Here is a 72,089-nt window from a genome sequence, read left to right on the forward strand (position 1 = left end):
ATTTTTCATACAATGAGGGGTATATATAACCAAAGGGGTGATGCTTTCCCTTTGTGACTCTTTGACTACCCTCATAATTGTTCAACTTCCTATAAATTTTCAGCTTACATGACTCTTCATACTCATGTGTGTCCTTTCGAATTCCACTTTACAATACATTTGATTTACAATATACATGGCCCACAATAATGATGTGGCATTTGAAAATTCATGAAATGACTTGACATGATACTGTTGATGTGGAATGACTTGATGATGTGGCAATGTTATTATTGAGTGTTAAATGCTAAATGTGTTCTTGGATATGCTTTCTGTTCTCTTCCTTATTTCTTAGTGATGTGGGGTCTCCAATGATCTTGGGTATTGAAATATGGTTACAAACTTGTGTCCCTTTCATTACTCTTGGTAGGTCCACTTGCCCGTTCATCTACAAGTGAGTCTTAAGGCATGCTTCCCTCCTTCTTTTCCTTCCTCATCATCTCGCCATGACTTGATAGTGCACTTGTTCATGCAATTAACTCATGACAAGACAACGTCCATCCAAAAACTCCCTATTCTAATATGATGCATTATTATCCATGAAATGAGCTCGGGACAAGTGACAGGATGGGAGAGAGGGCCCAATAACTGCGCATTGCGCAGTTCCATGTGACAAGGAGAGAGATTGATCACTGAGACTGCATTAAGCACATCTCGGGCTTGACTGAGGAAATTTTCACCACAATCCCCACTGGGGAAAAAGATACGTAGTGGCCACTAAGGGTCAGGATTGCGCAGTTCAAGCAAGAAGTGGTTGACGTAGGATGAGGCCCTGAGAGGTTAGTTCTGCACAGTTTTGAGAGACAAGGGGGACTGGGCATTAGAGAGGCCTGGAGGACAAACCTGTGTAGTTCTCGAGGGCAGTGCGATTTCGCTGAAGGAAGGGCATTAGAGGACACATCTATGCAGTTCTGGAGGCCAAGGCAAGTTGGGATCTCTGCACATTGTAGGGTTCTAATAGGCAAGGGAAAATCTTGAAGATTGAAAGTGTGAAGTGTGCAATTCAAGGCAGACTGGGAGGCACAACTGCGCAATTCTGGGGGTCAAGGAAGGTTGTTGGGCTTTGGGATTGCATAGTACAACAGTCATAGAAGACAATGATTCTGCACTGCGCAGTTCCAAGTAGCAAGGTCACATCAATGAAGGTTAAGACTGCGTAGTGCGCAGCTTAGTCGGGGCCCGATGAAGCTGAGTTTCACAGTCGGGAATATTTTCCGAAAATGGCTAAGTGTGGGAGGAAGATAGACTAATGATAAACTTGAAGTGTGGTCACACACTTAGCATACTTCGACGACACAACAACATAGACCACCAGAGCAACAAACAAAGAAACCTTTGTGTGACTGTCTCATGACAAGAGGCGACAAGTGCAACACTTGAGAGAGACTTTAGGATGACCGTGACGACACTTATGCAAAAGTGCTCAAGGCTTTGTGTATGAATGCAACATGTGTTTACTTCACTACGAAAACTCATATATACAAATACCAACCTTCGAACCACCAGAAAAGGTTCTCAAACATCACATAACTATACAACATGGAAAAACATGATAATTAATCCAACAAGCGAAAAGGCTCAAAGAACTTGGGTAAAGCTCGTGAAATGAGCTTAGGTGTTTGAAAAAATCTAGGGAAAGACCAAGGAAGGCTCCGAAATTTGAGTGAAAGCCAAAATTTTGGAGGGTATTGCAATAGCTACAACAGTTTCTATGGAGGGGAAGGATAAGCGAAAAGGGGGAAAAGATAAAAATATGGCAGCCACAACACACCATTGCAAATATCCTAGTAGCCACTACAACATTGATGGCCATACAAAGGAGAAGTGATGGAAGTTGCATCTAGAGCTAAACCCGTAGAAAAAGAAGAAAGATAATAAGAAGAAGAATCTTGTGGCCAAATATTTGAGAAACCAAGTTGAAAGTGACTTAGACATAGATGAGAAGATCATTTGTATGTCAGTACAGAAGGAGGTGAATCTAAGTAGCCTTCAGCAACAGGAAGAGAAATAAATGACCAAACTCTTCCATATAAAGATACAGGTCAAGAAAACAAAGGTTAATTCTCTGTTTGACTTAGGATCGTAGGAAAATCTCATTACAACAGAGTTGGTCAAGAAGTTGGGGTTGGAAGTTCATGATCATCCAAACCCATATCCACTGGGATGGGTAAATAAGGATGTAGAGCTAAATGTAACAAAACAATGTAAAATTTAATTTGCTAGCAGTGTTGATTTTATTGATGAAGTAGATCTAGATGTGGTTCCACTTGATATATGTGGAGTCATGTTTGGAAGTCCATACATGTACATGCATGATGAAATGTTCACGAGGAGAGCCAACTAGTACCGACTCGTTAAGGATGGAAAATCATTCATCATCAACGCACATAAAGGAAAGTTGAAAATTTCATTGGTAATTCCCAACTAAGCAAAGAAATTGATTAGCTCCAGCAAGAAGTTTGTTTTATTATTTTTAAGAGAAATTTAGTCTGTAGAGGAGCCAATAAGAGGCAAGGCATCCCTGAAGGGTTGTAGGAAGAAACAAAAAAATAATTGAAGGAGTTGTTAAAGGCATATAGGGATGTGTTATGAGATCCTAATTGGTTACCACCTAAGAGAGAAGTGGAGCAGGAAATCCAGATATTGTCAGATTCCCCATTACCAAATATTGGGTTGTACAGATAGTTTGTTATAGAAGCAAGTAAGGTGAAGAAACAGTTGCAACAATTCCTGGAACGGGGTGTCATTTGACCAAGTACATCACCATGCAGGTCACCCATCATCATTTTGCTAAAAAAATATGGGACTTGGAGGATGTGTAGATTAAAGGGTGTTGAAAAAAATCACGCTCAAGAATAGATACCCCCTACCTAGGATAGATGATCTATTTAATCAGCTGTAGCAAGAAAAATACTTCACCAAGTTGAACTTGAAGTCTGGATATCACCAAGTTTCAGTTAAAGAAGAATATACCTAGAAGGTTGCATTCAAAACCAAGAAAGGTTTGTATGAGTGGTTGATTTTTCCATTTGGCCTATGTAATGAACCAGATACATTTATGAATTAATGAATGATGTATAATGTACTGCTAGCAAATCTCAAGAAGTGTGAGTTTAAACAAATGTCTTTACTTTATTTGGGGTATGTGATCGATGGAGGAGAACTAAATATAGATCCTTCCAAGATGGAGGCCATCATGAAATGGTTGGTACCTACTAGTTTTTTTCAGGTCAGGAGTTTCATTGGGGAAGAAAAGTACCTGAGGAAATTCATAGCCTCATTTTCAAGGGTAGTAGCACCGCTCCATGTCATAACAAGTGGCAAGAGTTTCCAGTGGGGAAAAGGATTTCGAGGGGCAAAGAAGAAGACCAATCAAGAACCAGTTCTGGCATTACAAAACTTGCAGCAACCCTTTGAAGTGGAGACATATGTGAGTGGGTATGCTATGGGAGCTGTCTTGATGCAGGGAGGAAGGCTTGTATGCTACCTTTATGAAGTATATCATGGGGAAGTTCTTAACTACCCTACCTACGACAAGGAGCTCTATGCCATGGTGCAAGCTGTGAAGAAGTGGAAGCACTATTTGATGGGAAAGGAGATTGTAATCCACATATGTCACCAGTAGTTAGAGTACTTGGAGGACCAGAGAAAGCTACTGTTAGAAACCTTTGAGCACTATTGAGAAGGAGGATAAATCAGTAGTGTGACTTGTACACAATTTTTATTGATTTAAACTTCAATAGCTGAATCACACATATGTTAGTATCAACTCCTTAAACATGTGCATCGCATAAGCATAACTAAAAACCATAAGCATCAATATCAATAATAAATAATACACACAGTCACATCATCACACATAAGACACAAGATTTCTAGTGGAAACCCTTCTGGGAGGAAAACCACCCTTGTTGTTGTTGATCCACTCTGAATTTGTATTATGTCAAGTAATGGTATTTGACACGGCTAGTTGATTCCCATCAACATGGATATTTGACCTCATATACAAAATTCCAACATCGATTGGCTAGGAGACTCGATTTTATTGATCATCATGGAAGACTATGTTCTCACAGAGATCTATGGACTACTATCTGCTAAAAGACACCACAATCAATCGATCATCAACCAACTATGAGTGGACTATCCAACTACCATTGGATTGAAAAATTGTTCCTTTTTTTGAAGCTTTGATATCCCTCCTTCTCACTCATGAAGTCACTACTCCTCTACACTATGCAAACCTCCTTTCATCTATTTTCAAACTCAATCCAAGACTCACTGCTCAATAATAATTCAACTCTGCAAACATGCTCTCAGCAATAATCTATCATCATCAAATCAAATATAAATACCACAAGAAGTATGCTCTCCAACCTAGCAAAATAGTGGCCATAATAAAACTAATACAACCATATATCAAACCCTCACATCAGATTATAACTGCTACATACTACAATTAGCAACATACAAAACAATGGCTATGCACCAAATGTAATAAAATCTCCTACAAAAACAAGTGTGAGAGTCACCAACAAAAGATATCCCAGCAACATGTAAATACTCTCCAAACGATGTCTAATACAATAGCTTTAAATTTGATCTGAATAGTGATGCACTACTTCATATATATACTCCATAAAATGCCACTATTCTCACTCACTGAAGCATCTACTATCTCAAATAGTTATGAAGCATACGCATGTTGGGTTGTTTTATATTCTTTCCACAACTAGCCGATGTAGTTAACCGGGGGGTTAGAGGGGGAGCAAATCCCCCCTTCGTTGTGTCGATTGTGCAGGGGGGGAGTGATGGGGGAAGCCCCCCTTGTCCAGGGGGTTTGAGGGCAGCGGGTAGCCCCCCCCTACGAGGTCCAGGGCAGTGCATCAGGGAATTTTTTTTGGACCCTATATTAGGTTGGGCGAACCTACCTATGGTTTTGTGCATGGTTTTTTCACATGGTTTTGGATGCGATGGTTTTCAGTCCATGGTTTTGGATGCAATGGTTTTTGGCCCATGGTATTGGATGCTTCAGCATATATAAATATGCATTGTAACATTGAAAGGAACATAATGAAAATCAAGTTGGTAGTCCCTGTTTTGGGATCTAGGGGAAAACCTCTGTGTATATGTGTTTTATGTGTTATGCTTTTGCATTGTTTATTTTTTGTGTTTTAGAATTCGTATGCAGGTAATTTATGTACGAGGTTAAAACCTACATTTGGTATCAGAGCTATTTTGGCTTCAATGGGATGCCTTTGTTGCTGAGGGGTTTCACTCGGGCCTGTGGTAGACCCTGTTTAGTGGGATATCTATGGGATCGATTCTGGTGGTGAAAGAAGATGGGGAGCAGTGGAAAGATAGAGATCGAGAAATTTAATAGTCAGAGTTTTGAGTTGTGGAAACTCAAGATGGAGGATCTGTTGGTGGATAAATATCAGTGGATCGCCGTAGATCTGGGTACTAAACCAATGGGAGTGTCCTATGAAGAATGGAAGAAGTTGGATTGGAAGGCAAAGAGCACAATACTATTGTGTGTCTCAGATTCAGTATTGCTGAATGTATCAGGGGAAGCTACAACTAAGGCTTTGTGGGATAAGTTAGGGATTTTGTACCAATCTAATTCTCTAGTGAATAAACCGTTCCTATGGAAAAAGTTGTACAACCTGAGGATGAAAGATGGAGACTCGGTGACAGAGAATCTGAACGCATTTAATACTCTGGTAAATCAGTTATTATCTGTTGATATTAAAATTTCAGATGAAGATAAGTGCATCAGTTTGTTGTGTTCTCTACGAGATTGGTGGGATAGTCTATTTATTCCAATAGGTAGCAATGCAACTGCCTTGTAGTTTGATGAAATAGTCTCATCCTTGCTGATGGAGGAGATGAGACGGAAAAATATGGAGAGCTAGAATGGTGATGCCTTGTCTATACGAGAACGGTCCTAGAACATAAACAAAAATAAGTCATCGAGTGGGAGATCTAAATCTAGAGGGAGATCTAAATCTCCAGGAAAACCTGTAAAGGTGGTGTGCTAGAAATGCGGAAAGGAAGGGCACTACAAAAGGGACTGTAAATCTAAAGCTTCTGACAAAGGAAATGGATTTGATGATGCTCCTTCTTCAAAGGCGAAAACCACCTCAGATGAAGGTGGGGATGTGTACTTGTCTTCTTCAAGTACACATGTAGATCATGAGGCATGGTTGATTGACTCAGTTGCATCCTTTCACTTCACTCCCCATAGAGACTGGTTCTGCGAGTATGAGAAATATGATGGTGGTGATGTATTCTTAGGGAATGATAGGAAGGCTAGAATCATTGGACGTGAAAAAGTAAAGTTGAAGTTGCAAGGTGGAAGGGTTAGAACACTTCTGGGTGTTCTGCATATTCTTGCATTGGCCAGAAATCCTATTTTTGTAAGCAAGTTGGATGATGCAGGTGTAAAAACAGTGTTCGAGAAAGATACCTGCAAGATGGTTCGGGGAGCACTGGTATTGATGTGGGGAGTTTGGATTGGAACTTTGTACAAGTTGCAAGGTAGCACTGTTGTTGATGGGTGCAACAGCTCTGTGGTTTCTGAAAGTGGAGCAGAAAATCTAGTGGTCTCTAGAGAAAATACCATGCTATGGCATCAAAGGCTTGGACATATTGGAGAGAAGGGCTTTCAAATACTTCATGGTAAACTTATGGTAGAAGGTATGACTAATAGCTCTCTAGATTTTGATTTCTGTGAAAATTGTGTATATGAGAAGCATAATCGGGTGAGTTTCCCTTCTAGTTGTAAGATGGCAAAACAGATATTAGAGCTTATGCACAGTGATGTGTTTGGACTTGTGAAGGTTCCATCACTGGGTAAGTCTGTGTACTATGTATCATTTATAGATGACTTTTCAAAGTATACATGGATATATTTCCTCAAGAAGAAATCTTAAGTCTTTGACAGGTATAAAGAATTTAAGGCTCTGGTGGAAAATCAGACAAAGAAGAAGATAAAGGTGTTGAGGACAGATAAAAGTGGAGAGTTTTACAGCAAGGAATTTGAAGAATTCTGTAAGAAGTGTGGTATAGCATGACAGAAGACTACTCCAAACACACTTGAGCAAAATGGAGTTGCAAAAAGAATGAACAAGACGTCGATGGAAAGGGAAAGAAGCATGCTCAGTGGTGCTAGGTTAGGACATGAATTTTGGGCAGAGGCGGTGGAAACAACATGTTACTTGGTCAATAGATCACCTTCATCAGTGTGTTAGAGTCAGTCTTTGCAGCCTTCCACCAACGATCAAATATGCTCTTACAAAGTGGTCTTGGGGTGTCAAAGTCAAATTTTGTCATTTCAATAACTCTTCAAGTAAAATTTGGCCACTAGGTATTAGGTCTAGGATTGTTTTCACTCCTTTCAAAGAGTTTTCATCATTATTTCAAGTTCTAATGGGTCATTTTACATCTTGTTTGTGCTTCAGTGGTGCTTAGGTAAGGCTCATTTCCCTCTCCTAGGGTTTTGAAGGTAATTTTTCTTAGATGGTCAAATCATCAAAACAAATTGTATCTTGATGCTCATACACTTTCTCCTATCCTTAATATACCTTCGTAAACACTTCCCATCACTGATATCCCTCAAATTCATCATTTTCCCACAAACCCTAGCCTATTGCTACAATTTGACACTTTTCTAGGTTAGGCCTATGTTTTGCCCTTTTGGAACCCTTCCCCTCACTCAATCCTTGAAATTCAACTTTCCCCTACTTCCTAACATCCCTCCCTACTTCCCAAAATTTTCTCAAGGATTTAGAAGCCCCTCATCCCCTTCATTTCCCTTCATTTCTACAAATCCCCTGTTCCACATATTGGGATATTCAAATGATGTTTATGAGAAATAGAAGATAAATGAGACAAACGTGAGAGAGGTTTTTGTCCATCATTGACCCAAGACAAAAAACCTCCTTCAGTTTTTACACAAGTCTCATTGTTTGGGAGAAATTTTCAAAACATCATTTGCCTTAGGAGAATTAATGCACTTCTAGAGAGACCTTGGGAAAATCAATATTTGTCCTATCTAGGATGAAAAAATGACTTGCTTAATGAGTCAAATGATAACTAGACATAGAGAGATTTCTAATGAGCTATCATGAGCTCAATTTGGAGCTGAGGAAGACCTCCTAAAGTTGACTGAAACAACGCTCTGCATTTTGGCAACCTCATTCTTCACATTTTGACTAGTCTTGGGAGATTGAGCTTTTGATAGGAAAAATGAGCTTCAAATTGAAAAATTCAAGATGTTCTGGAAATTATACTCAATAAAATTTCCAACACGCTATCCCACACCCAAGTTGGACACCGGGAAGGCCTCCAAAAGTGGCCTGCAAAAAGGCACTGTGCTTCTGGGTGAAGGCGCTACGCATAGGGCAGTGAGCTTCAAAATCGCCTCAGACACCAAAATTTCACAAAATTTTTTGCAATTTCCTCTTCTACAAGTAATTTTCCCTACTCCACTTGATGTTTAGCTTGCACAATGATTGTTTTAGACATTTCCTTCACACTTAGTATGAAACCCTAGTTTTCCCTTATAAAACCCAAACTGGTTTGTTTTCCCCATGACCTATCACTAGAACTAAAATCATTTTTATATACTCTATCTCCCCTCATTTATATTCCCTCGTATATCCCTCATTTGATAAATCCTCTCCCTCACTCTCATGATTCATGCTTTACCCATAAGTGTATAAATCCACCCAAAACTCATCCCTACAAACCCTACAAACCCTAAAGCATCCCATTCATTCTCATCTTCATTGTTTGATATTGTGAAACTAAAAAGCTGGTTAACATGGATAGAGGAGATTATGATTATGATGAAGAGACTACAACAAGTGACAATTCAACAGAGAGAAACAGGTAGCATAGAAAACCTCATAAGGGAGGCAAGATCACAAGAGAAGATCTAACTAACCTAAGAGAACTACAAGCCTCTCCATTGACAGTTTCATGTTTTAGACACCTTGAATGTTATGAATTTTGTGAACTAGTGGAGAGAGTCCAATTTCACCATGAACTGGCTAGACTTTTTGTAGCCCACCTGCACAACAATGAAGTGACTCTTGTTGAGGTGACTTTCACAGTGTTACCATCAATCATTTTAGAGGCCACCAAGATTCCTAATGTTGGTGAGAAATGGTATAAGGCTCAGAACCTTGATGAGCATTATTATGAGCCTTATATTAAACCTCAACACAGAAGTCAGGTGAAGAGGCTTTTCCCTTTCAAATTTCTGGAGAACAAGTATGTCCCCTTGGTGAAGGTCATCATCAAATATTTCACTTGTGAGGGAAGATTTTCCAGGTTGTACACTTACCATATCAGGCTCCTCATGCACTTTACAAGGGTAAAAATGTTGAACCTCCCATACTTTTTGTTTAGAAACATTGATAAGATGGCTTACCTTGTGCAGAAGAAGCCATACCCTCAGTAGATGAACAACATCTATCACTACTCCTTGATCAAGATTATTGTTCTTCACCATCTCAGTCTCCTCAACATCCCTTGGGAGACTTTCATTGCTCATGACATGTTTAGGGGACCCCAAATTCCTCCATCCATGGTTCAAGAAATAGGTGGGCCTTCTAGTCATGTGGAAACAGGAGAAGAAACCAAGGAGACAAAAATTGTTGAGGTACCAGTATACTTGACATATCAAAGAGGTACAAGGAAATTGTTTGCAGCTGCTAGGCAAGTGTTTGCTCCACAGGATGTGGAAGGGACCTTGCCTTCTTCATCAGCCCATAGGAAAATGCTATCTCCACAGGATGTGGAAGGGGCTTTGCCTTCTTCATCAACACAACAGGTACATGTACAACAACTAAACAAAGGGAAGGAAAAGGTGCAAGAAGAAGACTTGGATGATGAGCAAGAAAGAGAGTTTGAGTTGGAATAACATGATGAGCCTGAACAAGTTGACACTGAGATTATTGATTTAGAAGCTCAGGAGAGGGAAACTATCAAAGACATCATCATTCAGGAGAAGGAAGCTCAGATACAAGCCTTGATAGACAACCTAGAGAGAGCCAAGTTTGTCATCACATGCTTAGAGCAGGAGAACAAACAATTGAGTGACAAACAAGTCCTCATGGAGCTAGAAGTACTAAAAGCAAAGAGACAAAGTGACAAAGAGGCTCATGTCACTTTGACTCCTATCGAGCAAGAAATTGAAAAGGATAGGGAGACTTGGATTGAAAGAGTCAATACACATCTTGAGGAGCTAATTAAGAAGGCCAACAGGGATAACAAAATGCTTAGACACATGGCATATCACTACATGACCCATAATAAGATTTGCAATATGAGAATAAAAAAGATGAAGGCTAGGTTAAGGAGGGCTTTAGAAGAAAAAAAGGAGGAGGATAGACTTAAGATGTTGGTTGAAGCCTCCTTAGCTAATAAAAACACTTGATGATGGTGCTTCATACCAATTTTGGGCACTTTTTAAGAAAATTTTGTCATTTTTGAATTTTTGAAATTCAATACATAGAAAAATTGCCCAGAAGCGCAGCGCCACTACCGGTGCGCTTTTTCTAGGGGCACCCAATGGAAAAATGGCTTGCATTTTTAGATTTAGGGCATTGAGGACATGCACCCTAGAAATTTTCAGAATTTTTGGAGCATAACTAGTCCACTAGAAGGTCCAAAAACACTCCAAAATTGACCTTTCTACCAGTTTTTGGACACACAAAAGTAGCCTTGGGAGAATCAACTTTTGAGGGGTCAAATGAGCTCCAAACGCAAAAATTTAGGTGTTTTGGAAAGTAGACTTGAATACCTTTCCAATGAGCTATCCTAGGCTCAATTGTGATGATGGAAAGACCTCCAAAAGTGGCACTACGCGTAGGACCAGTGGCGTTGCGCATAGGGCAATTTGGCTCAGGATGCCTATTTTGCCAATTTTCGACTATTTTCATGATTTCTCTCTCATGGTGGATGATTCACTGATGTAATTAATGTCATGGCTTGTAAATATGATGGTAAAACACTTGTAGATGGTAGATTCATTAGATTAAAAGTGGTTTTGAGGGTAATGAATCAGTTTCCCCTCTTTTAGAGGCAAGTGGTTTGATTGCCTAGATTCCAGTTCCTTGATTAGAAATGGTTGAAACAACTCCTTTTCTCATGGTTTCGACCCCTGATGGTTAGGATGAGTGATTTGGATGTCTATATCATGTATTTTCTTGGTCATTTGCAAGGGTTGGATTCAGCTGGATGCTCATGTACTGAATATACATCATCTTGTAGCAGTTTGGTAGGAAACTAAATAAAGTTGCAACTATTTTTATGGGATCCATGTGGTATGGCCTTTAGCATGAGTTTCTTCTTCTATTATTATGTTTTCATGTTTTTCATGTATGCCTCTCTCATGTAATTGCTTCTAATTGGATGTTTTCAAGTCAGATAGGTGGAATCCATTAAGTTTTGATGCTCTGCCTTGGGAAAACACCAATATTTCATGTCTTTTCTGTTGTTTAAGAAGGATTCATGACCTTCTCATGCCCTTCTTAGCTCCTCACCAGTCTATCACTTCACCTCATCAAGCCTAAGGTGCTAAAGCTTATGCCTACCTTGCCCCATAGAACACCCTACAATTCTGAGTTAGTTTCCCAGACCTAAATTTCCCAGCTCCTCCTGATCTGGAAAAACACCAACAAAACCTATCAAAACCTTTGAGCTACTATACCTAGCATAAAATATTGTTCCTGATCCATTCATATTGACTGAGATCCTTACGGAGAGAGCCCTCTCCCGGCCTGGTAGGGCTAGCTACCAGGCTAAGCTTGGTTTGTGGTTACCCTGGAATTGCTTCCCTTCAGCCTGAGGTCAATCCAAGTGATAACACATCGTTGGAGGATAAGACTCCACAAGAGGTATGGACTGGTAAGAAACCCTCTCTTTCATATCTGAGTGTATTTGGATGTGATGCATATGTACATGTTCCAAAGGAGAAAAGAACCAAGTTGGATAGTAAATCTAAAAAGTGTATCTTTATTGGGTATAAGGATGGTTTAAAGGGTTATAAGCTTTGGAACTTAGTAACAAGAAAGGTTTTGTACAACCGAGATGTGGTGTTCAGAGAGGTGAAAGATGCTATTAAACACGAAATCCCATCAAAAGAACCCGAGAAGATAGAGTTTGACCTAAAGCAGGAAGAATCAGATTCTACAACAGAAGAGGAATCAGAAGATGAAGAGCCACAAACTCCGATTGTGAGAAGATCAGTTCGAGAAAGAAGGCAGCCAGAAAGGTATAGTCCATCTACTTTCTGTTCAAATGTTTCTTTATCTATTACTGATAATGATCCCAAAATTGTGAAGGAAGTAGTAGATTTAGAGGATGAAAAGCTCTAGAAAGAGGCCATGGTTGATGAAATGGCATCTTTGCACAAAAATGAGGCTTGGGATTTGGTGGAGTTGTCGGCTGGAAGGAAACCCATTGGCAGCAAATGGGTGTTCAAGAAGAAGACAAATGCAGAAGGAAAGGTGGAGAAATACAAAGTTCGGTTAGTAGCAAAAGGTTATTCCCAGGTGTTGGGAATTGATTTTGGTGATATTTTTTCTCCTGTTGCCAAGGTAGCTTCTATTAGATTACTTTTATCTGTTGCTGCTGCTTTTGATTTTGAGGTAGAACAGATGGAGGTGAAGACATCATTTCTTCACGGGAATCTGGAAGAGGAGATCTACATGAAACAACCTGAAGGTTTTGTGGTGAAGGGTAAGAAAGAACTGGTATGCAAGTTAAAGAAGTCTTTGTATGGGTTAAAACAGTCACCAAGGATATGGTATCAGAAATTTGATACATTTATACGGGGACTTGGATTCACCAGAAGCAACACAGATCACTGCGTGTATTTTAAATTAATTGGTGACCGTGTTATTTATCTGGTCTTTTATGTGGATGATATGTTGTTGGTTGGAAATGACAAAGAAATTATATAGGATTTGAAGACCCAATTGTCCTCCAAATTCGACATGAAAGATCTTGGTGCTGCAAACTATATTTTGGGCATGGAAATTAAAAGAGATCGGGCAAAGAGGAAGCTCTGGTTAAACCAGAGGAAGTATGTAGAGACAATATTGCAGAGGTTTAATATGCAAGATAGTAAATAGGTGAAGGTTCCTATTCCTATAGGTGTAAAGTTATCTACTGAACAGTGTCCCAAGACACAAGAAGAGGAAGAGGACATGTTCCGTATTCCATATGCAAGTGCAGTCGGTAGGTTGATGTATGTGATGGTCTATACTAGACCAGACATCGCACATGCAGTGGGAGTATTGAGCAGGTTTATGTCAAAATGAGGGAAGGAGCACTGGATGACAATGAAGCAGATTTTCAGGTATTTGTGTGGCATTAGTGATTATGGCTTGTGCTACCAAGGAAGACAAGGATTGGGCAGAGTGTTGGATATTTGTGGCTTTTTTGATGCAGACTGGGCTAGAGATCTGGATCAGAGAAGATCTACAAGTGGGTATGTGTTTAACCTATTTGGAGGTGCAGTCAGTTGGATGAGTAAGAAACAATTTGTAATGGCACTATCAACTACAGAGGCAGAATACATGGCAGCCACTCATGCAAGCAAGGAAGCAGTTTGGTTGCAGAGATTGTGTTCAAGTATGGGGTTGGTACAAGGAGCTATAAGGATAGATTGTGACAACCAAAGTGCAATTTTCTTGGCAAAGAACCATGCTTATCATTCAGAGACAAAGCACATTGATGTTCAGTATCACTTTGTGAGGGATATGATAGAAGAAAAAAAGTTGTTGTTGGTAAAGGTGGACACTTTGAAGAATACCGCAGATGCATTAACAAAATTTGTGAGCTTTGAGAAGTTCTCTTGGTGTAGAGAAACAATTTTCATTGCAAGGCTGGATAAATGACTAAGCTCTCATGTGGCCCCCTGTGGAAAGAAAACAACAAGTGGGAGAATGTTGGGTTGTGTTATATTCTTTCCACGAGTGACTGACGTAGTTAACCAGGGGGTTAGAGGGGGAGCAGAGCCCCCCCTTCGTTGCATCGATTGCGCAGTGGGGGGGTGGCAACCTCCCCTGTCCAGGGGGTTTGAGGGGGGTGGGTAGGCCCCCTCTATGGGGTCTGTGGCAGCACCCTGGGGAATTTTTTTTTGGATCCTATATTAGGTTGGGTGAACCTACCTATGGTTTTGTGCATGGTTTTCGCACATGGTTTTGGACACGATGGTTTTTGGTCCATGGTTTTAGATGCAATGGTTTTCGGTCCATGGTATTGGATGCTTCATCATGTATAAAAATGCATTGTAACATTGAAAGGAACATAATGAAAAATCAAGCTGGTAGTCTCGGTTTTGGAATCCAGGGGAAAATCTCTGTGTATATGTGTTTTATGTGTTATGCTCTCGCATTGTTTATTTTATGTGTTTTAGAATTCGTATGCAGGTAATTTCTGTACGGGGTTAAAACCTACAACTCACTCTATTGAACCCTCTCTAACACACATACAGTCAACATCAATAAACACTAAGCTCGAAAGTGAAGAATATAGAACCTCTAGGGCGAAATTGAGCTTGGGGCTAGGATCAAAGGTGCACAAATTAGACCAAATCAAATCACTAAGACCACTACTTGTGAACTAAATGAGTTTACATCATTAGAGGACATTTTCAAACCAATTTTGACCTTTTCAACTAGTTCTAGAAGCTTATAGGAATTTCCTTATTTATTTTCTTCCGATCAGCGCGAGGAATACGTAGAAAATATCTGGAAATCCCTCATTTTCATGCATAGCACTATCTGAACTCTACTGGAAGCTATAGTAGCTCCCATATGCCTGTTTTCCAGGGATTGGAGCCTTTCATTTACTCCCATAGGCTTGGCTCCATGCGACTATGGGTAAGGATGAGGAAAAGCATCATGCCTTTAGCTCAGAACCTCTGCCACCAGTTGGATCCTCTTCTCCAACATTTGTACTAGCCTACAGAACTTTGACATGACCTCTAACACATCTAATAGTGGATAAAACATGTATCCCAAGTGTCACTGTAAAGTTGACCTAAAAGGAAAACAAACAAGATTGGCAAGAATGCCAACAAGTCCTCCACTCTCCAACAAACATTTGAACAATATGAAACACCTATGTTAGACTTGCAATATCTATGCAACATACTATAGCACATCTCCATAATAAAGCATAAGGCCATCACACTGCAACAAGTCATCTCCATGAGAATAAGCATGAAGACCTAGATGAAAACCTAGTTGCCAACTTAACTAGTGCCAATCCATCATCAACCTCATCATCAATCATACCAATGCTATCATGTGTCCATAAATACATCACAAGTTTGGAATCATGAGTTGACATCAATGCCAACATAACCATCTCAATGCCAAATCAACTAGTTGCAACCATGCTACAATAATGGCATCCAAACATCAGCTAGGCTACAAGGGTTGACATCAATGCCAACATGAGCTAGCTGCCATCATGAACCAATGCCAACATCAGCTAGTTGGATCCATGCACACCATAATGCCAACAATCTCCCCCTTTGGCATTGATGGAAACCATACAAAAACTCCATACCATCATCCTCTATCACTCCCCCTTTGACATCAATGGAAAAGGGACAACTCCATCTGAATAAGAAGCAAGAACTAAAGCATAAATACTGGAGTATTACATCTCTACATGGCTAAAAAGTGATGCATGTCAACAATAATCCATGGCTCCATACGAGAATCAAGAAACATATATATATATATATATATATATATATATATATATATATATATATATATAATCATGATCAACATCTAGAGAAGAATACCAACTAACATCCTCTAGTAGAAAGAAACAATATTCCAATATGAGGCAACCATCAAAAACATACGCAACCTCAGATACAATAATATGCACATCAAGTCATCATCCAACATCTCCATGGAAACCACATGGAAGAAACCACCAAACATCTTTGAATATAACATGAGGCCAATAGCCCCAATTATCATAGCATAGTATGAGTTACACCATGAACACCTCCAAGCGGATCATAATGCCAAAAATGTATGGATGAAGTGAATAGGAACAAGTACTGCCCCCTTGAACATATGCCATCTCCAAGATCAACTCCAACCTACAATGAATCACTTCCGTTGTAAAACATTGTTTCCTTACCAAGAGAGAAGCACCATATGTACCAAGACTCGACATGACCATGACTCATATGACATATACAATGATACAATACATGGATGTAGAAACGATACAAAATACCTCATACATAACTCATATATGACGATAACATGACCTTATGACCCATGACTATAAGACCCAAAAGATAGTACAATACAAGTACATGGATTCATGAGAACTTTTCATGAATATGTCAATAAATACAAGCTACTATGATCATCCTTTATGGAAAAATGACTCAAATACATGATACATCATGACTATTACATCATCATTAACTTGTCATGCATGTGGCTTCAAAATGACTCCATAAAACTCCTCCAAAACAATCTTATCATCAAGATGACTCATCATACTAAAGACTGGACTCTCAACCAATAAATAATGATGGAAAAATAGCAAATACATGGTTGTAGTAATCATCATATAACAACCTATACATGGCTAGTCCATGTCACAAGTCATATTAATACATCCTGAAGTAATGATCATATATATGCATGGCCTGCACATATTTTCGACCAACTATTAGTGGAAACCAAAAATATATATGTGGCTAAAAAATGTACTCTTTTACACTCATGAAAACACATATAAATCCACTGCAAACAGCTGAGTGAAAACAATGCAGAATGTGCCAAATAATCTAGGCAAACATCATACAATGCAGAGCTCCCCTTGAGCTCAATATTCCTCCAATAGACAGGTTGATTCTGTGGACATGAATATGCATGAGACTCAATGAACTCATCATATGTTGTTGCAATGATCTCGTACTCATAAAAAGCCCAAATTCTCCCCCTGAGGTTGTGCACCTCCCATGAGTTCTGTAGTACTATATGAATATGCATGAAATAATCAGGGATTGCATGAGGGAATTCTCTTCACTATTTGAAGAGTTGTTGCTCCTTCTTCTTCCACACAGACTTGGATTTCTTATTTTCTTCCTTCACTAGTTTTGTGCTAGTTCCTCTTTGCTTTTGATTATTTTGTTTATTTTGTCTTGTGTAACGGGTAGAAAAAAACTATCTTTCCCTATGGCCAAATCTATGGCATATATAGCACTCCACATGGCCAAGATATGTAGCGAGAGGATTAGATTTCCTACTTCTCATCCTATATCTAAACCTTGCATGAAATGTGCTTATCCTCCATCAGTTAGACCTGCAATATAATTCTTTATGGCCAAATAGGTGACATGAATGACAATAACCACTAAAATCATAATTATACATGTTAGCCATTCTCCTTGGCTGTTGATAATGCTGCAATCTCTGTTGATTGGATCTAAACGTTTTTCTCCAGTAGTTGGCTGCAACATGCCCAAACTTGTGATAGTTGTAGCATTGTATCTCATGCATCAAAGGAATAAAAGGAATTTTCTTCCTTTGAAATATAATGGAGCTACCTTGATCATCCAGAAGAGCAAAAAGTCTTCTAAATGTAGGTTCTCTTTGAGATTTTATTCTCTAATGTTGGTTTTCTTGTTTGTCTGTTGTTGGTTCTTTTGTTGCTTAAACGACTGCTGGATCTACTTCTTGTTTCCTTGGTTCTCACTTTTGTTGCTGGTATTGTTTGCTATAGGTTTCTTGGGTTCTTCTTTGGTATTTTTACCTGCATTCAAATTAGACTCATCCTTTTGAAATACAAGACTCGATTTATCCAATGATGATATTTGAATCTCAAGAAAATTATCCAATGCTATGGTACTCTTCTCCATCTTCCATTTTTTCTCAAGGATACCACTTCAGCTTCTAATTTCTCAACCTATTTTTCTTTATCTTGGTACTTCTTCCTCATGCCTTCCTCAACTTTTTCTACTTCTGCCAAATTAAATTTTAAGCTTGCAATCTCTTCCTTTAGCTTGGCCTCCTTATCATCACAGATCTGCAATAATTTTTCTTAATCCTTGCATGTAGATGTTAGTCTTGAAATCTATCCTCATCTTCATTATGTGGTTCAGTATGATTTAAATTTGAATCATCAAAATTATAACTCAAAAGGAAATAATTAATGTTTATACCTTTAGGTTCATGATTTTCTGATCTCTTCTCATCATCTGTTGAATCATGTACACTAGAAGAATGAGACTCTTGTGGTTGCACTTCTTGTTTTTTAAGGACCTTCTTCTTGTTCTTCTTATCATTTTCCTTGTTGTTGGTACCATCACCAAATATGGATTCGATCTTGTCCCACATTTCTTTGGAATGTTTCAAACCCACTAGTCTTTTCATATCATCATCATGAAGATTCTTGTAGATTACACATCTTTCTTGTGCATCTTGCTGCAAAACCTCATTTGCAATTAGATCCTTGCCACAACCTTCACATACTAATCTCCAAATATTAGATCCATAAGATAATAATTGAGATTTAACATTTTTGTGCAATACCTTGTAATTTGCAACAGTGAGGACAACCATTCTGAAAAAAAATTCAATTTTCTGCCAACAAACCTCAAATTTACTCTCCAACAATCAAGCTACAACCAAGATCCCCGCTCTGATACCAATTGTTGGAAACCTTTGAGCACTACTGGGGGGGTGAATCAATAATGTGACTTGTATACAATTTTTACCAATTTAAACTTCAATTACTGAACCACACATATGTTAGCAGCGACTCATTAAAAATGTGCATCGCATAAGCATAACTGAAAACCATAAGCAAACATATAAATAATAAAAAATGAACACAATTACATCATCACACATAAGACACAAGATGTCTGGTGGAAACCCTTCTAGGGGAAAAACCACCCTTACTATTGCTACTTTGCTCTAAATTTATATTATTTCAAGCAATGGTCATTTACAGAGCTAGCTAACTCCCATCAGCATGGAGACTTGACCTCATATGCAAAATTCCAATGCTGATTGGGTAGAAGACTCGATTCTACTAATCAGATCAGAATACTATTTTCTCACATGGATCTACGGACTACCATTTGCTAAAATCTACCATGATCAATTGATTCCTGCCCAACACTGATTGGACTATCCAACTACCATTGGATTGATAAATTGTTCCTTTCATTGAAGCTTATATATCCCTGCTCCTCTCTCATGAAATCACTACTCTACACTATGCAGACCTCCTTTCATATGTTTTCAAACTAGATCCAAGACTCTTTACTCGACAAGGAATTTCTCTTCAAACATGCTCTCAACAACAAGCTATCATCATCACATCAAATATAAATACCACAAGAAGTATGCTCTCCAAACTAGAAAAATAGTGGCCACAATAAAACTGATACCAACATATATCAAATCCTCACATCATAATATAACTGCTACATACTATAATTAGGAACATACAACACAGTGGCTATGGACGAAATGTAATAGTAGCTCCTACAAAAAAAATTGTGAGAGTCACCAAAAATATATACTCCAACAACATGAAAATACTCTCCAAACGATGTCTACTACAACAACCTCAAATTTGAACTAAATAATGATGCACTACTTCAGAAATATGCTCCATAAATTTCCATTATTCTCACTCACTAAAGCATCCTCACTCTATGCAGCCTTCTTTAACACACATACACTCAACATCAACATTCACTAAGCTCCAAAATGAACAATATAAAACTTGTAGGGTGAAATTGACCTTGGGGATAGGATCATAGGTGCACAAATTAGGCCAAATCAAATCACTAAGACAACTGCTTGTGCACTAAATGATTTGAAATCTTTGGAGGACCTTTTCAAACCATTTTTGACCTTTTCAACTTGTTCTAGAAGCATCTAGTAATTTCCTTTCTTATTTTCTTCCGATCAGTGTGAGGAATGCAGAGAAAATCACGTGAAATCCCTTAGTCACGTGCATATCACTGTTTGAAATCGATTAGAAGATATAGTTTCTCCCATAAACATGTTTTCCAGTGACTGGAGCCTTTCATTCACTCCCATAGGCTTGGATCCCTGCGACTGTGGCAAAGGATGAGGAAAAGCATCATGCCTTAAGCTTAGAATCTTTGCCACAAGTTGGATCCTCTTCTCCAGCATATGTACTAGCCTCTAGACCTTTGACATGGCCTATGACACATTTGCAAGTGGATCAAACATGTCTCCCAAGTGTCACTAGCAAGTTGACCTAAAAGGACAACAAAAAAGGTTGGAAAGAATGCCAACAAGTCCACTCTGCAACAAACATCTGAACAATCTGCAACACCTCTATAAGACATGCAATATTACATCTCCATCATTAGGCATAAGGCCATCACACTGCAACAAGTCATCTCCATGAGCATAAGCATGAAGACCTAGATGAATACCTAGTTTCAAACTCAACTAGTGTGTCAATACATCATCAACCATACCAATGCTATCATATGTCCATCAATACATCATAAGGCTGACATCATGAGTTGACGTCAATGCCAACATAACCATCTCAATGCCAACTCAACTAGCTGCAACCATGCTACAAGAATGACATTCAAACATCAGCTAGGCTACAAGGGTTGACATCAATGCCAACATCATCTAGATGAATCCATGCACACCATAATGCCAATAGCTACAACAGACTAATCATTACAATTGGATAGGGTTTTTACAGTAGTTTCATTTAGTTATCAAATATAAGAAGGGAAGCACAAACAAATTGGCTGACATAATTTCAAGGCCACCCACATCAAATATTAAAGCTTTGGGGACTCTTATGCACATGGATCCAATCACCCACGATGCATATAGGGAGGAATATTCAGAGGATGAGGACTTCAAGAAGGTGTATCAACAACTACAAAGTCAAAGTCATGTTCACGATGGTGACAACACTGTTGACTACCATCTCTAGGAAGGATTACTCTACATGATGGATAAGTCATGTGTTCCTAAAGGTGAGCGATTGCAGCTAATTAGAGAGGCTCACACCTCTAAGTTTGCAGGGCACTTTGGTGTAGGGAAGACCATGGCTAACTTGTAGAGGTATGTGTATTGGCCCAAGATGCAAGAGAAGGTAGCTAGGTTTAGAAGAGGATACATGCTTTGTTGTACCAGCAAGCCTAGTAAGAAGAAACAGGGACTTGTTGATGGTAAAAAATGCCCTCATCAACTTGTAAGCGAGACCAACCGGTCAGAACCCCAACTAAGCTCTTATCCATTGGATATAGTGGTTATGGCTGGTTCAATTGGATCCAGTTACCCTCTCTCTCTCTCAACTTATGGTTTGTTTGTTACTTACCAATAGAAACAAAGAAATCATATATGCCCTCTTGCAAAGCTCTTGCAGGAAAATGATCCTTAAGCTGACTCTACGGCTTAGCCAAGCTATAACTAAGGTCTGCCCCTGCGTGAGGGGACTTCTAGAATGCAAAATTAAATCTAAGTGCAGATCTATGCTAATATGCAAGAAAAAATCTAATCCTATCTTGAATTGGAAAATGATAGTGCTCTCTCAATTCAAGAGTAGATGAACTAACTAATCAGGGGAAGATGATTGTTTATATGATTGAATCCATTATATAATTTTCATTAGTTAAACAAGTAGTTCACTCAATTAATGAAAGAGAAAACAAAATTAGAATGTATTTAAACAATAAATAGTTATTGCTTAGTACATTCCTATTTTAACGAATTCGTATTTATTCTAATTCTGTTATGCTCCTCAGAGATAGATCTTAGAAAATTCAATAGCATAAAACAATCAATATGAAAGTAGTGCTCAATATCAGAATGCAATACACTATTTAGAATAAGAATTAAAATCAATTGCATAAATTCTGATAACAAAATGATTAATTTGCATCCAAGGCAATATTGCACGTTAAAGGAAAATTAATTAAAAGCATACCAAAATGTCATTACAAGAATTTGTAGTCCTTGAGCAGCTTCAGATTCTTGGAGAAATTGTTAAGAGTAGTGCAAAACAACCTTCTGTTTTAGGGCTCAAGTGCTCTATCTCTCCATAATTCAACTCACAGTGCACTACAAAAGTGAAAATGCACAAGAAGAAAAATCATAGAGTTTTCCCCAAACCTCAGATTTGTAGTTTTCCTCTCACCTATAGCTATAATATCCTATTACAATATTTCTTTCAGAGCCTCTAGTTTCAGAGAAAAGGAACCCCTTCCTCATTCTCTAGAGTTATATTTATTAATTAGAACAAATCTCCAAAATAGAGAATTGTTGAGAGGAAGAGGAACCCCTTCCTCATTCTCTTGAGTGATATTTATTAATTAGAAGAAATCTCCAAAATAGAGAATTGTTGAGGGTAGTTTTCCAGATAGTGCCTCAGATATGAACTTGTCCACTTGAACTCCTGCTACAAACCAATCAAAACCAAAAAATAAAAATAAATTAGAAAAACAAACTCTCATGAAATTGCTAAATTAAAATAAATAAAATCCAAATAAATCCCATGGAATGAATCAGTGGTAACATTTTTCTCAAGCCAATGATATTTTCCCAAATCAAATTAGGAAAAAGCAATTGTTGTTGTAAATTTGTCACTTTGTCTTCTGCTGCGTTTTGGGGTCATTAAATGATTAAATATTCTAACCCTATCATTTTCATATTATTATCCACAATCTTATCTTTCTAACAGGCTATTGTGAGCTTCGTTTGGACAAGTAAATCTTGAGATATACCTCTCCAAAGATGAAGTGTCAAAATTACCAAAATTCCAGAAAAATGCATGCGAAAATTAAACATTTAATTAAAAATTCTAATCTTAACTAATTACACAATTAAATTTAATTAATTATTAATTCATTACAATTATTAAATTGATTAATTAAATATACACAAATAATCTCAGATATATCAAAAAGTGAACAAGTGTATTTTTGGGAACTCTTTTAAGAGTCTCGTATGAAGATGAAACTTTATTATACCTATATGTTTGTCAGAGATTTTTCGGGGACAATCACTTGGAATACCATTTGTCGACGCATTTCGAACCAACTAGTGTGGTTCATGTCCTGACGATGAACCACACTAGTTGGTTCGAATCGTCCTAACAATGAACCACACTAGTTGGTTCGAAACGCCTCGACAAATGGTATTCCACACTAGTTGGTTCGAATTGTCCTAACGATGAACCACACTAGTTGGTTCCAAACGCCTCAACAAATGGTATTCCATGTGATTGTCGCCAAAAAATCTCTCACAAACTTGATGTGGATCACAGAAACTTGAACCTATATATTGTGTTCAGTTTTTCACCTTTCTATTAGTTGACTTTTGATTAAAAAAATTTAAAATTTATTCAAAATTTCACAATATCAAATAAAATTTATTATTTTTAAATAAATTTTAAATTCATCTCTATCATTGGCTAAAATGTTTTACACCTTAGTGTGTAATGAACTGAATACCAAGAATACGAATGCACTTACTTCAATGCACTGAATACCAAGAAAACTTACTTCAATGCACTGCATACCAATTTCAATGTACTTCTTCTATCTTATTTATTTAAAAAAAACACTACAACCCCAAACGTACTAAACCTGAGAAGTTTAATTGTCTGGAATGCACCACCGTGGAGCCTCAACCGTCACCCGAGCCTACCTGGGCTTTAGCATACCTTGCGGGGTAAAAGCAGAGCACATATCATATCAATCATTCAACAAATGATTTTATTAGTAATAACTATGGCAGGCGTGAAACTGTAGGCGGTTAGGGAAGGCATATTTGGATGTTTTTATTGGGCTAAATTTATTTAATAAAATTTCTAAACTTTTTATTAATTTAATATGGTTTTTATTCCTAATCTTTTATTTACTCTTTCATAAGTTATTATATTATATTTAAATTAATTTAAATTATAAATTATTTTAATAAAGAGGTTAATTAAATTTATTTTTAATTAATGATAAATAATTTTTAATAATAAAATTTATGTCTATAATGTAAAAATAACACTCGTCATAATTTTTTTTATAAAGTGTTAATTAAAATGATCAAATTAAAATAAAAACTATGTATAATATAAAAATTAATTAATTAATTAAAATAATGCCATGCTGTAAGGATTTCTAGTTTTAAATTTCTGGTTTTAATGTTTTTAGTAGGCTTATTTCTTCTTTTTCTACCTAATTTCAGTCATCATTTATTTATCAAATTATAATATTAAATGTTTAATCGAGTTATAATTAAACTAAGTGACATTTTATATATATAATATTTCCACACAAAATCATTTTTTCTTAAAAGTTTTAACTTTTTATTATTGTTACCTATCATTTCAATTATCATTTATTGTTTGGTAAAAAAAAAATTGGAAATTTTAAAGATAGATGCAAATTGTATTTGACCAAAAAAAATAAAAAAATCAAACCATGACTTACTCTTATCCCATTTGGACATTGTAGATTTAATCTAGACTCTTAAATTCCTATTTGGACATTGTAGATTTAATCTAGACTCTTAAATTCACATGCTTGTAGGTCATCTATGAAAATATTATCAACTGGTTGCCATTATGGTGACAATTTTTTTTATTTAGATTTAGCTACATTATCTCTACCTAGACAAAAATTTAAAGAACTCTATTTGCTCATTTGCTATTTTAATTGTAATTTTTATTAATATAAAGTTGTATGTCTTTATTGTTTTTCACTCTAATTTAACTATATTTAAACTAAGCAAGCATAGCTATTCTGTAGCCCTTATTCAAATATAGAAATTGGTTCATACTTTTCAAAGTTCAATAATTAAACTAAGTGGTAGGTAACACTAGCTATGCGGCCTTGTTATATGTATGAAATGGAGGAGAGGGGAGTTATAAGGTGGAGTAAGGGAAGTATAAGGAGGTTTCGGGAGATTTTAAAAAAACGAAGTTACGAAAAGATGAGCTTCGAAATGAGTAGGAGAGATAAGAAGGTGTCGGAAGTATGGAATTTTAGAGGTAAAATAAAAAGAGAGTTACGATGTATATCAACTAGGGTGTCCTGGTGAGGCCAGATTTTAGAGAGATGAATTGCAAATGAGTTACAAAATGAATATATTTTGAGGTCCTAAGGTGAGGAAGGATGGAGATATAAGGAGTCTCGTGGGTTGGATTTCGGAAGCCTATTGAAATAGGAATTACGAAATTTAAAACTCCCGAAATGAGGACAGGGCCAGATATAGGGAGGAGATGAGGGGAGAGGAAAGTGAGGTAAGGTGAGGAGGAGGAGAGGAGGGTCACGTGGAGTGGGACTTTTTTTCCTAAAAAGAAATAAAACCACTTTGAAATATAACAAAGTCTTGACTTTATAAAAACTACAACCACTTTGTGATTTCGGCATTTCAGAAGTTCTTATAATTTGGAATTCTAACTCGCTTCTGAATATATAATGTTAATTTCTCAACAATCTTAGCTGCAGTGATTCTGTAGGGCCATTAATAAAAATAATAATTAATTAAAATTTAATAAAAATCAAGATTTACAATTAATTTAAAAAAAATTAAAATAATATACATTTTGTACATTTTTTTAGCCTAGGCAATAAAAATTACAAACCGTGAGTCCAAATGAGATGAAACAAGAACTGATGGAAATCTATTGAAAAATAGAACACAATGAAGCAATTAGAATGGAAATATGAATAAAATGAAAATCTTGCAAAATTTTTGGACACTTAACCAAATGAAAATATTAAAAGACGATTTAGCCAAAATTTATGAAAAGGGTCCCCATTATTATTATAAATATAATAAGTTTAAAAGGGGGGGGGGGGGGGGTGCGGCGCGGGCGACACACAGGGAATAACGAGTTATCAATGAGAGGGGGGTGGGGGGGGCGACACACAGGGAATAACAAGTTATCTCTAGTTAAAGATGATGAACTTCGCTTTACCCAGAGGTTAAAAGTGAGGAATTTTATTAAGTCGTCAAATAGTAAAAAAAATTGCATGGGTCCCACATTAGTGAATCAAGGATTATAAGTTAAAAAATATAAGTACTCAAAGTAGACTGAGTCTAAAATCATGAATCCAAATTTTGGGAAATATTTAATATTTAAGATTACGTCATATGAGAAATAGAAGGTGTAGATAGGAGTTTTTTTATAAAGCATATATCCATCGATATGAATGGTCTCTGACATTGCTTCGTTGCCAGCGAGCTTGTTCAGTACCCGACGAAGTTGTCTTTTATGCCATACAAGCATGGTCCCGCTACCAGCGAGCGTCCATAGCCCCGACGGGTTTACTTGTATTTCCCATACTTCCCCTTTTAATCACCCTTTTGATAAGCACATTTGTGAGCTAAGTTTATGATGTACCTGAGTGAAAGAGGTGGGATAGTAAAAGAAACATATACTAATAGATATAATACTTCCATGATGTTGACTCCATATCCTTCCCCGTGACTATCAACTCAGAGGCTTTTATAAAGTGGAAGGATGGGAGGGATCCATCGAGTTAAACTCAGGTCAGTTCTTTCTTTGAAATGATTAACTATATCACCTAGAAAGGATACATGTTCCTCCATGAATTTTTTTTAAAGAAAGAGGGCTTTAGGATTCCATAAATATATCCCTTGAAGGTAAATGAAACCCATTGAAATAGATAGAGTACAAATTTCCCATGTATTCTAATCAATTTTTGGTTATAAAATTTCCTTCCAAATAAATCTTGGCAGAATCACCAAAATCAAAACAATAACCAATAGTGAAAAGGAAAAAAAATCCAAACTAAAGTGAAAGAATAACTCATCAAACTCCAAAAATGTTAAATGAGGAAAGGAGAAATGAAAGAAAAGCCCAAATTAAAAGAAAATCTCAACAAGACTAACTATAAAAATGTCTCGATCCGAGGAGATTTTTTCGTAGCCAATATGGACGGTGGGGAGAGACTCGAGCGACGGGGTAGCAGGCGGAGCTAGGGTTTCGTCGGCGGGTCGGCTACGCGAGAGCAGGGGAACAGGTTAGGGTGCTTTCTCAGGAGGAGGGGCCGCACCGCAGGACGAGTCCTGAGAAGCAGGACAAACCTTGATGATCAGCCCTCTTCAAGTTAAATTACGGGAGCGCAACAATCTGTTAAACAACGAGGAAGGGTACTGAGCCGAAGGAATGGGGATGGAGTCAGGGAGGGGAGAGATCCCCTCCTATAAAGAAGTAATAACCGGAGAAGCAAGGAAAGAAAGGAAAGATGAAGGAGATCGAACCACCGCAGGGGAGACTTCAGAAGCTGGAGCGCAAAGACGAGTAGGAATCCAAAGCAAATGCCTACCAAGATCAACGAACACACCAAGGTTTGTAATCCCGCCCAATAAATTAGAAAACTACAGAACATACATGAGAGATTATGCTTTGATCTGTAAATTCATAGGATATTGGCCAGCTGAGAGGGATCTTATGAGATGGATCCATCTGAAATGGAAACCAAAAGGACATGTAGAAGTCAAGTTGGGAGCGAAGGGGTATTTCACAGTCATATTTTCTAATCTAGAAGATAGGACTCGGATCTTTGAGGAAGGTCCCTACTTCATGAACAATGCGGGGCTGTTCATGAGACACTGGGTCGAATGCTACAACCCAGACAAGGAAAAACTGTTAGTTGTCCCAATATGGATAAGACTTTTTGGCTTACCATCAGAATTTTGGGATCCAGAGATCCTCAAAGGTATTGGAAACTCAATAGGCTCTTTTGTTAAAGTGGCCGAATCAACTAAGCGAGGAAAATATAATACCTATGCTAGAATATGTGCTTACATGAACATAAAAGAACCTCTTCCAGACTCTATTGAACTGGAATATCATGATGAGATGTGGAATCAAACCATTGATTACGAACATATCCCATTCCGCTGTAGAAGATGCCACGAGTATGGCCATTTAGTCAGAGATTGCCCCATAATGCAAGCTGAAAAAGAAAGGGAAGCAGAGATAGCAAGAAGAACTGCAAAAAGGCCAACAGAGGTAGAAGAAGAGGATTTCCGAGAAATCCAAAGGAGGAGAAGAAGAGGTAATAAAAGGATGCCGATGGGAAAGCAAAAGGAAACCCTCAAAACTGAAACACAAAACAAGTTTACAGTTCTGCAGGAAGAAGGTATCGAGACAGAGGCAAGTGAGGAAGAAGAAATGGAAGAAATGGAGGTAATTGGCGAAAATGCAAGCAAAGGAAAAGATAAAAGGAATAAGGAACAAAGGACAGAAAGCCTAAGCGAAACCCAAGAGGACCAAGGAGAAATGGAGATAGACACACATCGCACGAAAGGAGAAGAGGAAGAACAAGAAATGGCGAAACTGATACAAGAATGGAGGAGGCTTGATGAACGATTTATTCCAGAAGAACAGAAGCAGAGGTATAAAGAAGCTTTTCAAAGATACAAGGAAAAAAAGGGAATAACAGATGAGAGGGAAAGTCAAAAAACAGAGAAACAAAACATAGGAGCGGGCAGCGCTGGCAAAGGCGGGAAAAAAAGAGGGAGAAGACCCATGAGTGAAACAATACAAGATGTAGGAGAGGCGCTTGTAAGTTCAGGAAGAGTAATACCCCTTTCAGAGGTATTCCAAACCCCCCCAAAACTGTTAAGATGATTATCACAACCTGGAATATAAGAGGCCTCAATAGCAGAGGCAAACAAAGGTATCTAAATGAGAGATTGAAAAAAGAAAAACCCAGTATAATGATAGTACAAGAAACCAAAGTAAGTACTGAGAAGATGAGAGAAATTTTAAACAGAAACAGAAATAGGTATGAAATGATGGGACAGGATGCTATTGGAAGCGCTGGCGGACTGGTAATAATCTGGAATCCAGAAGAAATACAGTTTAGTAACTGGATGAGTTTCCCAAGAATTCTAACAGGAACAGCTAACATAATAGGATCAACGGAGGAGGTCATTGTTACAGGGGTGTATGGCCCGCACATTCAGAATGAAAAGGAAAACTTCTTGCAGAATTTAAAAGCATTAAGATGCTTGATGCCAGGAAAACAGTGGATTGTAGGTGGAGATTTTAACCTGATTAAAGCCCCAGGGGAAAAAAGAGGAGGAACAAGGAGACTGGATAAGGTTTCGGAACAATTTGGAGACTTAATAAGAGAACAAAAACTGATTGATATCCAAACCATAAATGGAAATCACACTTGGAACAATCGAAGGGGAGGAGCTAGTCAAATAGCTTCGCGCCTCGACCGATTCTTAATCTCAGAACAAATAATGATAAAGGATGTATTCATCGAAGCCTCAATCCTACCTGTTGCAGGATCGGACCATTGGCCAATCAAACTAGAAATAGACCTAAAGAAAAGGCCCCCCAACAAACCCTTCAGATTCGAAGCCTTTTGGCTAAGAAATGAAGGATTGATGGACAAATTAGAAGAATGGTGGCGAACGAGTGAACAAAGGGGCAAAAATAAGATGCATACTTTTCAACTCAAGCTGAAGGAAATGAAGATCAAATTAAAGAAATGGAACAAAGAAGAATTCGGGAATATTATAGAAGAAAAACAGAGATTGGAACAGAAAATGGAAGAACTACAACAAATGGACATCTTAGAAGGTATACAGGAAGAGAGAACAAAAGCAGAAGGGATGATTCTGAATCAGCTTGAAGAAAGAAGGAAACAAGAAGAGATTCTATTGAAACAGAAATCAAGGGTTCAATGGCTCAGGGAGGGAGAAAGGAACACTAAGTTTTTCCACAAAGCCATGGTCCAACATCGCCAAGGCAACAAAATATTCTCAATAAAAAACAAAGAAGGACAAAGAGTTCTTCAACAGGAAGAAATTGAAAAAGTGTTGGTTAACCACTTCAAAGATATATTGAAGGAACCACAATCGAACAGAACAGAGGCCATAGCCAAGATAAGCAGAGAAATACCACAAGTAGTGACAAGAGACCAAAATCAGGCTCTAATGAGGAAAATTACGAAGGAAGAAGTGGAGGAGATTGTCAAAAACATGAAGAGAAATAAAGCTCCTGGACCAGACGGGTACACTGTTGAATTCTTCCAAGCTGGGTGGCACTTTATTGCTGATGAAGTAGTGGAAGTTGTAGAGGAAGCAAGGATAAATCAAAGAATATGGCCAGGAATAAATGCTACCCTTCTGACACTTATTCCTAAAACTAATCAGGCAGACCAAGCTGATGGATTCAGACCTATAGCCCTCTGTAATGTCATTTATAAGATTGTGGCGTCCATAGTAGCTCAGAGACTGAAACTGATTCTTCCAAGTATTATTTCCCCAGAGCAAACCGGGTTTGTTGAAGGGAGACAGATCTTGGACGGGCTAGTGGTGGCTCAGGAAGTAATTCACACGCTGAAAACAAAAAAAGAAAAGGGCATGCTGATCAAATTAGACCTATCGAAGGCCTATGATAGGCTAAGCTGGAAGTACTTAACAACGATCCTTAAAGCTTTCGGATTCTGTGATAGATGGGTAAATTGGGTGCTAAGCATGATCTCTACTCCGAATTTCTCCATCTTGCTAAATGGAGCGCCTACAACAACATTCAATGCAACAAGAGGCCTCAGACAAGGGGACCCTTTATCTCCCTTTCTTTTCATCATTGCAGCAGAAGGTTTAGGCAGATATTTTAAAAAAGAATTAAGGGACAGAAACATTCAAGGGCTCAGATTATGGGGAAATCAAACCACTGTCACCCACCAACAGTTTGTGGACGACATAATGATCTACTGCAAAGCAACCCTGAGAGAAGTGAAAAGGATAAAAAAAATTCTCGAGGTATTTATGGAAGGCACAGGGATGGAGGTCAATAATGAGAAATCCAGAACTTTCTTCTTCAACATAGCGGAACCTATACAGAATCATCTAACCAGAGTCCTGGGATATCGGAAGGGAGTGCTCCCGACCAAGTATTTAGGCACAATGTTAGACTCATCAACCATCAGGATAGGGAACTGGAAAAATATCATTGAGAAAATCCTGAAGAGAATGGAAAACTGGACTTTCCGAGCTCTGAACTTAGCAGCAAGGGTGGTTCTTCTTAAAGCCACCATTCAGGCAATACCGATTTACTCCCTATCAGTGATGAATGCTCCTAAAGGAATATGCAATAAACTCGTAGAGATGTACAGAAAGTTTCTATGGGGAGGACCGAAGCAAGAAAAGAAGTGGGCACTATGTTCTTGGGAGAGCCTAACCAAACCCAAGGATAAGGGAGGTTTAGGCCTCAGAGACCCAGGGACTCTGAATCAGGTATTAGCAGCCAAGTTACGTTGGAGATGGTTACAAGGAGGACAGGATCTTTGGAAGGAAATCTGGACAATTAAATATAATATGCCCAACAATCCGGAAGAAATTATCAGGAAGCAAGATATGCCTCGGGGATCAGATATATGGAACTTATCCATTCAAAACAGAGACTTAGTGGACAGTAATATATTCTGGGAAATCAAAGGTGGACAGATAGCGAGGTTTTGGGATGAAGCCTGGCAACAACGAGAGAAAATGGTGAATCTTCAAGGTATGCAAGAACTCCAAAGAATAGGTATGCACAGAAACCTAATCACGGTTAATGATTACTGGATTGCTGAGCAAGGCAATGAGGAATGGCGACACTGGAAACCTTTGGAGGAATGGGAAAGGAGTGCAACCGAAGAACAAAAAACAACCTTTGGAAAGGAATTGGACTCTAGGAAAATAAAGAGAAGAGATGGTAGAGACATACTACGCTGGGGCAAAGGCATAAAAGGGATCTTTACTATAAAGGAGGCCTACAAAGCAAAAACCCAGCAAGATCAGGGAGAGGAAGACCAAATCTGGAAACAGATTTGGAGAACAAAATGGTGGCCAAAGGTTAAATTGTTTGCCTGGCTGGTAGGAAGAAAGAGAATTCTAACGTGGGATAGAATCCAAAAAAGAGGTTTTTATGGCCCATCAAGATGTCATCTCTGTGATTCGGCTATGGAAGAGCAGGAACACCTCCTTAACGGCTGTAGTGTGGCGCAATTCCAGTGGGAAAAAACGTTACATCTGTTCTCCACAACAAATAGAAACCCGAATGACATAATTCAAACCATAAGGGATTGGGGAGAAAGTAAATTCCATAGCAAAATAGTTAGAAGAGCGTGGAGTGTCACTGTGGGTTTTAACATCTGGAATTTGTGGAAGGAGAGAAACAACCGAATTTTCAGAGGGAAGTCAACAGGGCCAGAGGAGGTGTGGAAGCGTACGCTGAGTCAAGTTCGAGAATCAATTTTAGCGGAGAACTGGGCCGATGAGGACTGGAAAACCTCGGAAGCAGAGACAACCATCTTAAAGAAATTGAACCTAGAGCAGGGAATGATTTATCATCGGGAAACTAATAAGAGACAACCTTTAGCGAATCAAAGTAATACAGTGTTTAGAAAGCCTCCAGAAGGGTTCATGAAACTCAATTTTGATGGCGCTGCGAAAGGCAACCCGGGTCCAGCGGGGTTTGGCGGAATATTCAGAAATGAACAAGGGGAGACAGAGTGGATATATGCGGAAAATGGAGGAACCATGACCAATAATGAGGCAGAGTTTATGGCTGTCTACCACGGTCTCAAAATTGCCAGACGAAACGCATACAGGAAGGTTGAAATCGAGGGAGACTCCACCCTGGTCATTGAGACGATCCGGAAACTAATTCAAGGGAAGAATTGGGAGAAAGTGGTGACAAGCTGGAGGAACGCAAACATAGTCTGGGACATAGGAGAGATGCTGCCAGGGATAGATTATAAAATCACTTCGCATGTTCGAAGGGAAGGTAATAAACCCGCATATTGCCTTGCAAATTGGGGGTGCAAGGAACCAACGGATAGAATCGATGACAGCTGGATAACTCAGTCCACGCTGGCGAAATGGGAAGGGCTAAAGCAGCTGATTGGCAGTGATATTAATGATGCAGGACAAGGATAATCTTCACCCCGCGTGGATCGGGAGTGGGCGTAATTGGCAAGAGCAGGCGGAAAATCGGAGAGGACAGAAGGACGGCACATTTAAATTACGGACAACAGAAATTAATGATTTTGCAGCAAGACAGGGACGACGCCCAAAACAAAAAACGATTCCCATTACAACAGACATCATGCGAAGTAAAGACGCCAGTCGAAGCGGGAAGAAATCCCATCATTCAAACAAAGGTGGCGAGACAGGTATAAGGGGAAACAAAGGAAGAATGACAGGCATTAGTAACACGAGAAAGGTGGCGAAAGCAGAGGAGTTCTGGAAGAGAGATAGCAACCAGCGACTCAAACGCTCGACAATGAGTGACCGGAGGGGGATAGCGGGCCAAAAAGGAAAGGAAGCGGCAGAGGGAAGGCACTTTGAGCAAGACTGCGTGAGAATTGAAATAGAGAGCTCTGAAGAGATGGACTACAGGCAAGGAGAAGACTGCAAAGGGAAACAGTTCGATTCTGGGCAGAGCAGCAGGGGACCGGGGCAAGTTAGAAAAGAAAGAGGGCATAAGAAACAAGAGCAGAGGGGAAGAGGTCAAACCAGGCAACCCACAAGCGCAGACGAAGGTAACAGGACGCCGAAAAGGAGAAGGAGGAGTAACAGGACGACCAACACAGCAATGTATGAAGCGGAACAAGCATACAATTTGGAGACCAATGCAGACATCAGAAACATCATGGACGCGATGGAGGTGAGGGTTCTAGAAGAGGCCTCAGACCCGGAAATGAACGAATGGGCCTCGCAGCTGCCAGACCCTAACTCTGGCAGGCTAACTCTGCCAGACCCTAACTCTGTACCGCCGTGCCCTGCATACATATTGGGTCCTCAAACACCTCCTTGCCAAAGCCCTGGAGCAGGTGGCGTCGGAAATGCTGGAGATTGCGCAAGCATCAACGATTGCAAAACAGGAAGCTGCAAGCCTGGAGGAGCTGGTGCGACAGCAGAACAATCTCCTCAAAGAAATTAAAACAATGCTGACGGAGATGAAGAAAGACAAAGACAGCAACGCAAGGGATCGTGGATATGCAGAGAATTAAAAGGCTGGTCCCCTGTTTCTTTTTCTGTTTAGAAAGCTAATTTTCTGTTTTTTGGGTCTATAGTAGATATGAAAATGTTTTGTGGGTCTATAGTAGATATGAATCGTTCTCTGGGTAGGAACAGTAGGTCTGAGAAAAACTGGTTTACTTTTTGGACAATTGGGGGAAAGAGGTTTTTTGGTCTTGTGATACTGAACAAAGCTCAAAATGATGACTTCATTGACTCTCGGAAGGATAGGAGCCAACAGATCTGGTTTCCCCTCAGGGCAGATTGAGGCTCCTTTGTTTTGTACTTTTATATGTTTATAATTAATAGATCTACCACAGCTTACAAAAAAAAAAAAACTATAAAAATGTCTCAACAAAGAGTAAAATAATAAAACCATGAGTGTGTGTCTTATGTTGATATTTTAGTAAAGTCTATCTTCCAAAGTTATAAGAAATTAGGTTCTCAAACTGTAAGGTGAATAACAGTCATGACGTAAATGAGAATTTTCTTCCCTTTGAAAATTTTATTGTTTCATAAGGACATCTTAACATTTTCCTAATAAAAGAAATGCCTATAAAACAAACTAAAAGTTTAGAGACTCCCAAATTTAGTTGAGTTTATGAACATTATAACTGCTCTCCAAAACTTGAAATCAAGCAACAAGGAGAATGAGTGCCAAATCTAAGCAAGCAGGGGTGTGAAACAAATCTTTAAGTCTTGCAAAACAAAGTTTAAGATTAACAAAACTAAAAATAAAACTGTTGGTTTTGTGGGGCCTGACCCAGGTTGAGCATTAGTTAGCCAAGAAAATCCCTACACTACTGACCCTTTCGGCATCAGCCCGTGGAGCACGGACTGAAGTTTCACCCGAAGTAGTATGGGGGGATGTTGGAACCAAGTTTTCGCACCCTGAGATGGTTGTGATGACAGTTTAGACCCTATGTTTCTATTGTTGTGTAGGTCACTAAGCTTTAGGGCTCCGTTAGTCTACCCTTTATTCCGCTCTTCAGTACCTCCACGAATGTGTACGATTGACCTTTGCACAGCCTTAACCTATGATCTAGGTACTTCTGCACTGCTATGACAACGTATTGTATATGTTCCGAAGTTATATTTAGTGTTTTACTTATCTTACTAATCAACCACAGTTAGCGCCGCGTAAACTGATATCCTTACTTGTGTTTAATTAACCAATACAATCACATACATTTGCGCATCACATGAACATTGCAAATTGAACCCAAACGGAATATAACCAGATGCATTAAAAAGAAATAAATACACATAATTTGCAGAATACTTCTCTTTATTGATATCTTCAAATTAATATAGACTCTATTCGCCCTGCACACATAGCTGCAGGGGTTCACGTCCTCAACTGTGGACTTCCATCCTAGGCCTCTGCGCACTCAGTTGCAGAGCCTCTACCTACGCTAAGACTGAAAACACTTAGACTTCTCTATAAAGACTCCAAAATTTGTCTACCCCCTTCTTAGAGCTTACTTACTTAGCTCTTTTTTATACAATCCCATAGTCTGCGGACCATGGGTAGATCTTTATAGCTGACTTTACATTTCACAAAATAAGGGCGGACAACCCTTTATGAATTTTGACACCTTTGTGCTCCACGACAACAAAATGCGGAGACTTTACAACTTATTACAAAATTTGTCCCAAAACATGGGCTTTTAGCCCCAAAACTTCCCTTGGGGGAACCGGTTCCCAAAAAAAACTAAAACAAAAATGTGAAGAAATATAAAACAATAAAAATGGGCATATGAGACTTACCATTTAAGAATCTCATTAAAGTTTTACATGATAGATGTTGATTTTCTCCAACAAAATATAACTTCTCATTTTTATTGGAATTAGAAACATGAAGAAGTTGTACTCTTGGAAGTTTTCATTGACCCAAAATCATAACTTATTAAATCTAAATTAAAGCAAGCAATAAAGCTAAAAATATGATGTCCCATATTCAAGGAATCAGAAGTAAACCAGAGCCATCATAAATGACAATGACGATGTGCTTCTCAATGAATTGCAGCGACAATTGTTCTCTTTGGGTTTTCAAATTTCATATCAACTCCAATTTTGTCATAAAATGTCAAGAATCAAGACCAAGTCCCACACAATGTAATAATGGTTTGTGAGTATAGAAATATGAAAAGGACTTGAATTGATGCATATCGTTGAAGTAGAGTGATATATCAACAAACTAGCATTGAAAATTGAAATTGACTAATGACCACGTTGTAGCGGCTGCAACACCCTCCAAAATTTTGGCTTGCGTCCAAATTTTGGAGCCTTCCTTGGTTTTTCCTTTGATGGTTGAAAACACGTGAGCTCACCCCATGAGCTATTGTGAGGTATTTCCACCCTTTTTCTTGTTTGACCAACAATCATCTTTTGGCATATTGATTGCTTTGTCATGCTTGCAATCATTTTCTAGTGAGTTTGAAGGTTTGTCTTTGTGTGTTTGGGTTGTCTTCGCTATGTAAACATCTATTGTACTCACACAAAAATATGTAATCATTTTCACGCAAGTGTCGTCACGGTCGTTCGAAGGTCTATCTTAAGTGTCGCACTTGTTGCTCTTAGCTGTAAGACAGTCTCACCGAGGGCATTGTTTTTCTTGTTGTACTGGTGGTCTGTGTTGTCTCATCGTCAAAGTATGCTAAGTGTGTGATCACAATGTCAAGTCTACAGAAGTTCACTTGCTTTCAACACTTGGTCATTTTCCTAAAAATATGTCCAACCCAACAACCCTCTTTCACTGGACCCCGAATGAGCTACATTGTGTGGTCTCAACCCTCAGCGACCTTGCTCTGCTGCCCAGAACTGCAGAGTGCTTGAGGATTTCCCCCAGGTTAGCTACATTGTGCAATCTCGAAGGTGAGCAACCTATCTACTTCCCGAGTCTATGCAAAAGATTGCCTCCATGTCCCAACTGAACTACTCATTTCTCAAGCACAGTCATCAAGCCTCCTTCTTGTCTCCCGGAAGCCTACACTGCTCTTTGACCTGGGTCTACACTATTCTCCAAAACTATGTAGACATGTCGAGCTAGTCCTATGCTTCCTTGCTCTACACTACCCTCAGAAATTGCACAAACATGCCCAACAGGTCCTCTACTGCCTTTCTCTGAACTGTTCTCCAAAACTGTGCAGACATTCCCAGTTGACCCTCTGCTTCATGTTTTGCACTGCTCTAAGAAATTGCGTAGTCATGCTCAGCAGGTCCCTTGCAGCTCTGTCCTGCACTCCTCTTAGAAACTGTGGAGAACTGCCTAGTTGTCCCTTTGCAACAATGCTTGGTCTTCCCTCTAGAAACTATGCAGAAATAGCCAGTTGTCCCCTGCAATTATATCTTGTCTTCCTTCCAGGAACTGTGCAAAAGTTCCCCCCTTAAGGGTCCCACCTTGCAGGTGACATTGGTGACCTTCATAGTGCAATTCTTCCTCCCAGTGGTCACTACGCAGTTTTTCCCAACTGTGCAGGTTGGCCTCCCAGAGTCCCTCATTCCAGCTTGAAATGCGCTCTGCGTTGTCTTGGTGAGTTTTCCTCCCTCCCTATGACCTGGAACACGAGAACAATGCATCATGTTGGACAAGGAGGTTTTGGATTTGATGTCATCCCGTCATGATTGGATTGCAAGAACATGTACACTGATAAATCATGGCGAGACGAGAACGAGATGAAAGAGGAGTGCACATGCTAGAAGACTTGCTTACAGCTGGATGGACGTACCAAGCATATCAAGCAACAAGTGAAAGGAACACATGCATTGAACCATCAAGCAAGACCAAGACCATCGAATACCCCGTAGCACTATTCCATGTGGAGGAGAAGACAATTCACACCAAGAATACATCCATCACTTAACAGCTTGACATGGACACCACAATCAGCCAGTACATGTCAGCAGTGTCATGTCGAGTTGTGTCATGAGCTATCTTGGCCACATCACCACTATGGGCCATATCTGTTGTAACTGAATGTAATGTAAAGTGAAGTCCAATGGGAGTACACAAGAAATCGAAGAGTCATGTCAATTGAAAATTCATGGGAAGTTGAATAGTCTCAACGGTAGTGCAAGATTCACAAGGGTTTTTGGCTTAAGAGGGCCTGACCCAGGTTCAATGTTAGTTAGCCAAACAAATCCCTACACTACTGGCCCTTTCGGCATCAACCCGTGGAGCGTGGACTAAAGTCTCACCCGAAGCAGTATGGGGGGATGCTGGAACCAAGTTTCTGCACCCTTGAGATGGATGTGATGTCGTTTTATTCCAGCTATATGTGCCTGTGCATAGGTTTCTTAGCCCTCTGTTCTACCCTTCAGTACCTTTGCGAAAGGATGCAATCGGCTTTCGCGCAGCCCTAACTTGGGGCTAATATACTTTCGCACTACTAAGGCAGTGGACTGTGATATTTCCCAAACTATGCTAAGTATCTTACTTGTCTTATTACAAATCTTAGTTAGCTTCACGTAAACAGATGTTCTTACTTGCATTCACTTAACCAACACAATTAAATATATTTGTGCATCATATAAGCGTTATAAGTGAAATTTATACCCAATATAACAGATCCATAAACAGGAAATAAAGATGCACAAATTGTAGAATACTTCTCTTTATTGATAATTCTGAACAATTACAGACTCGACCCGCCCTGCGCACTCAGCTGCAGGGGTCCGCGCACTTAGCTGCAGACTTCTAGGCCTCTGCACACTCAACTGCAGAGCCTCTACCTACACTACGACCCAAAACTTAGACTTCTATTCAGAGCTGTCTCTCATACATCATATCTTGCTTGATTCCATTATTCAATAATGCCTCTAACTACTTAGAGATTGGCTCTATTTATACAATCCCACGGTCCGCGAACCATGGGTAGATCTTCTACTAAAGACATTACATTTTCAAAATAAGGGTAGATAACCCTATGAATCTTTAACAACTATGCGCTCCGTGACCATAAAATGCGGAGTCTTTACATTTGGATTACAAAATTTGACCAAAATATGGGCTTTTAGCCCCAAAACTACCATTGGGGGATCCCGTGCCGAATAGGCCCCCAACACAAACATCATGAATCACCCTCGAGTCACTTTGTAGGTGCGGAGATCTTAACGTGACGACCTCCCAAAACTGTTTGGGTCATCGCAACATTGGTAGTGAACTGAGTGGCCGCTTGCTGGACTTCTTCCACTCGCTGTTCGGTGACTGCTGCTGAACTGTTGCTCTGAATCTTCTGCTGAGTTGCGTGCAGTTTCACGAGTTTTCCTCCAATGGAGGCTGTGATCATGTAAGCCTCGTCCATCCATGGTTGTAGGCGCGCTTTTAAGACTACTAATTTATGCCAAGCAGCATCCACATGTTCCTTGAGTGCCTTTGCCTCATGCATTTGTGCGAGCCTTTGTGTAAGGGCAACCATCTGTGTGGTCCATTTTACCTTGTCATACCTCTGTTGTAGCTCACGCGCCTGTCTCTAGGCGCTCTACATTTGGGTTCTCTAGTAGGGTGGTTAGGACCTCGAATGACTGTTCAAAAAGCTGCATGCAGTCTGCCATTGCGCTGTCAACTGCCGCCAATGTTGTTGTAACATCGGTGGTATGCTCTTCATTGACTTCTAGATTAGTTGAAGGTTGTGCCTTCAATTGTAGTTCTGCGATCTACAGGCTCAGCTCCAGCTGAACCTTGGTCATCTCCGCTTGAGCGTTGCACACCCCTATGGCTAACTTTTGAATGCGTGCCTCCACTAGTTCTTTTGCTTGAATGCCCTACTCCAGGACCATCCGACAGTCTTCCTCTACTACTTGCATAATCTAGTTGTTCTGCTCCACTGCCTCATTGCGCTACAGGCCCAACTGCTCAATGTTGATGTGTTGCTCGCTCATCACTTGTAGAGTGTGACTCTCTTGGGCCCTGAGTTCCACAGTGACTCCATCCTACAAGAGGTAGAGTGTCTCCCAAGGGAGCGCAACCATGTTGAATCCTACCCCTTTGAAACCGTTAACCGTGGGCCTATCGGTCTCCATCTCTGTAGTAAGTGCCCCATTTGGTAGCACTATCGTGTTGGTCACCCTTGTGCGCAACATCTCCTCGGCAGCTGAAGTGTCGATCGCGAGGCTGGTGGACACTGTGCCAGCCTATGGAGTGCGTACCTGCAACTCCTGCAACTCTATTCGGAGAGCCCCAAATACCAATTGCTGCTGCTCTTCAAACTGTTGGAGGACCTGCGTGGTGACGTCCTTCACTATTTCTCCGATATCATGTAAATCCTCCTAAGTGAGGGCGATTGGGTCGAAAGATGTCTTTGATGCCTTTGTTTTCTTTTTTGGCACTACTTGCTCTTATAGTCGCGGACACTTGAGTTTGGTGGATGTCGTTTGCGGGTCCGCGCCACCTTGTTCTGTCTCTGTTTTTGCCTCAGTTCCGGTTGAAGGTGACCTTTTTCCTTCATGATCTTCTCCTCTTGTTTTCTGTTGCTCCACCAATTTCGCAGCGTTGCGCGCTTCCTAGGCCTTAGCTGTTGCTTCCTCCTTTCTGTGCTTCTCCGCCAGATGCGCCATTCAGAGCTTTGTCTCTTCCCACTTGCGCTGCACAACAGACTTATCCATTTCCACCGCGGAGCCTACTGGAGCACGCCACTCTAGCAGCCAAGACTCGAGAACTGCAAATATCACATTGTCTGTTGCCAAATATGGGAGGTTATGCCATGTCTTTGTAGGGGCATTCCGCGCCCTCATAAAAAAATGGTGGAAATCTATTTTGAATTCTGCAAAGCTCTTCAAACTGGCGTATATTGTGGGCGACAACCGCAGCTTGCGATAGATCCCCATCCCGTTTCTCATCTCCATTAAGACCCAAAAGATCTTGCTTTCTTTTATCCACTCCGTGTCGTTGGTTTCCCACAGTGAAGCATACTTCACTGCCTCTGGAATGTTCGACGCGACCAAAGGAATTGGATGTCTTCAGGCAGCTCCCATGCCACCAGTACGATCGAAAACAATAGTTCATAAGGAACTCGCCTCATAGATAATTTGCCCCGTTGAATTGGACTCCTCCAACGCATTGGGCCGCTAGTGCAACCACGAGTGCAGGCACCTCATCTGCGTGACACTTCTGCATCACTTTTCCTGCTAATATTTGTGTCGTGGCCTTGAGTGTGGGGTTGTTAATGTTGGAGATGGCATATCCTCACTTCTTCTTCTCCAACTTGAACTTCTTCTTCATCCCTTCCACGAGGTCCAACTCGCCACCTTTTCCTTCGGATATACTAGCTGGATCCTCCCCTAAGTAAGGCAGCCATGTAATCCGATGAATCAAGTGGTCTGTGATGGGAATGGGCTCCTCTAGCCACAAACATCCATCATGCACCAAGTAGAGCAACTTCTTGATGACGAAGACAATCATTGGGGCACGGTGGTAATGCGGCACCCAGAGCAAGTTTAGCAACTTGGCTTTCTCTACACCCATGATCCATTTGCATGGCTCCAATTCAATCATTCTAGCAGTTTTGTTAATACACCAGCACATTAGCTGCTCAGTCGCTAATTGCGGGAATTTCTCATGATCTGCGAGGTCCCAATCTTCAAACTTCAGGAAAGGAACTCGTCCTAAGTGCGGTCCCTCAAAAAAATATCATCAGAGAGCAATGGAGTTTGTAGAGAGCTCTTGATCTCATCTATGCCCTTCGGCACTTTGGCTTTGCCCTTGCGCAAAGGAACATATTTGGGTAACCGGGTAATAGGGTTTGCACCCTAGGTTTCAACTTCCATTTCCTCGTCCTCCTTATCCACCTATATTTCTTTAGATTCCTCCTCATTAGCCTCTAGATTAATGGCCTTCCCCTTTTCCTGCAGGGTGAGCTTGGTCCTCTGTGGGTTTCTTAGTGAGACGCGCACCGGGATCATAGCCTTCTTATCCTTCTTAGGTCTCCATGTTCTAGTGATTTAGGGACCTCAACTATTATTCTGGTATTCTCTGGGGCTTCTACTACCAAAATTTCGTGCGCGACTTCCTCGGCTGTCACTACTCCTGTGTCCATGGCTTCTGCGGGTGCTAACATAGCACTATTCCATAATTCTTGCAGTGTCTCTAGTAATTGATCAAATAATGAATTTGCTTTCAGAGTCTCGAATAGGTCTCAGTTCATGTATTCTTAAGCGCGCAACAACTCAGTTCTCAAAATTCCAAGTGTTTTCGCTGGACAACCACTTGTGATTTATAGGGCCTTTTGAATTCAAATTCGACCATTCCCCCACATTCAACCCATTAATGAAAGATTGGTAGAAGATTTCCAAGAATCTAGTCCATAAAGTTTGCCTTAAATGCCTTTCGCCCACTCCATTTGGCCTCAAACTGACCATCAAATCATGAATAGTGACTTTAATGGTCACTTTCCAGTAGACCTGCGCACTAGCGTGGCTGTCTTCGTATTGTCGCGGACCCTGTGACACTTCGCTGCATCATACAGTCCTGAAATCACGTATCTCTCCAAATTGGGCAGTGTAGTTTATAGTCCTGCACCTCCTTTCACCTACTTGGAGTGCTAAGGTTGTGCTTCTGTCGGCTAGTCAGATCGTTGGGCCACCTATGTATAGCTTCAATCGACTGCCATTCACCTTTCCCAGGAAGGGATCTCCATTTAATTTAACCAACTGGACCGCGCCACTGTTAGTAATATCCTTAATAACATACGACCCTAACCAGTGCATCCTGAATTTTCCGGTGAATTTATCAAATTTACTGTCATACAATAGCACCAAGTCATTCACCTTAAAGGTGCGCAACTTAATATGTCGGTCATGGCATGCTTTTTCACTCTGTTTTTGGACCTGCTGGTGAAATCCAACCAAAAATCTCTCTTCTTCCAGCTCTTCCAAATGCGCGAGCCTCTCTTCTAGGGCTCCACGGTCCATCATATCTGTTAGTGCTGCTATGCACAGGCGCGATGTATTCCATAAGAATTATGGCTTCCACACCATAGACCAGCGTAAAGGGTTTTTTTCCCGTTAACTTCTTGCATGTCGTCCGATAAACCCACAATACTGCAGGTATGCGTAGGTCCCAATCACTTCGTTGAGCATTGCATACCTTGGTCAGCTCGGTTTCGAGCACTTTGTTGAACTCCTCCACTGTCCAGTTAGCTTATGGGTGATAAGGTGTGCTCCTTTGGTGATATACCTAAAATTCCTCTGTAGTGCATTGATTGTCTCAATTAGGAAGTGCGTACCACGATCACTCATCAAGATCTTTGGATAGGCAAATTGCATCAGTACATGTTCAAATAGAAACTTCGCGGCAGTCGCGCCCGTGCAATCCTTTATCGACTGCGTGTTTGGTCCCTATAATACTAGTGATTACCCCATTACTATTGTAGTTGCATCCCTTATTAATATTGTTGTGCCCCTATTGTCCCCATATTGTTATTACTGTGCCCCATAGAATCCCTCTATTGTTATTTTTGTGCCTTTATATTATTATTGTTAGGTCGGCTGGGTTATATTGTGACTCCTTAGACTCCTATATATAGAAAGGATGTTTTGTCATTTGAATCATCAAAGAATCATTCATTTGTGTAATGTAAAGGAGGTTGCCCCCTCGAAGAGGATGAGTTCTAAGGCGTTGATCTATCTTTTTTATCTTTTTGTGAGTTGGTTTCATAACATTTGGTATCAAAGCTTTGGATTCTAGGGCTTCACTGCTCCAAATAGGTCATCGTGGAATTTTCGCTATAACTTTTTTTTGCGACGTTTCAGAAGCGAAAAAAACCCATTTGAGACGAAATCGCACTGAACCTCGGGTCCAAATTTTAGAGCTTTTTGCGCTATATTTGCGGAGATATGATCTGAGGAAGTTGGTCTTTTTGCAAACTCCTGAATTACATTCCAAATAGGTGACTTGGGGAAAATCGTCATAACTTTCTCTCTGAGCATCGGATTGAAGTTTCATAAGAAGGTACAGAAAGAGGACGGACTGTAGTTTCTTGTATATATTTTTCATAGCCAAAGGTTGAAACAAGGACACGTGGCATGTCGTACAAGTTTGCTCTACTGAACTAGTCTATAATCAGGTCACTGTGGGAGATTTGGCATAACTCTTCCTTGGAGAATCCAATTTGGATCAAACTGGTGGCATTGGAAAGAGGAAATAGAGGGCTACTGCAGGTCACAATTTCAGAACTGGATGATCCAAAATTACAGAGATACATCAGAGGCAATATCGAGATCCTACAAAGTGAAAAAAGGTGTGTAGATTTTTTAAAATTTTTTCTTAAGCTTGGTTTGAAAAATTATTTTGAAGAATTCAAAGGGCATAGTAGAGAATTATTATCGGTAACTGATGTCCCAAGGAAAGAAAATTAAAACACCTAGTAAGCAACCTGAAAGCGCTAGCATGACTCATGAAGAAGAGGAAGAAATGCTACATGATATATCAAAATTACAAGACCAAGTGCAACAAATGTCACTCTCACAAAAGCTAACAGAAGCTAAGATAAATGGTGTGGAATCTAAGATAAAGGGCGTGGAAGATAATATGAATGGCATGGAAGCTGAGATGGATGATTTGAAGATAGATTTGAAGATAGACATGGTAGATTTGAAGACATACATGGCAGATTTGAAGACAAATTTGACAAATTTTCTACAAAAAATACTTACTAATGGTGAAAGGGTAGTAAAGGAAAATCATGATGTGAACAAAGAAATGTTAATCATGATTTCATGGACTCTAATGTTGGATCGAAGACCCACCATATTCCAAAAATCTATATGATGAAGTTTGATGGCAGGATCCCATAACATGGATATTACAAATGGAGCAATTTTTCGATCTCAATAATGTGCAAAACACACAAAAGGTACGTATTGCAACTTTATATTTGGAACCAAATCAGTTTGTATGGTATCAATGGCTTTTCTCTCGTAAACAAATTATCACTTGGGAAATTTTTACGGAAGAATTGACAACAAATTATGAGGATACAAAAAGAAACACTTTTTTTAGCCAATTGATAAGTCTCAAACAAAAGGGTTCAATAATGGAGCACATTGAGGAGTTCCAAAAATTGAACATAAGGGTAAAAAATATTCTAGAGGAGCATAGGATTGATGTGTTCATAGGGACTTGAAAATATAATATCCAACATGATGTTCGCCTTTGGGAACCTGATTCATTAGAGAAGGCATTCAGTTTAGCAAGAAAAATGGAAAGCAAAATTATGGCAACCAGGAAGCATACCACTCACAACTATAAAGATGGAAGTGTTGTTGCCCCTAGTCTTCCACAACCTATAAGATTGACACCACAACAATTGGAAGAAAAAATAGCAAAAGGGCTTTGTTACAGTTGTGATAGAAAATACACTAAAGGTCATAAGTGTGTTGAGAAGAAATTATTCTACATAGATTGTGAAGAGGAAGAAGAAAAGGAGCAAGAAAGGTCAAAAGAAGAGGATATACTCCAGGAAAAAAGCCTAGAAGAAATGAATCTGACCATATCTTGTAATGCATTGGCAGGAATTACCACTCCTCAAACCATCAAGATAGAAGGACAAATCAAGAAGAAAAAGGTAATAGTGTTGATTGATTTAGGAAGTACCCACAATTTTATTCATTGTAAGGTAGCAAAAGAATTGAATTGCTTCCTATATCCAGCACCAGAGTATCAAGTGATGGTTGCAAATGGAGGAACAATAAATTGCTTTGGAAAGTGCCATAATATCAAGCTATCCATGGGAGAATATGTATTGACTAGCCCAATGCTTTCCATTCCAATGGGAGGTGTTGATGTTGTACTAGGAGTCCAATGGCTACAATCCTTGGGTACAATAGCTTTTAATTTTCAAGAACTTTTCATGAAATTTTCTACGGAAGGAAAGGAAGCTGAATTAAGGGGTATTGTAGGGAAACCAGGAAAGTTAATAAGCTCTAACGGTATGACAAAGCTTCTAAAAAAGGAACAAAGAGGTGTAATTACACAATTATGTTCGCTAGATGTTTCCACATCGGAATCATATATTTCTCTAGATCTCCAAAAAGTCTTGGACAATCATTCCAAGGTATTTGAGACTCCCAAAGGTCTCCCACCTATTCGTGATCATGATCATGCTATTCATCTTATTCCAGGAAGTGTTCCTCCAAACATCAGACCATACAGATATCCCTATGCCCAAAAGAGTGAAATTGAACGTATGGTTGCAGAAATGCTAGAGGCTGGTATAATTCAACCTAGTCAAAGTTCTTTCTCTGCTCTAGTAGTATTGGTGCACAAGAAGGATGGATCATGGCGCATGTGTCCGGATTATAGGGAGCTCAACAAGCTCACTATTAAAGATAAGTTTCCCATTCCTGTCATTGATGAATTACTGGATGAATTGCATGGATCAATTTACTTCACCAAGTTGGATCTTCGTTCAGGATATCATCAAATCAGAATGAAGACTGAAAACATTTCGAAAACAACATTTAGAACTCATGAGGGTCATTATGAATTTTTGGTCATGCCTTTTGGCCTTACCAATGCACCTTCTACATTTCAAGGTTTGATGATTCCATTTTCAAACCCTTCCTTAGAAAATTTGTGTTAGTATTTTTTGATGATGTACTAATCTAAAACAAGTCTTGGAAGGATCATGTTGAACATTTTGACAGGGTGCTACAACTATTAGAGGAGAAACAGTTATATGCAAAAAGATCCAAATGTTTCTTTGGAGTACAAGAGGTGGAATATCTACGTCATATTGTATCTCATGAAGGAGTTAAGGTAGACCCTAGCAAAATTAAAGCCATTAAGGAATGGAAAATCCCCACATCCATAAAGCATCTGTGAGGATTTCTCGAGTTGACGGGGTATTATCACAAGTTTTTTAAGAATTATGGGAGAATAACAGCACCTCTAACAACATTATTGAAGAAAGATCCATTTTCATGGACTCCAGAAACAACAAAGGCCTTCGAACATCTTAAAGAGGAAATGTGCCAAGCATCAGTCATAGCTACACCGGACTTCACAAAAAACTTTATTGTGGAATGTGATGCTTCAAGAAATGGAATTGGTGTTGTTTTAATGCAAGATGAAAGACCTATTACTTTTTAAAGTCATCCAATCAAGGGAAAGTTTTTACACAAAGCTATTTATTAGAAGGAAATGTTGGCAATACTACATGCACTTAAGAAATGGCGATCCTACCTAATGGGAAGACACTTCAAGGTAAAAACAGATCATGATAGCCTTAAATACTTTTTAGAACAAAGATTATCCTCTGAAGAGCAACAAAAGTGGGTCACAAAGATATTGGGTTATGAATTTGAAATCATCTACAAAAAAGGGAAGAAAAATGTGGTGGCAGATGCACTCTCAAGAAAGGATGAGGATGTGGAAGCATTGTTGTGCGCCATTTCTATTATCCAACCAGATTGGATAAACAAAGCAAGGGAGGAATGGAAGAATGATGAAGAAGTGTGGGCAATTATTCAAAAGTTACAACAAGATTCCAGTACATCTAATACATTTAGCTGGCAAAATGATTCGTTATGGTACAAAGATCGCTTATACCTCTGTAAGAATTCCCAACTCAAACAAAAGATTCTTATGGAATTGCACACTTCTCCCTTAGGAGGGAACTCAGGATTTTTAAAAACTTACCACAGGGTTAAGAAATAATTTTTTTGGGATGGCCTTAAATCGGATATTCAAAAGTTTGTGGCTGAATGTTTGGTTTGCCAACAAAATAAAGTTGAAATAATTAAGACCCCGAGTCTATTACAACCTTTATCCATTCCAAGCCAATGTTGGGAGGAGGTTTCAATGGATTTTATCACAGGTTTACCCAAGTCTGAGGGAAAGAGTGTCATCATGGTGGTAGTTGACAAAATTACCAAGTATGCACACTTTTGTGCCTTATCACATCCATTTAAAGCCAATACAATTTCTATTGCATTTATGGAAACAATTCAAAAAGCTACATGAAAACCCAAAGATTATTGTAAGTGACAGATATCCCATTTTCATTGGAAATTTTTGGACAGAATTATTTTCTTGTCTTGGTACTCAGTTAGCTCATAGCTCATCTTATCATCCTCAATTTGATGGGCAAACTGAGATAGTAAACAAATGTTTGGAAGGATATCTTCGTTGCTTTGTATTTGATAAACAAACACAATGGGTCAAATGGTTGCCTCTGGTTGAATGGTGGTATAATAATTCCTTCCATACAAAAACAAAAATGACCCCATTTATGGCACTTTATGGATATCATTCACCATCCATCACATCATATTTAAGAGAAAATTCTAAGGTTCAAGCAGTGGAACATCACATTGAGCATCAACAACAAGTCCTCCAACTCTAAAAGGATAACCTCATGTTGGTGCAGAATAGAATGAAACAATAGGTAGATCAACATCGTAGCGAAAGAAGTTTTGATGTAGGTGATTGGGTATTCCTACGACTACAACCATATAAACAGATGTCCCTCAAGCAAGCTAAGAATGATAATAAATTATCACCAAAGTATTATGGTCCGTACAAGGTGTTGCAAAAGATTGGTACTATGGCATACAAATTGGAGCTTCCTGCAACTTCTCGAGTGCACCCAGTTTTCTATGTTTCATGTTTAAAGAAGGTTATAGGCAACAAGCTCCCAGTTCAAACAATATTGCCAGAACTTGATGAGGAAGGAAAAATTATATTGGAACCGGAAGCAGTCACAGAAACAAGAACTTGACAGCTACGAAATTGATCAATTTCGGAGTATCTCATCAAGTGGAAGAACTTATCCGCTAAAGATTCCACATGAGAGGATGAGAATTTTACACAGAAGCATCCAAAACTACTCAAGCGTTGAGGACAACACTTTTTTGAAGGAGAGGGGCATGTTAGGTCCCTATAATACTAGTGATTACCCCATTACTATTGTAGTTGTATCCCTTATTAATATTGTTGCGCCCCTATTATCCCCATATTGTTATTACTGTGCCCATAGAATCCCTCTATTGATATTTTTGTGCCTTTATATTATTATGATTAGGTCAGCTGGGTTATATTGTGACTCCTTAGACTCCTATATATAGAAAGGAGGTTTTTTCATTTGAATCATCAAAGAATCATTCATTTGTATAATGTAAAGGAGGTTTCCCCCTCGAAGACGCTGAATTCTAAGGCGTTGATCTATCTTTTTTATCTTTTTGTGTACAGGTTTCATAACACTGCGCTTCTGCCCAACGAGTCAAGTACTACTTTGCAGTGATAATGTACCTTGCACTTGTCTTTCCTTGGGGTTGAATAGGTCCTACAAAATTGATTGCCCACTTCTCGAAAGGTTGCAACGTCATTTGCAGATTCAAAGGAATTTCATCCCTCCATGATGGCCTGCCTATTCTTTGACATACATCACACGCCTTGCATTATGCTTTTGAATCCTGATGAAGGGTTGGCCAACACAACCCAGTGCGTAGAATCTTTTGTGTAGTTGCTCTACCTGTGTAATGTCCTACCACAGCGCCCCCATGCGCGTCTGTGAGGATGCTGCTTTGTTCAAACTCAGATACATATCTTCGCAATATCTCATCAGTCCCCATCTTGTATAGATTCCCAACAATGACAGAGAGATCTACCGTGCACACCACTAATTTCTTCTTTTCCTGGAAAGAGTATCCTTCCGACGCAGCAGTTCCTGTTGTTAGGAAGTGTATTATATCCTCAAAATGTCCATCCACGACGCACATAGCAAAGAGATGTGCATTAGGTAATCCTTACTCCAAATTAGTGGGTTCCTCTATCTCAATGCGTGACAGGTGGTCAGGTCCTATGTTCAATCATCCAGGCTTAAAAAAACTTCAAAATCGTACTCTTGGAACAATAAGAGCCATCTGCAAATTCTCCCCCCCAACACAGGCTTATTAACCAGGTACTTTAGCGTGGAGTATAGGTGCACCTACTCAGGTTGGGGCTTTTCTCCATAGGCCTGCGTCCATTTGGCCAGATGTGTGCGCAGATCATTCTGCCCATTGTACTTGTCTGTCAGCTACATCTTAGGCTTCCCAAATCGTGCTCTCATCATCCTCCTACATTCGCACCAATCATCAAAACTTCTCTTGTGTGTACCCCACCATCTTGCGGGCGTAGCACGCAGTGCCCAGTCCAAGGCCTATAAGCGTTGTTTTTCTAGCACCTCCCTTTAAGATGCATCAAAAAAGGTATCTACCTCATTTATTCCATCATAAGTAGGCAAATTTCTTACCTCTGACGACACACAGGGTAGCGACCGGGTCATCATGTTGCAATTCAGCGTAGTTACTTTGTGTAACCAATTCTGCCAGCATTTTATTTCTTCGCCATAGTCCGAAGTGCAGGAACTCTCGCGCTCCCATGTAATCCGCCCATCTATGGTGGGATTCACCTAGTCATGGTCTCGCACTATTATCTTATAGATGCAGTCCAAATCATCATCACTCTCATAATCGTGGACTGGTTCCGTATAGCGCGATCCTTTAGCAGGATCTAGAGGTATTATTACACGCAGTTATTTCTTCTCAAAGATCATCTTTTGTTTCTTTAGATTGATTACCCCATTCATATCAGTAGCCCAGTCAATTCCCAGGAGCGCAGGGTAGGGATTGTTGTCATCAACAATCTCTATTACTTCAAAGTCTTCCAGTGCGCTCGCTCCCTCAATATCCACGGTCACTCCCTATAGCCTCCCCATGGGTATGATTTTCTACTGATTCATCATCCTTAGTTGAATTGGAGACCATTGCAGCATAGGTTTCCCCATTCGTTCCCATGTATGTTTCGGTAGAATATTCACATCTAATCCCAAATCCAGAATGACTTGATCCATTTCGTATTCTCTGATCTGCGTGGTGAGTCTCATTTCATGCCTTGTCCTTGTCTTATGCTTTCCTATCTTACGGACTATGTGCGGTTCACTTGGCACAATCCCAGCACATCTATTGATGATTTCTTGTAGCCCTTTCACAACCTTACTGTTACGTAGTAATTTCATACAACAGGAAAGTTGTGAGCATAGAGGGGTCCATCTCCGGCTCAGGCTTATCCTTGCTTCTTGAAGTGGAGGCCTTAGCAAAGCTCCTCTTAGCTTCCATGAATGCTTCACGAGCACGCTCCAAATCAAACTTGGCCTCTTTCACCGGGGCTTTGCGAACCCATGTACTATATTTCAGCTATTTCCCCTTGTCATCTCCCGTCGCAATTCCACTTTGGAGCACTATATTTATGTTCGGATCTTCCTCGTGTGGCTCAGACCTCATCATCTGTAGGTTCTGAGTTGGGGGAGGCGGTAGCACCCCTTTTACACATATCCTAGCTATCAGTGTAGGACAATCTTTTGTTTCATGATCAAACAACGTGCAATACTTGCATGACAAGTGCGTTGGATTAGTGCAATTGCGGGCATAGTCTCCTATCCCTCCGTAATTGTAGCAAATCAACTGCTCGTGACGTCTACCAGGGCGTTCTCTGCCTCGACCTTATCCGCGCCCCTGAAATCCTATCCGTGCCATCCCTGCATTCTGGTCAAGGGGCCATGTTTCGGTGTGAACCCTGTAGGTGGGAGTTCTATCCATCATCAATTCATAGCTCATGTAGTTACACTCATGTTGTCCTACCAATCTGCAAAAGTTGCAAAATAACTGTTGCGGCGTTTGCACATACTTCTATAGCAAGTGACAATTATCCATGGCATGTTTTCCAGCTACCTGACAGATAGCACACCATAAAGCAGGCTCTGCGCTAGATCCTGCTTGAGCTTCTAGCCTTAAAGGCATCAGTCCTCCTCCTAGAAGGTAATTTGTAAAGAACAGGCAGTGGTCTTTGTCATGACCTTGACCCTTGCATTTCAAACACCATACCTCCTCGCGCACCTTTGGTCAAACCATCCTGTCTTGCTTCAGACTTTGCATCTCAAGGCACATATTCTGCATCTGCGCGTGGATATGCTAAACTCCTAGATTAGGATCTTACATCGGAGTCTCATGTAGTCTCATGGAAATCTCTAAGGCCTTTGCTTGAGTTGTTAGCTTCTGTTGTGACAATGCACTCCTTAACTGGGGTAGTAGTGAAGCCACAAACCACTCGCGATGCTATCCATTTTTCAAATTCATATTGGCTTCGTGGATTTGACACTTCAACATTTGATCCAATTCCCACGGTGTCTCACCTAGTCACATCGTGATCTCTTTGAATCCCACACACGACTATGACTTGGACTTAGGCCTACTAAATTCCCTATTTAGTGTTGCTTGGATGTCCACTACTCTAGCATTCAGGTTATCATTAGAGTACTTAATGTACTAGGTTAGCACGCGATCTTGCAGAGCACTAACCAATGTTGCCTTCTTTATATGATCATTTGTAACACCTTGAGATTCCCATACAGCCCTCACAACAAAATAGAATTGGTCCGGATCCTCATTTCCCAAACCTTTGAACAAAGGAAACTTTACTATGTTTCCCATAATGAATCACGGTGGAGGTGGAGGCGGTACGGGTGAAGTTGGAGATGATGGCGGAGAAGACTGAGGTGGTGTGGGCGGAGGTGGTATTCGCGGGAATCCTTGTTTTATCAACTGAATAGCACTTCGTGGAGAGACCTTCGCTATTCCTTCTTCGTCCCTTAGTGGAGGTGAAATTAAGGGACTATAGTCCGGACCCTTATTTCCTTCGTTTCTGTAACTTTTTCTGCTTCGCGTAGTCCCAAACATCAATGTAGCTGCATAACCCGTTTCTCGTACAACAACATTTTAATCCAAGTATTCAGGGATTTAACGTACTTACCTCACGGTCCTTTGAAAAAGCATTTCTCCACCTCGTTATAGCTGATTGAGGTGTGTATCGCGAATTGAGTAACAAATCCTCCTATGATGTGATCGAACTAATGATTTACAGCACGCACGATCTTATCCTCTGATGCTTCCAACCTTCACACTAGCTCTAGGGTCCACACAATAGGACTGTCAAGTTTCCACCTTCCTTGGCTATCTGCTAGCTTTGCGATGCACTCGTATAACTTAGTAGTAAAGAAGGTGAAAAATATTTTGCGGATCTCCGTATACAGATATCGGTCCAATCATTGTTCTTTTGACATTCATGGGTTTCTATTTTCTTGTGTTGTGAATTCGTGAATCCTTTTGTCCAACCAACCTTCGATTTATTTCTTAGTTGGATTCCAGTGATACAAAATCACACATATCTTATGAAGATTCTGGTCCTCACAACGGAACCATTTTTTGGCTTGAGGGGGCCTAACCCAGGTTCAACGTTAGTTAGCCAAACAAAGCCCTACAATACTGGCCCTTTTGACATCAGCTCACGGAGTGCAGACTGAAGTCTCACCTGAATCAGTATGGGGGGATGCTGGAACCAAGCTTCCACACCCTTGAGATGGATGTGCTGTCATTTTATTCCAGCTATACCTGCCTGCGCATAGGTTTCTTAGCCCTCTATTCCACCCTTCAGTACCTTCCTGGAAGGATGCAATTGGCTTTCGCGCAGCCCTGACCTGGGGCTGATATACTTTCGTGTTGCTAGGGCAATGAACTTTGATATTTCCCAAACTATGCTAAGTATCTTACTTGCCTTATTTCAGATCTTAGTTAGCTTCGCGTAAATAGATGTTCTTACTTGTGTTCACTTAACCAACACAATTACATATATTCGTGCATCATATAAGCATTATAAGTGAAATTTATACCCAATATAGCAGATGCATAAATAGGAAATAAAGACACAGAAATTGTAGAATAATTTTCTTTATTGATAATTCCAAACAATTATGGACTCAACCTACCCTGCGCACTCAGCTGTAGGGGTCTGCGCACTCAGCTGCAGAATTATAGGCCTCTACGCACTCAGCTGCATAACATCTACCTATGCTACGACCCAAAACTTAGACTTATACTCATAGCTATCTCTCATACATCATATCTTGCTTGATTCCATTATTTAATAATGCCTCTAACTACTTAGAGCTTGGCTCTATTTATACAATCCCATGGTTTGCGGACCATGAGTAGATCTTCTACAGCCTACATTACATTTTTTAAATAAGGGCGGACAACCCTATGACTCTTTAACAACTATGTGCTCTACAACCAAAAAATGTAGAGTCTTTACATTTGGATTACAAAATTTGACCAAAATATGGGCTTTTAGCCCCAAAACTTCCCTTGGGGGATCTCGTTCCCAAAAAGGGTCAAGCATCACCCTTGGCTATATATTCCCATCCCATTTTATGAGTAAGGACTTTTCACCTTGGCTCCTCCCACATAGCCTCGAGAGTCTATAGTATATTCTTTGAGGAGTGAGGAGTGGCTCCAATGTCCCATTACTGGGACTAGTGATGTATGGTGTACATATGTGTCTTGGGACTTTTAATTAATTCAGAAGCCTGCTAATTCCAACACATTTTCATGCATGTTTTGTAGATGTTTGCGTTGTCACTTCTAGAGACAGCCTTAAATTACTTACAATACCAATGCCCAAAACATCTAGATTTTGTGTCTCATATAATTCTCGGGAAACTGGACACACACACACACACATATATATTCAAAATATTTAGTAAATAACATGGATTGGTTCATTCATCTAAAGGAATAAGCCATGTATTTCTGGTACTTCTTCACATATACAACTCACATAAATATATGTGTAAACTAGTGATGGTTGAGTAGTTCAAGGGCCTACAATTTAATAAGCTTTGGCAGAGAAATGAGAGAGGATAAGGAGATAGAGTAACTCATCACATAGAGCTTGAAGCGTCATGAATTTTACACTTATCACATAGAGCTTGAAGCCTCCAGAATTCTACACTTATCTGAGTTAAAGGTAGACATAATGGATGAAAGAGGATGGGTGCAATGATTCATGGAGTGCACTTTTAAAGATATAATATCAAATATGCATATAGGAACATGCATTAACAAGTCAATGTGAATGAATCTGTAAGAACATATGAAACATTTCTAGCAGTTATGATTACATGAATTCAGAGAGGAAACATGAACATAATGGAATTTAATAGAGGGATAACATACTGTAGTACTCGAAGGAGGAATCACCACCATTTCCTTCATATTATGAAATATGCATATCATAAAGTCATACAGTCTTGGAAATAACATGTAGTTCTTTATTTATGATTCTGAACCAGTGTGAAGTGTTGCTTCCCACTATTTATCTAGAGAGGGGAGAATTGAACAGTAGTTACAACAAAATATCTTCATCCTAGCCTTAGCTGTCAGATCGACTAGTTGTCTCGGCCTAGGATGGCTATGTGGCCTAAAAATCACTACAAAATATTAATTTCTTCATTAAATGGTCGACACATTACATCATTACAAGAGAGGTCAACAATTAGATGGAAATGCCAACAAAATCTCTCCATGCCAATTCCTGGGATTGCCTTTTCTCATGTTGTTGCTTGTAAATGGTCTGGCCACCTGTGCCACTTAGTCAATTCCCATCGCTTTTTCCTTCACTTCTCGGATCGTTTGTTCTTCAAAACTGTGAGCGGTCAACTATCAGTTTAATGCCGCAGTACAGAAGCAGAGGACACCTAGGTGATACTTCATCTTTCCTTTGCATGGAGCACCATGCTGGATCATCAAGTCCTCCTAAGATTCCATGTCTTCATTTACTCTCTATTCTATTTGATGATCGTGTTGCTGGATATACGCCGAAAAATACCCTCGTCGTCCCATTGAGCGGAAGCGAAATAGACGTTTTAATGTTCATTGATTTGGGCTGTTGATCTAGGCTGATTCAATCTAGGTCATTGATTCGGACCTATTGGTATCACAATCACAATACAGGAGAGGGAATTTTTACCATATTTCATAGTGCTTGCCGATTGTCCAGACGCGAAACTTCAATAAAGCATGATACATAAAATATCGCATCTGGGAGGGTTCTCACACATCGCAATCGCAAGTTGGAAGGGACTTCGGTGGAGGAGGGACTTTGACTTATGCGATCCCTGATTGTGATATCGCAATTGGTGGGGGATGGAATTATCGCAATTGGTGAGCAGAGGAAATATCGCAATTGGCGAGGCTGAGGAGGGACTTACGATATGATAATTGACAGAGAACTTTTTCAATATGAAATATCGATGGAGGAGGGATTTTATCGCAATCGGCGAGAAGGAGTGGTGATGGGACTTGGATATGGCAATCGGCGGGGAACTTTTCAATATGTGATATCGCAATCGCAAAAGTTAAAAAGGGAGATAGGAAGATATGTATCACAAAAAGGGAAGGGGCCGATAGTGATTATGGTTTGTGGGTCCCAATGCCTAAAAAGGTTCTTAACATGATTTTTGAATGTCTTAAAACATTTAAAAGGGGAATGGGAAACACGACTAGAGTTGGATATACAAAGGGACTTTGGCTAGAGTTAAAAATGGGTCAGTATGGCTAGAGTTTAAAAAACAAAGGAAAAATGGGGTTTCTAAAAGAAATGGTTTTTAGAGAATATGGAAATTTCTCCAAAAAATTTTAAACTAGACCTGTTATTCCTCTTTTAATCTCCAATTTTCAAAGCACAACAACCTCTTTCAGAAAAGTGTTAGATAGATGCAAATGATTAATCAAACTAAAAATCATTTCTAGGGGTTATCATGGATAACATACCGCTTGAAGGCTAGCTCCAAACATCTTTCTTCTTTTACCCTCTTTGTACAACTGGAACTCTCTTTTCAAAAAGTGACAACATTGGCTCCACCTGAGGATGAGGCATTGGATTGCAATGCGTCGAGAACCTGCAGATTGTGAACTTCTCTTTTGGGAATGGAGTCTTTTCTAAACAAATGATAATTTTGTGAAAGTGGAATTTCAACAGAAACTGAAAATTTAATATGATAAGTACAATAAACACGTCGGTATTTATAATGGGTGCAAGACATGTACCTCTAATTCTGGAAATAAGGTTTGAGGAACTGACCATTTAGTGGTAGCTCCAATGATTCACTGTCTAGATTTTTGAGCAGGTACGTATTGTTTCCTTTCTCTTCTGAAATTACCAAAGTGGATTGAATTTTCCATGTTTTCCTTTTTCTTCCCGTCGGACGTCCCATTAGAGAACTAAATCTCCTGGTTGAAGACGTCGATCCTTTGCCTTCTTGTCAAACAAAAATTTCATCTTCTTTTAGTAATTTACCAATTTAGCCCCCACCTCTTCTCTGTTTTCATGAAGTTCGACTAGTTGGTTTATCCTTCATGTCAAGGCACTTGGATCTTCCTCAGCTTCCTGCAGTAACTTTTCCACTAGCATTTCCAATTGGATTGGGAAGATTGCAACCTTTCCATACACTAGCTCGAAAGGTGATTTTCTAGTGGATTGTTTAGGAGTCACTCAGTTAGCCCAGAGGGAAAACTTTAATTGGGTTGCCTAGTTCCTCCGATTCTCAGTGATGGTATTCTTCAACACTCTCACCACAGTTTTGTTTGAGGACTCAGCTAAGCTGTTACCTTGAGGATAGTAGGTAGTGGAGTGCCCGATGATGATATTGAATTTCTGACAGAAGCTGATGAATTTTGCAGATTTGAAGACTTGAGAATTTTCAGTGATGATTTTGATAGGGCAACCAAAATGTGATAATATGTTTTCCTCCATAAACTTAATTACTACTGAGTCAATAGCGTTTTTGGCTAGGATGGCCTCTACCCACTTGGTGAAATAATCTGTGGCCGTTATTATCCACTTATGTTGGCCACTAGAAGGTGGGTTTATCTCTCCTATGAAGTATATTCCCCACTATCTTAAGGGTTCTTCCACATGCACTGGGATCAGGGGAAGAGGAGAAAGTTTTTGTCTCTCAGAAAATACTTGACACTTTTGACATGACCTAACTTGGGAATGAACATTTCCAAATAGTGTAGGCCAATAGAATCTTGCCTTAAGGATTTTGTGAGTTGTGGCCTTCCAGATGTAATGACCTCCACAGACTCCTCCATGAAATTCCTCAATAACTTTATGAGTTTTGCCCTGTACCAAAAATAATAGAAAAACTCCCACTGGGTCCTTCCAGTAGAGTTGGCCATTGGATATGACATACTTTTAAGATTGGAGTCTCACAGTTCTGTATTTGGATCTATCCAGCCCTAGTGGGCACCTAAAGAATAAGAGATAATGGATGGTATTCTCATACCAGGGTGATCCCTCATATTTAGCATAGATGTTTTGCTTTGATGTTCTAATCTCATTCTGTTGAACTTTTGTTTTGCCTTCTTCTATTATCAGGTTTATCCCCAAAGCTTGGTAATTAGATTCTGATAAAATCTTGGCCAACCCCTGCCCTTTTATGAGCTTAGTTGGCTTGATGTCTAACTCATATTCATGTATCTTTGCTATCCACCTACCTATTTTTCCTTCACTGTCTCCTTGCACAAGGATGTCCTTGACCGCTATTGTTGGGACAAATGCTATGATTTCTGATTGTAGCACATACACTCAAAATACCTTTAAAGCCTTGACTAGTACATAGGCTTGTTTCTCCGAGATGTTATATTTCAGCTTAACATCCCTTAGGACTTGGTTGAAGAAGGCGATGGGTTATTCATAACCATATTTATTCTTATGTAGCAGAACTGCGGAAATGGTATGTGGAGAAGAAAAATAAAAGATATAGAAAGGCATTTAGTAATCAGGGCTGACTAGTATTGGTGCTTCAACCAACGCTTCTTTAATTCTAGTAAAAGAGTCTCGGGGGGCAGGGCTCCACTTGACTTCGTTTTACTTTTTTAGCATATCTGTAATACCCTTCACTATTTCTGCATAGTTGGCTATGAAACTGCTCAAGAAATTGATTCTCCCCAAAAAGGCTTGGACCTCTTTCTTATTTCTGGGTAGAAAACATGACTAATATCTTTGACTTGCTTAGGATCAATTTTCACCCCTTCTTGCACTACTATGTTTCCTAGTAGCTTCCCTCACTCAGGGCGAACTAAGATTTCTCGGGATTCAAAGAAACACCATACCTCCTGCATTTATCAAAGCTAAGCTTCAAGTGGTGGATGTGTTCTTCATCGGTCTTAGAGAAGACAGTGATATCGTCCAAATATACCACTATGAACTTGTCTTTCTGATCCCCTAGAGAAGCTATATCCATAGCTCTCTGAAACGAAGCCCCTACATTATTAAGACTGAAGGGCATGCAAGCATCCACGAAAGTACCCCAAGGGGTGGTAAAAGAAGTCTTCTTCCGATCATTAGGGTGGACTGCCACTTGGCTGTAACTAGAGAACCCACCATCATGGACAGTTTGACTAACCAAACCACCTTTTGCAATATGTAATCCATCTTAGGTAGCGGGTAGTTTTATTTCAACAATGCCCTGTTAAGGTTCCGAAAATCTACACATAGCCTTATTTCTCCATTTTTTTTTGGACTAGGACTAAGTTGGCCACCCACTACGAGTACCTTAAAGGCATTATGATTTTAGCTTGTAGAAGTTTCCTCACTTGTTTTTCAATGGAGGGGAGTAAGAATGGATTAATTTTCCTGAGATTTTGCTTGCATGGTTTTATTCCACACTTTAAAGGAATCTTCTGTTGTATGATGTTAGTATCAAATGCTTTTAAGTCCTCCTAAGACCAAGCGAAAACATCCTTATAGGTTTTGAAGAGATTTAAATACATTTGTTTATATTACGAGGGGATTCCTTTTGATAGTCTGGCCATCTAGGGTTCATCCTTTGAGTTGATATTGCAATCTTCTACTTGTTCATCCATCTCCGGAGCCATTGGTTCAGAGGCTACATCATCCTTGTTAAATAATATTTCCAGTGGGACTAGCCCACGAGGAATGGTATTCCCTTTCAGTTGTAGAATTTTATGTCCAGCCACTGTGTCTTCCCATGAAGTGGGTTCTTAATCTGCCTCTTTTTCCTCTCCTTGATTGATGGTTGAGTTAGCAAACTCCTCAACGAATTCTATAAATCGTTTGATCTGCTCATCATCCTCAAATACTTATCAGTGCTTGACATTATCAGGTATAGAGGATCTGTATCTAACCTCCACCTCGTACCTGAGAAGCAGATTTTGAGGGGGTTTGAAATCGCTTGTGGATAAATCAAGGGAATTTGCCATTTTTTTCCTTCTCTGGGTAGGAATTTGATATTAAAGGCCAAGAAGAAGTTATCAATCAAATCCCACACTTCATTTTGGTAAGTCCTCAATCTGGGGTGTTTACCCTGGCACTGATTTCGAATCTGCTTAACAATCAGCTTGGAGTCTCCATGCACAGTTAAGAATTCAATATTCATATTCCTTGTCGTTTATAGCCAAAGGAGCAATGCTTCATACTCAGCCACGTTGTTGGTTGCCTCAAACTCCAACTTGAATGAGAGGGGTATCAAGCTGCCCTCAGGACTTACCAATAATACTCCTGCTTCATTTCCATCTTTGGAATTCGCTCCATCAAAGTATAATTTCCATACTTTGTTTTTATCTGTGTGTTTGTCATCTAATGACATCATTAGATGTACTTGTGTTTCTTATAATATGGTCTCATATTCTTCTAGGAACAGGCAGGAGATGTCGATTTCTTTTCCATACACTAGAGAATTTTTAGAACCTTTAGTTGGGGTCACAATTTTTACAAATCTAGACTCTTTGTACAACCTCATTTGTTCGCCTCCAAAAGTGGGAATAGTGACATAAGTTAGATCTAATTTGATAGATCCCCCCACCTTGGAACCCCAAGATCTATATAGGAGCATATCAAATCGAGGGGGAATATCTTCCACTACTATGTCCACCACTACACTCTTAACAGGAATCTGAGCCAAGTTTACCACCAGATATTTTATCATTCCCAAGCATTTGACCCTATTAGAGTCAAAGGACTATAGGTATTTGTAGGGCCTGGTGATCTGTAAGACAAGTTTTTCCATCACGGCTAAGGGCATGAGGTTATGCGAGGCTCTGGAGTCCAACATGCAGCTATGTAATAAGAGGTGATGAATTACTAGGGTCACATAGAAGGGTGCAGTGGAAGGATCAAGTTCTTCAACATGAGGTCCATAAACAACCATTGGTCTTTCTTCTTGAAGGTTTAAACAATCATGGGTCGGTACTAAGGTGTATGGAAGCATGAACTGAGAGACTTGGGCTTTATAAATGGGCTGCTTTTGAAGTTCAATTAAAGGAACATGAATCTTTACCTTTTCGAGTTCCTTCCAAAGATTGAATGCAGGTTGGCCTTTTCTACACCTCCTAGCTTTGCTTCTTTTTTCCTTATCACTGGTAGTTTTTATCAGCACAAGTGCCTTCTTTTCTGTGTTTTCCTCGAATCTATTGCATTCCTTATTTAAGGAGACTTTTTCCTTGGATGAGTCAAGATTCATCTTGCTTTTCCCTTTATCTAGCACCAGGGGGATATCTTGGGGAGCAATTCCTTCTTGTTGTTCCATTTCCCTCGACCTCTTTCTTGAAGATCTTAGATCACACATTTGGTGTAGCTTTGCTTGCATGAAATCCAAAACCTATTTACAATAATCACCTATGTCCTCCTCATTTTCTGTTGCTTCTCTATGATGACTTGTCTCCTAGTGAGCTATATTTTCATGTTCTTCTTTAGAGAAAGAGGAATACAAGTTTCCCTACATCTCATGTGTATCTGATGATTGTTTAGCGGGATCATATTCTAAATATAGAGGATGAGGGATATGATCAAGTTGGTCCTTTCTTTCCCTCAGAAGTATCTGCAATGGTGGCCTTTTGTACTATGGGTTATAACATCGGTTGTTACCATGAGCATTCAGTTTCGGGCGACTCTTGATCTCCAGCTCAAGTTTCACCACCTTATGTGATAAACTCTTGATGATTTTATCCATTTATTCCCACTTTAAATCTGGTGATTCTCAAGGATAATTTTAGGGGCGAATGTTCGCCCTTTGGCGAAATTAAGGGGTTTTAAATTTTTAGTGGGCGAATATTTTGTATCATAGTACATTTTTTCAAATCACCTCAAATAGCCCACCTTATTTTAAGGCAAAGGGTAAAAAAGGTAAATTTAGCCCTTGAAATTAGGACTTACAACCTTCCATTCGCCCATTTTCAAAAATAGGTTTTGTTTGAGTGAATCCATTCGCCCATTTTCAAGAATAGGTTTTATTTAAGTGAATCCTATGGGCCAAATACCATATTTATAAAAGAGGTATGGTAAATTAATAAAAATATAAATAAATGAGAGGTATGGTAAATAAATAAAACATTTTTTATATTTACTCCATAAGTCCCCTTATATACATGTAAGGGTGTAAACAAATAAAAATATAAGTAAAGTGGAGGTATGGTAAATAAATAAAACGTCTTTTTATACTTACTCAAAAGGTATGGTAAATAAATAAAAATATAAATAAACTAGAAGTATCGTAAATAAATAAAACCTCTTTTTATATTTAGTCCATAACCCTCATTCTATTTATGAAGGCTCAAGAAAGAGGTTTTATTTAAGTGAATCCTATGGGCTAAATACCATATTTGTAAAAGAGGCATGGTAAATTAATAAAAATATAAATAAACGAGAAGTATGGTAAAAAAATAAAACATTTTTTTATATTTACTCCATAAGTCACCTTATATTTACGAACACTCAAAAAATGGGTTATATTTAGGTGAAACCTATGGCCAAAATACTATGGGACAAATACCATGGACTAGATTGTTATTAATACCATGCAAAAAACCATTATTAACCCTAATATTAGAATTAATAAAAATAAAAATGGCGCATGGTATTGACCCATGGTATTCACCAAAATGGCACATAGTATTGACCCATGGTATTCACCTGGAATGTAGCCTATTTAAATGGGGGAATTAAACCAGCATGTAGCCTATACTAAGATTCACTAGGACATTACAAAGTTTTATTATTTAGTGAAAGACTCGCCAAGATCTTACAAGATTTTATAATTGAGTAAAATATTCTAATAAAAATAAAAATGGCACATGGTATTGACCCATGGTATTCACCAAAATGGCACATGGTATTGACCCATGGTATTCACATGGAATGTAGCCTATTTAAATGGGGGAATTAAACCAGCATGTAGCCTATGCTAAGATTCACTAAAATATTCTAATAAAAATAAAAATGGCACATGGTATTGACCCATGGTATTCACCAAAATGGCACATGGTATTGACCCATGGTATTCACATGGAATGTAGCCTATTTAAATGGCGGAATTAAACCAGCATGTAGCCTATGCTAAGATTCACTAGGACTTTACAAAGTTTTATTATTTAGTGAAAGACTCACCAAGATCTTACAAGATTTTATAATTGAGTAAAATATTCGCCCTGCCTGGTGAGAGATTCGCCAAAAAATTATATATACATATTATATTATTGATAAAATCGCCTTCCATTTTTCCTATATACCATGGAGATTCGCCCATTTATTATATTTATAAATTTAGGGGGGGTTCTTAAAATTTTCCCTGGTGATTCTTTAACTTGACTAGAGGAGGATGTTTCTTCTTTCCCCCTTTTCTTATCAGTGGGTTCATCCTCACCTCTTGACTTCCTTGCATAGGTGAAATTTGCTTCTACATCAAGAGCATCAACTTGGAATTGATCCAAAGTGCGAGACTTCCTTTCTCTTAGGTTAAAACCAAAGTTGGGTTTAAAGGCTCCCACAAAAACTATGTGAGGATTAGATTAAGGAGGATTTATCTCACCAGGAAGGTTATTATACTGCTTACTAAACCTTTTTATGAATTATGAAATATCATCTTTTGGCTTCTTCCTTATAGCATTGAACTATGTGAGGACATACTCATGATTTCTCTTTTCACCCCACTTTTGTGTGAAAGAGTTTTCGAGTTCCTCCCAAGTAGTGATGGAGGAATAAGGTAGGGCTTTAAACCATTTTATGGCTTCTGCATCAAGGGATTGAACAAAGAGTCTCAGGACCACATCCAGTTGTTCTACATTTAGATTCTCAGCAAAATCATAGAAGGTTTCGATGTGTCTCTATGCAGTGTTTTCATCCTACCCATTGAACCTAGGAAAAATATTTAAGTAGTCCTGAGGCATAGCATTTAGGGGTTGAGGTAAATAAAGAGGAGCATATTTATTCAGTAAAAAACCTAGAACAACCATCTAAAATAATGGAGGGGGGTTAATATTTCTAGAGGAACTTGGGCCAAAACCATAGTGGTTGGAGTGGCTAGACTGAGAGTAGGGTATGTAAGGATCTTAGGAGTAAATTCTGATTAGTGAATCATAGGGGGTTGGGAGTTGGATACATATTGGGTCTAGAATCTCCTGAAAATTAATTTCTCTGGGTTAGATACAGATGCGGTCTTCTACTAAGAGGTATCTAAGAGAGTGTGAGGCTTTATAAAATCCAGGATGATAAATGATAATGGGATTTGTGGAGTCACCAAGGTGATGAGGATGCAATCAGAACATCTGTTCTCACCTACACAAAGAGTTATTAACGTGTCATATCCTAGGGGAAAGATCCTTTAATACGCTCCCCGAAAATGGCGCTAGAAGATGTTGTCACTTCCAGAGGCAACCTCAGATTTCTTACAAGACCAGTGCCTGGAACATCTAGATTTTGTGTGTCTCATATGATTATCGGGAAAATATTCAATAAACAACATGGATTGGTTCATTCATCTAAAGGCATAAGCCAAGTATTTATGGTACTTCTTCACATATACAACTCATAGAAATATATGTATAAACTAGTGATGGACGAGTAGTTCAAGGGCCTACAGTTTAATATGCTTTGGCAGAGCAATGAGAGAGTTTAAGGAGATAGAGTAACTCATCACGTACAACTTGAAGCATCATGAATTATACACTTATCTCATAGAGCTTGAAACCTCCATAATTCTACACCCATCTGAGTTTAATGTATACATAATGGATGAAAGAGGATGGGTACGATGATTCATGGAGCATAATTTTAAAGATATAATATCAAATATCCATACAGGAACATGCATTAATGAGTCAATACGAATGAATTTGTAAGAACATATGAAACATTTCTAACAGCTACGATTACATGAATTCAGAGAGAAGACATGAAAATAAGGGAATTTAATAGAGGGATAACATACTATAGTACTTGAAGGAGGAATCACCACCATTTCCTTCATATTCTGAAAGATGCATATCATAAAGTGATACAATCTTGAAAATAACATGTATTTCTTTATTTAGGATTATGAACCAGTGTGAAGTGTTTCTTCCCACTATTTATTTGGAGAGGGGAGCATTGAACAGTAATTACAAAAAAATATTTTCAACCGAGCCTCAACTGTTAAATCAACTAGCTATCTCGGCCTCAGATGGCTCTGTGGCCCAAAAATACTACAAAAGATTAATTGCTTCATTAAATGGTTGACACATTACATGATTACAAGAGAGGTGAACAATTACATGGAAACGCCAATAAAATATCTCCATGCCCATCCTTGGGATTTCCTTCGCTCAAGTTGTTGCTTGCCCATGGTCTAGCCACCTGTGTCACTCAGCCGATTCCCATCACTTCTGTCTTTACTTCTCGGATATTTCGTTCTTCAAAACTGGGAGCAGTCAACTATCAGTTTAATGCCGCAGTAAACAAGTAGAGGACGCTTGGGCGGTACTTCATCTTCCCTCTGCATGGAGCACCATGCTAGATTATCAACTCCTCCTGAGCTTCCATGGCTTCATTTACTCTGTATTCTGTTTGATGACCGTGCTGCTGGATATACACCGAAAAATACCCTTGCCATCCCATTGAGTCGAAGCGAAATAGAAGTTTTAATGTTTGATTATCTGAGCCATTGATCTGGGCCGATTCAATCTGGGCCATTGATCTAGGCCTGTTGGTATCACAATCCCAATACAGGAGAGAGCCTTTTTACCATATTTCATAGTGCTTGTCAATTGTCCGGACACGAAAATTCAATAATGCATGATACATAAAATATCATATCCGGGAGGGTTCTCACACATCAAAATTGCAAGTTGGAAGCGACTTCGACAGAGGAGGGACTTTGACTTGTGCTATCCCTGATTTCGATATTGCAATCGGCGGAGGAAGGAATTATCACAATCAACGAGTGGAGGAAATATCACAATCGGCGAGGATGAGGAGGGACTTACGATATGACAATCGACAGAGAAATTTTGCGATATACTATATCGATGGAGGAGGGATTTTATCACAATTGACAAAAAGGAGTGGTGACGGGACTTGGATATGGAAATTGACAGGGAAATTTGCGATATGTGATATCGCAATCGCAAAAGTTAAAAAGGGAGATGGGTGGATATGTATCACAAAAAGGGAAGGGGCCGATAACGATTATGGTTTGTGGGTCCCGATGCTTAAAAAGGGTTTCAACATGATTTTTGAATGTTTTAAAACATTTCAAAGGGGAATGGGAAACATGACTAGAGTTAAAAATGGGTCACTGCGGCTAGAGTTTAAAAAACAAAGGAAAAAATAGTGTTTGTTAAAGAAATGGTTTTTAGAGAATATGGAAATTTCTCCCAAAAAAATAAACTGGACCAGTTTTTCCTCCTTTAATCTCCAATTTTCAAAGCACAACAACCTCTTTCAGAAAAGTGGCAGATAGATGCAAATGATTAATCAAACTAAAAATCATTTCTAGGGGTTATCATGGATAACATATGGCTTGGAGGCTAGCTCCAAACATATCTGTTCTTTTGCCCTCTTTGTAAAACTGGAACTCTCTTTTCATAAGGTGACAACAGTTTGTAAGACTACTTCTTAAACATTTGTAATGCATGTTTGTTTAACTTGTACTAAGATAGTTCAACTACTTTGGTTGTTTTAGTACTTACACTGTTGAATATGTGTTGTGTTGTTTATCACTGTTGTCTCGTCCTTGCGGACTACTTTGTAGAACATTAGACAGACCATTCTTGTTTACTAGTTATAACGTCTGTCACATCCATGTGGACAACTCTACTAGATGGCGTACATGTTTTCCCTTGCACTTTGGTTTTAACAATTTCCGCATCCACTGTGGACTACTCTCCTGGATGTTGGACTGACCCTTTATGGTTCGTGTGTCTCTCTCTAGGTGGTACTATTACCTCTCATATAGAGGCTCACTTTATGATATCAACTTAAATAGGAAAACACCAACTTACAAATATAATCATAAACACAGAGATGTAGCAAAATAAGCACTTCATTTCATTAATAGAAAAATATTGAGCTATGCTTACAAACATAATGGAAATAAGATAGCCTGGGCAATAGTATCTTATCATTGAGAGGAGATGTGGCGGCTACATGCCTCTGAAATGTGTTACAATGAGGCTCAAGGGCCTATTTATTATTGGAAAACATGAGAAAATCCTAAACAACCAAAACCCTAACCCCAGGAGATGTAACACCAAGAGTTTGTGGGCCCTGTTGGGGTAAGTTGGGAAACCAACTTCTCGGGGTCGTAACTTGGTCATATTATCTCCGTTTTTCGCGTACGATACCTTGTTGGAAAGGTCTTGCTGAGTACTATATGTTTCACCATAGGCCCTTATTTATGGTTATGGGCTTGTTGCAAAACCCAAAAAATTCCGTTTAGGGGGTCAAAACTGCTTTGGAAGTTCAGGACCTGAAAAGCGGCTAAAAATAGTAATTACTGAAATGAACAAGGAAACAAATAAAACTGACTAGGGGGCTAGGTGGAATAGGCAGGTGGCCACCAATATCCACCTAGATCATTCCTTCGCCCTTAGGAAGCAATGGTCCCCATTGCGTGCAAAGCCTGCATGAGGTGAGGAAATTTTTGTTGAACTTGGTCCTTGGTGAACCACTTTCCTTGGTGAAGGAGTTGGCCTGCTTTGACAACTTGATATAACTGTATCCTCTGTTGGTGAGTGTTCTTGATCTATGTGTCCATGATCTGATTAGTTGTGGCATGTTCCATGTAGTCCGAGTTGAGCTCTATTGGTGCGAGTTGTTCTACAATGTCATATGTGTCCAACAATGGTGGAAAGTATAGTCGAAGGTGATCTACGTTGAACAGTGGGTGCAAACCAAGGAACGATGGGATGTTGAGCTTGAAGGCATTGTCATCGATGGCCTTGGTGATGGTGTATGGCCCATATCGGAGCAGGCAAAGCTTACGGTGGGGTCGAGAAAGGCGCTCCTTCTATGAATGTAGCCAAACTTTGTTGCCCACGTGGAACTTGTGCATCACTCGATGTTGATCATGGTGCTGGTTGTACTTAGAATTGGCTCTGTCCAATATATCATGGACCTATTGGATGTTGTGTTGAATGTGCTCAATGAAGTTTTTAGTCATTTCAACTTCGGACTGAACGTGAGCTGAATCTACCTTAGTGGCTGCAAATGGTATGGCCACATCAATGGGGCATAATGGATGAAATCATAACCCTACCTGAAAGGGGCTATGGCCTATTGAGTTGTGGAGAGCTCTGTTTTAGCTGTGTTGGACATAGGGGAGAATTTCATCCCACTTGTGTGTATGCTTCGAGTTGTACATGCGTAAAATGTGTACGATCATCCTGTTGACAACCTCTTTTTGGCCATCTGTTTGGGGATGGAAAGTCGTGGACTTAGTAAGTTTTGTATCCAACATCGATCAGAGACTTGACCAAAATGCACTCAAAAATATGTTGTCCCAATCTGATACAATAGAATGTGGGATCCCAAAGTGTACCCACACTCACTCAAAGAAGAGCTTAGTAGTGGCCTTTGCTGTGATACACTTCTTGAAGGCCACCATGATGGCCATCTTAGAGAATCTATCGACGACCACAAAAATGTAAGTTTTAACCCTGTACAAAATTTACCTGCATACGAATTCTAAAAATAGAAAATAAACAATGGTGAGATCATAAAACAGATATATATAGATATTTTCCCCTAGATCCAAAAACTGGGACTACCAGATTGATTTTTCATTATATTCCTTTCAATTTTACAATACATATATATACATGCCGAAGCATCCATAAACCCAACCCATTAACCCTGGATTAGAACATAACCATAGTTTCCTTGACCGGATCTACAAAATACCATGGACAATAAACTATCATACCCAAACCCATATGTGAAATCCATGCACAAAACCATAGGTAGGTTTTCCCACTTAATATAGGCTCCAAAATAAATTTCCTCGGGCGCTGCCCCAAACCCCATACAAGGGGGCGACCACGCCCCCCCCCCCCCCCCGTGACCCCCCCATGTAAGGAGTAGTTGTGGAAAGAATATAACATAACCCAACATTCTCCCCCTTGTTGTATTCTTTCCACAAGAGAGCTTAGTCATTGATCCAGCCCTGCAACACCCATTTTTTCTCTACACTGAGAGAACTTCTCAATGCTCATAGACTTTGTCAATGCATCTACAATATTATTCAAAGTGTCCACCTTTACTAGCAACACCTTTTTTTCCTCAGCCATATCCCTCACAAAGTGATACTGAACATCAATGTGCTTTGTCTTCGAATGATAAGAAAGGTTCTTTTCCAAGAAAATTGCACTTTGGATGTCACAGTCTATCCTTATAGTTCGCTTTACTAACCCCATACTTGAACACAATCTCTACAACCAAACTGCTTCCTTGCTTGCATGATTGGCTACCATGTATTCTACCTCTATAGTTGAAAGTTCCACTATAGACTATCTCTTACTCATCCAACTGACTACACCTACAAATAGGTTAAACAAATACCCACTTGTAGATCTTCTCTGATCCAGATCTCTAGCCCAGTCTGCATCAACAAAGCCATGGATGTCCAAAACTTTGTCCAATCCTGGTCTTCCTTGGTAGCACAAACCATAATCTCTAGTGCCATGCAAATACCTAAAAACTCTCTTCACTGTTGTCCAATGCTCCTTCCTTGGTTTTGACATAAACCTGCACAATACTCCCACAACATGTGCAATGTCTGGTCTAGTACAGACCATTGCATACATCAAGCTACCGACTGCACTTGCATATGGAACAAGAGACATGTCCTCTTCCTCTTCTTGTGTCTTGGGACACTATTCAACAGATAACTTTACACCTACAGGAATAGGAACCTTCACCGGTTTACTATCCTATATTGTCTCGACATACTTCCTATGGTTTAACCATAGCTTCCTCTTTTGCCAATCTCATTTAATTTCCATGCCCAAAATACAGTTTGCATCACCAAGATCTTTCATGTCTAATTTGGAGGACAATTGGGCCTTCAAATCTCGGATAATTTCTTTGTCATTTCCAACCAGCAACATATCATCCACATATAAGACCAGATAAATAACATGGTCACCAATTAATTTAAAATACACACAGTGGTCTACTTTGCTTCTCGTGAATCCAAGTCCCCATATAAATGTATCAGATTTCTAATACCACATTCTTGGTGACTGTTTTAACCCATACAAAGACTTTTTTTAACTTGCATACCAGTTCTTTCTTACCCTTCACCGCAAATCCTTCAAGTTTCTTCATGTATATCTCTTCTTCTGGATCCCCGTGAAGAAATGTTGTCTTCACATCCATATGTTCTACCTCAAAATCAAAAGCATCAACAACATATAAAAGTAATATAATAGAAGCTACCTTGGTAACACGAGAAAAAATATCACTAAAATCAATTCCCGGCACATGGGAATAACCTTTTGCTACCAACCGAGATTTCTATTTCTCCACCATTCCTTCTGCATTTATCTTCTTCTTAAACACCCATTTTCTACCAATGAGTTTCCTTCTAGCAGGCAACTCCAATAGATCCCAAGCCTCATTTTTGTGCAAAGATTCCATTTCATCAACCATGGCCTCTTTCTAGATTTTTCCATCCTCTAAATCTACTGCTCCCCTCATAGTTCTAGGATCATCATCAGTAATAGATAAAGGAAAATTTGAACAGAAAGCAGATGGACTATCCTTTCTGGCTGCCTTCTTTCTTGAACTGAGATTCTCACAGCTGAAGTTTGTGGGTCTTCATATTCTGATTCCTCTTCTGCTGTAGAGTCTGATTCTTCCTCCTTTAGCTCAAACTCTATCTTCTCAGGTTCCCTTAGTAGGAATTCATGTTTAATAACATCTTTCACCTCTCTAAACACCACATCTTGTCTGTACACAACCTTCCTTGTTTCTGGGTTCCAAAGCTTATAACCTTTTAAACCATCCTTTTACCCAATAAAGATGCACTTTTTAGATTTACTATCCAACTTTGTTATTTTCTCCCTTGGAACATGTACATATGCATCACATCCAAATACCCTCATATGTAAAAGAGAAGGTTTCTTACCAGTCCATACCTCTTATGGAGTCCTATCCTCCAACGCTAATGAAGGCTATCTGTTGACCAGGTAACATGCAGTCTCCACTGCCTCTACCCAAAATTCTTGTCCTAACTTAGCACCACCGAGCATGCTTCTTGCCCTTTCTATCAACGTCTTGTTCATTCTTTCTGAAACTCCATTTTTCTCAGGTGTGTATGGAGTAGTCTTCTGCCGTGCTATACCACACTTCTTATGGAACTCCTCAAATTCCATTTTTCAAAAATCTCCACTGTTATATGTCCTCAACACCTTTATCTTCTTCTCTATTTGGTTTTCCTCCAGAGCCTTAAATTCTTTAAACCTATCAAAGACTTCAAATTTCTTCTTGAGGAAATATATCCATGTATTCTTTGGAGAAGTCATATATAAATGATACATAGTACACAAACTTACCCAGTGATGGAATCGACACAATTCCAAACATAGCACCGTGCACAAGCCCTAATATCCATTTCGCCCTCTTACCACTAGAGGGGAAAGTCACCCGATTCTGCTTCCCAAATACACAATTTTCACAGAAATCAAAATCTAAAGAGCAATTAGACATACCTTCTACCATACCATTATGATGAAGTATTCGGAGGCCCTTCTCGCCAATATGTCCAATCCTTTGATGCCATAACATGGTCTTTTATCCAGAGACCA

At 39.4% G+C, this 72,089-nt stretch overlaps 1 protein-coding gene across 1 annotated transcript; it reads left to right on the forward strand.

The window, feature by feature from the left end:
• Positions 1-29,849: 29,849 nt before the first annotated feature.
• On the forward strand, positions 29,850-33,047 carry LOC149173313 (uncharacterized). Its single transcript, XM_089426654.1, has one exon. It carries the CDS (start codon positions 29,850-29,852, stop codon positions 33,045-33,047), a length of 3,198 nt encoding a protein of 1,065 aa, XP_089282780.1.
• Positions 33,048-72,089: the final 39,042 nt, after the last annotated feature.

The sequence above is a fragment of the Pinus tabuliformis genome, chromosome 4_2 (assembly GCF_031772625.1).
Source record: "Pinus tabuliformis cultivar Carrire ecotype Pingquan chromosome 4_2, CPIR1, whole genome shotgun sequence".
Lineage (NCBI taxonomy): Eukaryota > Viridiplantae > Streptophyta > Pinopsida > Pinales > Pinaceae > Pinus > Pinus tabuliformis.

Bases quoted from the DNA above. Each gene is read 5' to 3' on its own strand.
- LOC149173313 (XM_089426654.1), top strand. From the start codon at position 29,850: ATGGTCCAACATCGCCAAGGCAACAAAATATTCTCAATAAAAAACAAA.